The 72,089-nt window shown below is 35.0% G+C and overlaps 1 long non-coding RNA gene and 2 pseudogenes across 1 annotated transcript; all 3 read left to right on the top strand.

The window, feature by feature from the left end:
• The first annotated feature begins 12,773 nt into the window (after positions 1 to 12,773).
• Positions 12,774 to 37,401, top strand: LOC109082871 (annotated as a pseudogene).
• Positions 37,402 to 40,794: 3,393 nt separating this feature from the next.
• LOC109073513 lies at positions 40,795 to 65,163 on the top strand (annotated as a pseudogene).
• Positions 65,164 to 65,767: 604 nt separating this feature from the next.
• On the top strand, positions 65,768 to 67,983 carry LOC122147114. The gene is made up of 2 exons (XR_006161434.1): positions 65,768 to 67,532; positions 67,605 to 67,983. It is a non-coding gene; the product is annotated as an uncharacterized LOC122147114 (long non-coding RNA).
• Positions 67,984 to 72,089: the final 4,106 nt, after the last annotated feature.

Below are 72,089 nucleotides of genomic sequence, written 5' to 3'. Positions count from 1 at the left end.
AAATAATCTAAATCTAAATGGTTTCTTTGTAAATAGCCCATTTTTGACACTCGAATGGCCAGCTGCTCATTTCTGGCAGTGTCCCGTGAACAATTGGCTATTTCTTTTGTGTATTTATGAGTAAAATGTTTTTCATCAGAAAGCCTCTTGGCCAAAGATTTTGTTGTTTGTGTAACTTGTCTGTCCTCCTGCAACTTTCTTAATGTTGTATTATGAGCAGTCCAGTGACTTTGTGCCTTTTGGCATCTAGAATTCATAAAGTTCTTCACGTTACATTTAGAGTACCTATTATGAATACCATCATTATGATGAGGTATCATTATAAATGTTTATTTGAGGAACTTCAAGATCTCCAATGGCTTTAGATTTTTAATAAGAGCCTTTGTTTGACCTTTTTAAATATGCAATTGTGTGTATTTGTGTATGTACGTGTTAAATACTTTTTTTTTTTTTTTTTTTTTTTTTTTTTGCTAGTCATACAAATGGTTATATCAAATATGACATTTTTAAACCCATCGATCAAGTTGTTATATTAGCAATGCTTGCTGTGTTGGGTTAATGCATGCCACCATGTGCTTATTTTAGTATTTAATAAATGGGACTTCATGCGGTGCCATGAAAATGCTAGCTTGGGCAAAACCATTTCTGCATGTAAATCTCTAGCGTAATTAGTCTGCTTCGCCTGCATGGTTGATGTGTCTGAAAGGCAAGATTTAGTTGGTAGAAACACCTCAATGCTGATTTGTTTCCTTCACTTTGACGCAGATGCATGGTAGCGGGGAAGATTGTGTTTTGTGTTTCTGTGCAATATGTCACGAGAAAGCACTGAGTCGACATTCCAGGGAAAGATATGCACCGGGATAAGATGCTGGCAGTCGAGGTATAAAAGATGTCACGCCGCGTATGAAGACACCAGAACTGGCGCAACCCTGGCTTCATTTAATGACGTGCCACAGGCCTGTCTGAAAGCCAGCACTTGTTTTCCTTTCTCCACAAGGCTGCCTATGAAATCAATAGTTTTATGGGCAACCAACTGTGACTTTTGTTTGTTTCTTTCTTTCTTCAGTTCCTCTATCAATCTGTTTGTCTGTCTGTGTTTTCAAAAATGAGTATGTGGTTTTATTACATTAGAGGTTCCTGCAGCTCAGATGGTTGAAACATGGCGCTTACAACACCAAGGTTATGGGTTCTTTTTTGCAGGGCTCTTAAAAGTATGAAATAGACTAATGTTTTTCTCTCTGTTGTCTTTGTCATAGCTCAAGATTCCCAGCTAACAGGGAATATTCTCTTTCAAAAACATTAATAGAATATTATTTCAGCGTTATCTGGTCTTTAATACTGTTCTCAAAACATTAGCCCAAATGCATGTTCTAAAATGCGACAATGAGTGAGGTCCTGTAAACACGTTACACCATTTTCCTCCACCGCTGTAAAATCACAATCAACCAGTTGACACAGCTAGATTTTTACTCATTACCCCGATTTCACCCAGCATGTAACTTGCATTCTGTTCATGTATGAGTGATATGTGACAGGAAATGAGCCTGTGCAAGTTTCCTGCTAACGTTTTGAAATAAATAATCTGAAATAGCCTGATTTTTTTTTTTTTTTTATAGTCTTGTAAACGTGGTTTACTTGCATTGCCAGGTTATTGATTTGTATGTAAACCATAAATCTGGTTATTTAAATAAATAGATTTTTGGTAGTTATCAGCATATTGGTGTAAATGTGCTTAGTCATGGAATGTTTATCAATTATATTCTGCTGCCTAGTGCTTTTACAGGACTCCTTTTCTAGTTCCTTTTTCTAGTCTTCACTTTCCAAACCCCAAATGAATGTTGAAAACTAGCATTAAATTGCACGAAAATCCATTTTATGTCATGTTTATTTTTATAGCAGTAAGAGCACTCATATTCTCACTGTCTTAGATGCAGGTGCTTCTGAAAGTGGAAAGCGTGCATGAGTATATTTAACATTTGAGAAGAAAATACACTCTCTCTGAACCATCAAAACAATCAATCATTCTGCACAGAGCAAAGCCTGCATTTGCTCAATGTGCAGTCGCCTGTCACAACAATGGGAAAAATTACAACAAAGCAAAAATAATTATAGCAGAGGCATACAGTATATAAATAAAACTCTGAGAGTCTGAGATAGAACTGTACTATCCATCTGTCCATCTATCCATCCAACCATCCATCCATCTGTCCATAAGCTATAGACCTAAACCTTTAAACTTTAACAAACACAAATAAGTGACAAATAAATAAATAAATAAATAATTTAAGCAAGCCGATTACAGTTATATTACAGTTTTATTCATTTATTTATATTTCAATTCATTGTGGAGTTTTTCGTTGCAAACATTCCTAACATTCTCTAAACTGTGAGTGCAATTGTGAGTGTATCTGTTTTATAGGACATCAAGTCTATTGCAAGTCTGCAAAATGTAGAAATTTAATTCTTGCTTTAAAACAGAGTTATTGGCCTGTGCCACCAAAATGACTTTTTTTTTTATTATTTTTTTTTTTGTTTTTTTATGTTTCAATTCATTGTGGAGTTAATAACCTTTTTTCTCCCTCTTTTTTGTTTATGTTTGTTGTGTACAAATGACATTTTTGTTTGTTTGTTTGTTTGTTTTTGTAGACACTGCAGACTATTCTATAGAAAAATGTCATGTTGTCTCTAGCTAAATTCTATTGTGCATCACACTAAACTTTTTATAACCATGTTTAAAAAGCTGTAGTACACACAGAAAGAATATGCATAACTGTATGTATACAGTACATTTATTCTTGTAGAAAAATTAGTTGATTGGTAAGATTGAGATTCCTATTTCATTACTATGGAAACTGTAGACCTGTGCAATTTCCTACTTACTTTCCTTCAGATCCTTTTAAATTCAGATATGCCACATGTTTCAGAATATTGTAACTGTGATTGGATGGGCCAAGTTTCTAAACACCAAATACACTTAACAGGACACTTGTATGAACACGAGAGGGACTGACTGACTTTATACATCCATTAAAAATCACCTTGAGACCAGTTAGAGAAAACTCAAGTGCAAAAATTGCTCTGAAAAGTGAAGATGCTTCCAAGAAGAGCTCTAGATTCATTGCTTTGAGGATGCCACTTGGTTTAATATTTATTTTTATAATGCAGTAGCATTCATATATTCATTATAAAACGCAATATGCAGAGGTTGAGTCAGCATAAAAGCAAATTCCCTGTAAGAGCAGTAAGTGCAAGATTGAGATCATCTTATATTAGTGAATCAGTTTCCCTCCTACACTGTTCTAGTTGGGCAGCATTTGGATGGGTGGAGACGTAATGATTTAATGATTTAAGTTAGTGATGTCACTTTGTATCCATAATCTGCATGAATCTAAATGAACGACCATCTCGACTCTCCTCTGCTGGACCACCAGCTGCTGTGTGACAGCGTGCGACAGAAACGACCGTGACAGACGGGTGAGTGACAGATGTGTGGGGGACTGGAATTTGCTTTGCTACCCCAGACTTCCTGAGTGACAGAACATAGGTCTATGCCAAAAAAGTCTCTTTTGTGAATGTTTACAATCTCAGTGTTTGGTCTGGTTAAATGCCGGCCCATTTAGATCAATGTCCCTTTGTGAATTCAACCCTAGCCTACTGTAACATGATTGATAAACAGAGGCCTCAAATTTCTCAGCAAAAACTTTGTTGAAAAACCTATTGTAGATAATCTACAAAATGCCTTCTTTCTTACTTTAAGCAAGTTAAATGGCCTTATTAAATACAATTATAAAATTATCATTGTAAAACACACGTCTTTCTGCAGTTAAATCTCCTTTACTGATTTTTATAAAGTAAACATAAGAATACATTTTATATTGTTAGTAATATTTCAAGATGAACACTTACAAGTGATGTTTTAGTTTCATTAATTACACTATTTTACACTCATTAATTACACATTTTTTGAATGTTTTTATTTTTATATGTTCTGTCAATTTTAATTTAAGTTCAAGTGTTATTGTCATTTTTACTTTTTAAATATGTCTATTTATATATATATATATATATATATATATATATATATATATATATATATATATATATATATATATATTTATATATAAATTTTTATTTCTTTTTTTTTTTTTTTTACTTCTTGTTAAATTAAAAATTGTTTATTTTGTTGGTTGTTTGATGTTATATATTTTTTTTTATTTTGTTTTTTTTAACATTTATTTCAAGTAAAGAAAATAAAATGTTTTTTACTGGTTTTAATTTTAGTTACCGATAATAACCATGCCACTTACTGGACTGAAGTAACTTAGGTTTACATGATTATCTGTACATAATTTTTTTTAAATCATGTGAAAATGTGAGTATCATATATGATCCAACAGGCTTTTGAGGAACGTTTATTTGTACTTGTTCAGTCTTCATTTTGTATCACATTATATGTTTTGTCCCCACAATAAAAACTACAGATTGTTGATCATATTATCAAGTATTTATATATCATCTTGCTGAGACATATTGTTGGGAGATATAGAGTGAAAACTGATATTTATATGTTTTAAAGTCTGCTATACTGTTATAAACATCTCACTGATCTACATTACAAGCTATCAGAATTTCATCTTATTTTTTTAGCCATATAAATATCAGCAACTGCGAGCAAAATGCATAATTATGCTCAGTTTGGGCTTCTGCATAAGATCGAGGTGTTTTTCTTCCTGCTTAGTTCCATATTCTCACTATATCATACTACAGTATATAAACCATAAAAGCCTAATATTTCAAATATGGCTCAAAAAATACTGAAAGAAAAAGAAAAAAAGAAACCACGTTTTTTGTTGTTGTTGTTGTTTTTACTATTATTTCATATGCCAGGTTTCACATGGTTAATATGTGTTACTGTTGTATTTTATTCGAAATATCTGTTTGTGTATAAGAGAAATGGAGATTCATTGAGTGCTTTTATGGCTGACCACAAGAGGTTTCGTTCGTAAATATCAGTGACCTTGCATCTTTGCTCCGATGACCTTTCACTCAGTATTAGGCATGAGCTGCAAAAATACAATAAAACAGACACAGAAAACCCCTTTTTGCAGGAGAAGTTGCCAGCGGTTACCTAGGGACATGTTTTTCTTTGAAGAGGAAGATCTGAGAATGAGCAGAGCTTGAAATCCACAATGCTTTCATAAAACATGACAAATAGAGCGTAATCTTACTTATTGCTCGGAAAACAAATGTATTTTCATTCATAGCTGGCATCCAGCGCAGTTCCTCTGAGTTATGACAAACTGTAAAGAGCAAGTGTAAATATGAGATGCATGCATTTCATTGCGAATGTGTTGTACACCCACTATATGGTAAACAAAATTCAGTCTGTGCATAAGAAATGCACACGCATCTTTATGCATGTTGGGATTTAATCACAACATGCATGAAGGTTTATTGGAGTTTATAACCAGGGGTTGCTGACAAATTCAGTACACTATGGGCCCTATTTATTTGGGATCTTAAAAAAGGGCTTTTTTGACAGATGTATACGTACAATACTTTTTTCAATAATTGCACAAATAACTACACAAATCAAAAGGAGGCTATTAAAGGAATAGTTCACACAAAATGAAAAATTGCAGAAAATGTACTCACCCACCTCAGGTCATCCAAGATGTAGATGAGTTTGTTTCTTCATCACAACAGATTTGGAGAAATGTAGCATTACATCACCTGCTCACCAGTGGATCCTCTGCGGTGAATGGGTGCCGTCAGAATGAGTCCCCAAACAGCTGATAAAACATCACAATAATCCACATGACTCCCATACAACAATTAACATCTAATTAATTTCTCCAAAACTAATTAACAAACAAAGTTATCTACATCTTGGATACCTTGAGGGTGAGTAACTTTTCAGCAAGTTTTTTAATTTTTTTTTTTTTGGTTTTTTTATTTTTTGATGAAATTTTCCTTCATTTTATTTTTTTATTTTTTTTAAAGTTATTTTGCTATCCATCTAGTTAGTTGCATTTCAGTATTTAAATTTAAACTTTTTTATTATTATTATTATTAAATTAGCCCATGCTTTGTTCATAAGAACGTTTCTTAACTATACAGCTAAACTAATTTTTCACTGTCTTTGAAAGTGTCCTGCTCAGGCGTTTTGATGATATTGACCTAAACGCATCCCTGCAGTGGTGACACTTAAACGTAGCATCTGGCTAACAGAGACATTTGGCAGTAACTGCAGCTTTAACTGGCATGCGGTAATGAAGATCCATGGGCCTGGTTAAAGGTTTATCTGTGCACGTATGGCCCAACAGATGCTAATGCAGAGATTAACGTCAATGGGCAAAGACCTCTCATTTCCACACATGGGCGCTTCTTCATCAGCAATAATATGATAAAGTTTACCGACTAGCAGCATTATAATAGTTTGCATGCTTTCTGCAAAGGGAGGTGAGAATCCATTAGTATATATTTCTTCATTACTTTTGACATCAAAGCTACATGCAGACGTTTGGCATAATTTTATACTCTATCATCCTTCACACATTCACTTTTTACTCTCTATTTTAAGTATCCAAGCGCTTCTTTCTCATGCTTTTCTTATTTGACTAAAGCTTCAGCAGCAAATTCGCATGAATGTCTGATTGAAATCCAATTCGAGCGCTACCTTTTTATAATGACACTCAGGTGAATAGTTGAGGCACCGACTGCTCCTCACCCCTCATTTCCAAACTCTTATTTAAGCCTATTTTCATGTTATCTGGGGTTATGTTGCATAAAGAACTTGGGTAAGAATAAACCATTTACTGAATTAAGAATATGGAAAATTTGCTCAGTCTTTTCAACATTTCCAATTATCGAAGAGTGCTGTGTGCATAGTAAAATAAATTCACACCAATTCTCTCTCTCTCTCTCTCTCGCTCACTCGCTCTTCTCATCTTGCCTTTAGCTGCCTCAACACAGTGGCTCTGTTCCAAAACTCAGTGAGCTGCTTTACTGTCTGCTGCCTGCATAGACAGCTGTCTTCTAACCCTGCTAATAAAATGATTGCTGGCATTAACTGGTTTAAGCTAGTGTTTAAATAGCTCTTGTGGTGCGTTGTGGTGTTCCCGGTCAAAAATGGGCAGCCTTTTAAAAATTGCTTTTAAATGTCTCATTATGCTGTGTTATTACAAATTATTGCATCTTTTTATGAATTTGTTTTCTTTCTGTTCGCACAGGGTTTTGTATTTCTGGAACTGGTTGATTGTATGCCTCTTTGAACTCAGCTTATGCAACTCAGTTTTTGAGTTAAAAAAAAAAGGATTATTTGTACAATTCAGTTTGAATGCTGTCTGCTGGGGGGGGGGGGGTGCAGAAAGGGAAAAAAAAATAAAAACCTTAACCCAGCCTGAGTGGATTTTCTGGTCTAAGCTGGTCAGGCTCTGCTGATTTGCTGGTTTTAGCAAGGTTTTAGGCACTTTGTCAGTAGCTAGTCAGGCTGAAATATCAGCTGGCTGGAATGTCAAACTGACCCTCATCTTCCAGTCATTTTGTCCAGGAGATAACTTTAATTTTCCTGAAAATACTAGTTAATGTTATCGCATTGGACTAAAACATACTGAATTTGTTCACACAGGGTATAACAGCTTCCAAAAAAAAAAGAAAAAGAAAAAAAATAATAGCCCGGTTTATTGCTTATAAATGTTTTATTATTCTATGTTATTAATTTGACCAGTTTATGAACTGTTTTCTTTCAGTTAGAACTGGTTTGTATTTATTTCTAAAACTGATCGGTCATAGGCTTTACTGACCTAAGCTTTTGCACCTCAGTTTTTAGTGAAATTTGCCAAAATTATCCACAAATGCTTTCTTCACTCAAAAACTGAGCAGGAGTTTATGCTTAAAGTATTGTGCAGTATCATTAGCATAACAAGATGTAAATATTAAACACATTTGAAATCTGCTGCAACTGTGGAGCATTTGGAATCATTCACTTATAATGTTGTATTTTTGGTGTTAAAACATTTTTTTTATTATTATTATTATTTTATTAATAATTTGTTATTTTTTATTTTAACTGTATATATTTTATGTTTGTTATTTTACTAAAATTATTTTAATATTTTGTTTAAAATATTTTATATTTAAAGTTTTTTTTTATAACAATTTTATCAGAACCTTTCAGTATTTAATGAATTATTTACAATCAACATTTCTCTTGCTTTCCTTCATCAGAGTTACTGAGGTTGTTGCAGTGTCTCTGCAACAATAAGATTGCCTTCTCTTTTAAGGATATACACGATGCTAGCTTCTAATTTAGATGAAGTATCAACTTTTTCGATTGGTCTTCATACTGTGAGAGTGTCTGTGATGCTGTAAATGCTGTCTATGTAGGCAGTTCACTAGCTTTTGGAACAAAGACAGTATCATGGTTTGTTTACAAAAGCATTATGCCTTATAAGATTTTAATGTGATGTTGTTTTCACTGCAGTCTGCAGTATGTCAGGAGCTTGTTAAAGCGATATGATTATCTCCAGCGAGCTAACACTATTAGGTCTGTGTTAAATACATCACAATTAAGTATTCATTCGTGTTAGACTGAGGTCCTGTCCGTTGTAGTCTGTTGTAACTGCTTTCTGCATTAAACATCATGCATTAACTTATCTCACATTTTTCATGCTAAATCCCGCTGTGTGCTGTAATATGCAGAATCTGCATGTTTAATGAGTACACTCATTTGACAAGGGCGGCTGGGTTTATGGACATGATATGAGGTTTTTAATACTTCATATTATCATACTAGATCTTTCGCTGTCAGACAGTCTCTGAACATTTTCTCTGTTATTTTCTATTAGAGTGGAGAGAAGCATATCAGAGCAGCTTCACTGCTTTATGAGCATAAAGTATTTTAATAGTTTACCATCAGAGTCTGTGTTCATCCCGCTACAGATTTAGGAAAATGGAAATAGTTAGTGATATGGAAATGTTGACCCATTCCCAGCGCTTGACTGTTTTAGTTATGACAGGGCAAATGGTGCATATTAACTTTTAAATTCTCGTTGTGTAATTTCAATCCAAGTAGCAGCACCAAACTGAATTGCAAAAAAAAACTTTTTTTCAAACAGTTTCCCAAACACTTTCACACTTCCTCTGTTTCAAACACTTTTCAATGTTTTGTGAAATGCTGGCTAAGTTACTTTTGAATATATATATGATAATTAGGGTGATTTAATTACACAGAAAAAAATTCTGCATTTCAATGTTATCTTGATTTGCATAAGCATATATCATTAAAATTGATTATGGCGGTTTAATTAGCATTTTCTGTAAATCTACAATTAAAGTGATTCTTAAATATTTTTTGTTTGAAATAATTCTTTGTTGAAGTTCAAAAGAGCAACAATTATTTGAAATTGCAATTATTTATTTATGCTTTACTGTCACTTTTGCATTTTTGCTAAATAAAAGTGTAAAAAAAAATTGACTGGCTCCAAACATGAATGGTAGTTATTGTCTTTTTTTTTTTTTTATTTTTTTATTTTTTTTTTTATTTTTTTTTTTTTGTGTTAGGCTTGTCTTCTGTTTTTATTTTATTTTTTTTGTGAAACAGGATATATAACAGAAGCCAATGACCCACAGCAGCTTTGAGTTGAGTTTCCACAATCAGCACCTGTTTTAGTTCACTTTCAGGCCAAATCAATGGAATCAGCCACAGCTTGACTTTGTATCTGTGACCTGAAAAGCTCATGGAAGCATGATCATTTCACATGCCCCTGAACATTTACTCCCAGTAGCCAGCATCAAAATGTGCAGTGTTTAAAAGGTCCACAGATCTGCAAGAAGATAAAAGTGAACAGGAGAGATCCTCCTAATATGTTTCTCTGAATGACCCCGAAGACAGATCACTGTTCTAATCCCTGCCGTACGCCTGGGGAAATTAAGGGTATGTTTGAAGAGAGAATTGCCATTGTTGACGTTAGAGAGAGAGAGGGTATATGACTGTGTTTATGATGGAAAGAAACATAAGATTGGACCCTCTGTGCAGCTGAGATAGGACCTAAACTGACGCATGCTATTTTATACATTTACTGGAGTTATGTCTTAGGAGACAGATAAACTTAATACAGCAAGTGTTTGAATTTTACCATAATGCCTTTGTGAAAACCAGAGAGCAATTCTAAACAGAGAGGTAGAGAAATAGTGGGATAAATTTATTGCTCAGTAAATATAATATGGGTAATAATTTAATGCACAATGCTCACTGTTGCCACATCACATCTGTATAATTCAATCTTCTACCTCCTACCTCCAAATATCAGAAAAAAAATACTTATTGTAATATTACATAATGTATGTAAATACAAAATAAATAAATGATTAAATAAATAAATGAATGAAAAAAACCTTTAAGGCAAAATTTGCTATATGCTAAACATTTTCATGAATAAATAAAGAAAAAGCATAAAGTTTTCAACTTATCCCTACATACCCAACACATACTGTATGGCCGACCTTCATTAAAATGGACATGACAAGTTGTTCAGTCGTGACCCTTCTTCATAACTGCTAAGTTTTCACAACACCTTGTATTTATGAATTTATTAGGTCTTAATAGATTTTAAACTTCTCAAATGTCTTCACACTGATTCTCGCCTCTGCATGCAGAACAACCCTTTGTGGTTTTCAATCCTTGACAGCAAATTAGAGACAATCTTGATAAGACTTGACAATCAGAGGCTTCTGCTACAAAGAATGTTTCCTTTTCACATTTTGGGGAAAAAAATAGAAGCCTTCCTTTTATAAATAGATTAATAAATGCAAACTGCCTTCATGGGTGTAAAAATATTTAGGTTGATTATTTAGGATATATACTAATGTGGGATATTTGCACTTCTCTGGCTACCTACCCTAAAGGTATTCTGTTGTCTGATGCTTGGAAGATGATACATTAAGACAGACTGCAATGCTAGTTTTTGCTTTCCAGCTATTCAACTAAATAAAGAAGCCTCCTAGCAACCAAATCAAGGATAAATGATGCTATGTATCAAAAGAAAAGCTGTTTTACACACCTGTATTTATAAATTGCATTGTCATATTCATTTCATTGTCATAATGTAGAAAGTCTGACTTATGTATGCATTAATTTGCTTAAAAGTTAATTATTATTATTATTATTATTATTATTATTATTATTATTATTATTATTATTATTATTATTATTATTATTGACAGTGTATGTCCAGTTCCTAGATATATTTGTGTGATATTGGAGTTGGGGATATCTGAAAGAGTTACCAAATTGGTTGTTTGACTCAAGTGGCATTATCATGCTAGCAGCTAGAAAGTCTAGTTCATCGCCAAGTGTTTTATTTATGCACTACTAGTATTACAAAACAGAACTGTAGAAATAATGACAGTTTTCAAACACATTTCTGCTGGTTTTGGTGCATAATTGGTTCAAACTAGAGTACTCTTTTTATTCAGTCAGAATCAATGGTTTGAAGTAAAAAAAAAAAAAAGCGTTAATGATGGATTTGTTTATTACAAACACACAGTTTTTTACTTCACAATACGTTAATTGAAGGACTGTTGTGAGGACTAATGTTCAGAAAATTTTTATTTTTAGGTGAACTATTCCTGTAAGTGCACTTGTGCATTTTAATATGATGCAACAACCAATGACATTTAGTGTTTCAGATGCCAACTTTGAGTGACTAACATTGCTTCCGGCCTGTATCCAAAGCTATGGCTTTCTAAAAACTATATAGTGTGCAAGGGCCACTTTTTAGGTGCTGTTTTGGCACGTTCTCATCTTTTCTAAAGCTCAAGATTTAATTTTGGGGTATACTATTTCTTTAAAGAAAAAGAGTTTCCCAGACATTTTTAAGACTTTGTGATGATGTTAATTTGTGTTAAACTTGTAAATAAGATCTTTCAGACATGATTTAAACACTTTTAATGTGTTTTTTTTTCAATAGGGTTTTGCATGTTTTAAGTAGAAAATTGGAAATTCTGTCCTTAATGTAATGCACCATAACGCATTACATCACATCTTGAATAGTTGAGGGTGAGTGAATTAACAACAAATGTGCATTTTTTTATTCATTTTTATTTGTAGTTTATTTTTATTTTTTTCACTTTAACAAAGGTTTCTCTAAATGTGCTAGTATATTATGAGCCACTATGCAAGTGTTGTGGAGCTGCAGTAATAAACAGAATTGTGTTCCCCGAACCGCAGGCATTCATTTACAGCAGCTGAATGACACTGAGTCTAATTCATATCAAATGAGGGGTGATTTTATCTTAAGCACGGGGGGTGTTAACTACTGTCCTTGCTGTCAGCTATAGAGACACTGAGAGTAATGAGCAAATCTTAGACTGATATCAATGTGATTTGGCATGCAGAGAGGGAAATCTGTAGGTGTTTAACAAATCTAAATCAGGAGGAAGAAATCACAGTTTTCTATGCATCTTTCTTTCTCAATTAAATCTGCCAAGCAAGATTCCAGCATGAAATGGTCTTTCGTCAGTTATAGGGACGTTTGTCAAAAAATTGTCAGTGAACTGCAGCAAATTCCCTCCCCATCTTAATGACATATTTCAGGGAACGAAAAGAGGAGAACTACACACTCATTTCTATTCTTGTTATTTATCATGATCTGTGTTCTCCCCTCCCTCACTCCGGCTCGCTCTCTACATCTCTGAGGTTGGAGGAGAGGCGGGGTTGAGTTATATCAGACACATCCGCCACCCACTGTGAAATACGAGAGAGTTTAGAGATGCAGCTCTCCACAGATAGTCTCACAAAGTCAGAGAAAGATGTGAGAGTGGTGGGCAGTAGGACAGGTAATATATCTATAAAAAACAATGCCACGTATACATAAAAACATGGGTGCATCTGATGACAATATGAACAAAGCATTACATTAATGAGTTTAAAAGAAATAATTATCTATTGTGATAAAAATTAAATATCACATAAAAAATCCTTACATCAAATTAGTTAATTGAATATGATTAATTTTACTAAAATGCTAAGCCCAGCCACTTAACAGTTTGGCCAAATGGGCGATTGAAAAACTTTTACAGATGCCTTTGTGATGATAAAAAAGCCACCCATTCACTGTAGAAGTTCCATTGGAGAGCAAGTGATTTCTCCAAATCTGTTCCAGTAAAGAAACAAAGTCATCTACATCTTTGGAGTAAATTTTCAGTAAATTTGCATTTTGAGGGGAGCTATTCTTTTAATGGCCAGCAAAACAGTCATAAAGAAGTGATGTGATACACATGACAGAATAGAGACAGAGAAATCAAAGAGAAGGGCCTATCAAAGAAGGGGGGGGGGGGGTATGTGAAACACAGAAAGGGCACTTCACAAATGCGCACATTCTGACTGATACACTACCTGACAAATTTGTATGAGCTCATTTGTAATATTTTCTGCTTGTCATCAGCCCTAATATGTTGTAGTAGAGAGAATCTGAGTTTGCCACATGATCAATGGGTAGGCAGGAGAGGAGCATCTCACTATTAAACACGTTCAGTGGAGAGGATGCAAACTATGTGGGTGCTGAGTGATGTGCCAGCTGAGACGCTAGTTGTCAGATAGATTAGAAATTGCACTTTTTAACGCACAGCCAAACATGAGCCTTCACTGCATACCGATAAAGAAAAGACTGTGAGAATGCATTTGATCAATGTCAATGTCATCTTTCATGCCCTGGAAATTTCCTCTTGCTTTTAAAAACAGCATGAAAATTAAGAGGAACAAATACTGAAAAAGTAAGAGAAAAATAAAAAGTTTTTTTTACTCTAGAATGTTTGTTGTTTGTTTGTTTGTGATCTATCAGGAAATTACCTTTGCGCAAAATCAAATATGTGTGTGTGTGTGTGTGTGTGTGTGTGTGTGTGTGTGTGTGTGTGTGTGTGTGTGTGTGTGTGTGTGTGTGTGTGTGTGTGTGTGTGTGTGAAAGTTAAATTAGATTTTTACATTTTGTTCAAGCCAGAAAGGCAGCGTTGACTCAGATTCTCACAAAAGGCGATGTTTCACTAAATCTCAGAGGTGTTCTTTTCTGTACACTAAGGACTGAAGTTGTTGAGCATCAAAAAAAGATGAAAACACACCAAAACGGTACAAAATAAGTAGTACATATGACTTCCACACTATATATGTCTTCTAAAGCCATATCTTTGTATGATGAACAGGCTGGAATCAATATGTTATTCACTCAAATTTGGCACCTTAAATGCTTGATTGACTGGATTGACTAATGTGTAGATTACTTGTGGAATATTGTGATGTTTTATCAGCTGTTTGGACTCTCATTCTGACGGCACTCATTCACTGCAGAGGATCCACTGGTGAGCAAGTGATGTATAGCTTAATTTCTCCAAATCTGTTCCGATGAAGAAACAAACTCATATACATCTTGGATGGCCTGAGTGTGAGTACATTTTCAAAAAATTTATATTTTGGATTATCTATACCTTTACATTTTAGTCCATTCCTCACACAAACATATGGCTTTAGACTTGTTTCTATCCTGCAATATTTTTTTTCCAGTGGGGTTTTGTTCATTCCCTACACGAACCAAAGACAGTTGTCTTATCTTGGTGTGTACGCTAAATTAATTGATGATAATCAACGTGGAAAATAAGGGTGCCTCTTTGACTTCATTAATTAACCCTGTTCAGACACCAAAAAGGCTTATAATTAAACCTAATAATTAGAGTAAAACTCTGTGTGTTTGTTTGATAATACAAAATAAGCACAAGGGAGGCCATGAGAAGGAAAAAGAGAGACATATACATTCCAAACACATACACACACGCATATATCTGAGTCACCAGATCATGATGGTCTGTCGTCATGACAACTCTGACCCATCTGCTAGCTGTCATTGCCATGTCTGCCAAGAAAAAGGCAAGATGATATGAGGTGATGTGATATGTTGATGATGGTGTATGTGATATGATCTAAGGTTATGACAGTTCCATTTAAAGCTCTAGTTAGTTTCTCCAGCTTGCACTGACACACAGCAGCATATCTACGTGCCGTTTGGATCTGTATGTGTGTGTTGCTGTCGCTACACTGAAGCGCTTTCATGTCATTACATTTCTCATGCTCTGCTGACTGCACTTGTCTGCACTGATACCAAACTAATAAAGACTAATGAATCTGTCTAACTGATGATAATAATGTCATTAAAATGCAAATCCTTAATTTCTTTTAATTGTATTACATCACATGCAATCCATCACAACAACTTATTTTGCTGTCAAAACTTCCTCAGCCTACTTTTATTATAATTACACAAGCAGAGTAACAACTTGGCAATTGTTATGTCTGCATTATAAATATTGACATTATTTTTGTTAGTTGACATTGAATCCTCTGCTAAATGTGTGTGGTAACTGTGAAAAATGAACAACAACAATACCATTTAATTGCATTCGAATTAAATTCATCAAGGGACAGCAGCGCAGGGTGTAATTTCAATGCAATTATATTGCACAACAGTTGTCTTTCCTAATGCTTGGGTGTGTGTGTGTGTGTGTGTGTGTGTGTGTGTGTGTGTGTGTGTGTGTGTGTGTGTGTGTGTGTGTGTGTGTGTGTGTGTGTGTGTGTTATATACCCCCATTGCCCCATCAGAAAGGCACATATATGCCTTCAATGATGTCAAATGATTAAAGTAGCAATTATTACAATAATTATTTTTAAACACAAAACAATTGATGTGAAAACCAGACTCAACAAATAGCATAATCTAATATGACACCCGAGGTTATAGTTTAGACATTTGATAGAATCATTTAGTTGTTTTGTTTTATTTTCTTTGTAATATTATGTTATGCTTTTTGTTATGTTATGTTGCTATGTTATGTTATGTTATGTTATGTTATGTTATGTTATGTTATGTTATGTTATGTTATGTTATGTTATGTGTTGTGTTGTGTTGTGTTGTGTTGTGTTGTGTTGTGTTGTGTTGTGTTGTGTTGTGTTGTGTTGTGTTGTGTTGTGTTGTGTTTTTTGTTATGAATCCAAATGGCACATTTAACAAAAGCAATTTCATTACAAAAGCAGTGTTAATTATTTTCAGGCTCACAGGTGTATGTTTAACAACCAAAAATTGTGAATCCTAAACCTGCTGGATACACATGGCCCTGGTTGGGATTCATTTGTAGGATAAACTTCTGAATTCAGCACCATGGACAGCAACCGTATTGCGCCACTGGGGTTCAGCACCACAGACAGCACCTGCTGCACCAACAAATGGAGTCTACAATCAAGAAGACAGGCAAGAAACCTCTCAGAACATATGTGAGAGCTGGAAATGGAAGCAATACAAGCTTTCCTTCTTTTTCTCTGCCTTTATTTTTCATCAGCTTGTTTCAAGATGCTAGCTGAACAAGACCACATCACTTCCCTGACCTAGAAAACTTCATCTTAACAACAGGCCACTACATTTATCTTGTGGCTTTCATAAGAGAGTGGCTTCTCAAGCATTCAAAGACGTTAGGGGGCCCATGCCGTTTGGGCAGAGACTCTTCACATACCACAACACATGCTTTATTCACATTCCCACATACCATAACTTTAGTGATGGTGGGATGAAATAGACTTTGGCTGAATCACACATTGGACACTTTAGGGTGCAGACCTAACAAGACAAGAGCAGAGGTAGTAAGCAGAGACTAGAGTGAATGAAAAGATATATCCAGTGTATCCAATCGATAAATCACACCCTTGAATGGATAAAAAAGTACTGTTGGTACCCGCAGGGTATGGGTTTGGTTGGTTAGATATATATATATTTTTTTTTTTTTTTCTTCTTATTTTGGAGGGCTTTTAACAGTGTGAAATGGATTTGTGTTTCCCCTGTATCAGCTGCCAGGGAATTGCAGGCATTTACCCCTCATGTGATTGACTTGAAAAGATCACAGAATTTCAACACATCTTCAATACTATGGTACAGTAATAGTACGAGATGTACTTATACTATATATATATACTGTATATAAGGAGATATTTTTTGGCTATTAATTGTTTTGACTTAATATATTCAAAAATATATCTAATCTATTTAAATATATTCTTATGTGTTCCACTTTTTTTTTTTTTTTTTAAGAACATGCTCACCAAAACAGCATTTATTTGATCAAAAGCGCAATAAAACAGTAATATTGTAAAACTGTATTACAACTGTTACAACAACTGTTATCTATTAGAATATATTTTAAAATGTAATTATTATTCCTGTGATGCAAACTGAATTTCATTCTAATATGCTGATTTGCTAGTAGCAGTAGTATAAATGTTGAAAATAGTTGTGAGAACAAATATTTCTGTGGGAACCATGATGCATTTTATCAAGATTCTTTGATGAATAGAAAGTTCAAAAGAACAGCATTTATTTATTTTAAAAGTATTTTGTAACATTATAATTGTTTTTACTGTAACTTTTGATCAATTTATTGTTGTTGCTGAGTAAAAATATTAATTAATTAAAAAAAACTGACCCCAAACTTTTGAATGGTCGTGTATTTTTGAGAAAACATTTGGTTAACTGCAGGATTTGAAGGGAAAGTCCTGAGATCATTGTCAAGATGGTGTAAAGGTCACCTCTAACCCTTATTTCCCCAAGTGTTGTACTTAGGTTTACTGAGGTTGTGAACTTTTATGCGCTTTGGGCCATAACAGCATAACTGCAGGTCTTGAGTTTACACCCGAGATCCTTCCGTCTTGTTAAGGTGTGTAAATAAATATGACATGTGGGAAGTGGAGCTGTAGATAAATATATGAGATGTAATGTAGAGGGGCTGTGCTCTTGTGATAAGATGCAGTCTGCAGAGATATCAGCTTTCTCAATGGCTGTTGTGGCAATATGTCATTCTAATTTACAGCCATGTTATGCTGTGGTGGGGGGTTGCTTGAGTTCCAAATTATTCTTAAAGGGATATTTCACTCAAAAAATAAGGTTTTGTATTATTATTTTGTATTATTTCTCACCCTCATGCCGTTCACAAAATGAGAATTTCTAAACAATGTTTAAACAGCTACAACACAAAACATCTGCATAAAAGTGGTCCATTATTATAATTATTAATACATAATTGTGCAGCATGTCCATTTTATTCTGACGAGAATCAATTCTACACAATTAAATGCAATTTTCAAACTTTTTCAATTTGGGCTTTTTATCTGAAGTCACACCACAGGTTAGTGTGAGTAACAGACTGAAATAAGTGATTTTTCAGTGCTAATCTTCCCTGAAGTGTCCTTTTTTTAATCCGAACGCAAATATGATTTCAGAGGTTTGGGGGAGGACAATTATAGGTGAAATATTCCTTGAGCCTCATCTTGTGTTTGTTTCTTTATAAACCAGCTGATTATAAATTCACTTCATGTTTCAACACAGTTGCTTTCGTCTTGCCCAACCGCTTCCGTTCCACAATATTAAGAGCAGTGGAATGAAGGTCCTCAAGCATGTTTGTTAAATAAGGTGCTAATGTTTGATGATTAAACATTTAAGCTACTTTCTTGCTAAGTGCCTCACAGTAGCAACCAGTGCACTTAAGCAGGAGAAAAAGAAGAGTTTAACCACAACAAAGTGACAGAAATCATTCCCCTTGAAAAGCTCCTCAGTAATTAGGAGACGTAATACATTCAGTGCAATCCATGTGATGGAAATTCAGGGTGCAGCATAATTGAAGTAATTTGACAACTCCGTTTTCAAATTAAATTTGCTTCTTTTCAATGCATGAGACTTTTCTATGTTCTGGACGGGTCTGAGTTTGCCCTGCAGCTTGATGGATGTACTGAACGGATATTAGATTTCTGAAAGCTCAAGCAGAAGTGGCATATCTCTTGTGTTTAATTGAATGGTTCCCAACAGACTAATTTTACCCCTTTGAGTAAACTTTCTTTCAATGTGAAAGAAATATAGTAGGGGAAACAGTATTGGAATGTCTTTTTACTGTTGCCGTGGTTCAAATGTTATGGTTTAATCTGTCACGACTTGTCAAGGCTATTGAATGAAATGCATTAAAAATACTTTTTCGTCACAACACACGACATCCCAGCGAGGAGTGATTTTAACCCCTTTGAAGCACTCCACTTTATCACCAAGACGTATGATAGCAATATATACTATTGTTTTGGACTTAGCTAGCCATTTTGAGGTGATGTTTTCCTTTACTGTCACCAAGAGACCATCTTGAGAAATCGGATGTCTGTGAATGATTGCTGTGTGCTTTCTGTACTTATGTCCTCTTATAGAAAACCCTTTATTGGACAGGACACCAATGGAATCCATGAAAACTACTCAAGGTAAATCTATCTAACATCTCTCTCTCTCTCTCTCTCTCTCTCTCTCTCTATATATATATATATATATATATATATATATATATACACACACACACACACACACACACACAAAAGTTAATGTTTAATGTTTTTAAAATTTGTAATTTTAAAATAAATTGAAATATAAAAGTTATTTAAAATTAAAGTAATATTTCTGTTTTACTGAATTTTAATCAAATAAATGCAGCATTGAGTGAGCAAAAATGATAAAAAACAAAACAAACAAACAAATAAAAAACTTAATTGTTCTTAAAAATTTATTAACTTTTGACTGGTACTAGTGTATATTATATATATCAGGGTCATTGTAACTAAAATTACAACTAAAACTAAAACCATATTTTTTTTTATTAAAATAAACATTAACTAAATAAAAATTGCAAAAAATAAAATACAAATAAAAATACTAAAACTTTATTTAAAATTAAAATGGAAAATATAAAAAATTTAAAATAATATTAATAAAAACTATAATAGTACCTCAGTGATACTAAAATAACAATATATTAATGTTTTTGAAAGAAGTCTTATGTTCACAAGGGATGCATTTATGTGATTAAAATACAGTAAAAACTGTAGTATTGTGAACATATTACATTTTATTATAGTTGTTTTCTATTTTAATATATGTTAAAAAAGAAATTATTTTATTCCTTTCATCGAAAAGCTGAATTTTCAGCATTACTACTCCAGTCTCAGAATTCATTTGCTGTTGTGCTGCATAATATTTTTATTGTTAATTTTTTAAGGTTTTTAATGTTTTTTTTTTTTTTTTTTATCAATTTAATGCATCCGTGCAAAATAAAAAAAATCTAAAAAAAAAAAATGTTGAGCATTTTTTTTTTTTTTTTTTGTTTGTTTTTTTTTTTGTATAAAATTTTGGGTCATTTGATGTCCATTGAAATATCTGTTTTGTGGTGTAAAAAGAGAAACAGCGGAGCGAAATGTTTTTTATAAAGATTTTGTCTTCCTGGTTATCCGCCTGTTGTTCATGCACCTCATCTGATAGTCCTGCTCCTCTCCGCCCCTCCTGCTGCTCTCCCTGAGGCCAACACCAGCAGAAACCAATTAGCAGACACATCCATTAATTGCACATCGGAGAGCTGCACATCTCCTCGGCTTCATAAAGCGAGGGACGCAGACTGCGCAATCCGTCACTTTAATCAAGTTTTTACCGACTGGTGCGAGGTTCATGATTTGCTCAATCAAGGCGTCACGGGCTATTTGTCCACTGACCTCTTCCAACCCCACCTCCCTCTGCTCCTGTTCCTCCGACGGACTGTCCGCAGGAAAATGAGCGTATTCATCAGGCTCTCCCGAGAGAAACAGGCCATTGCTGTGACGAAGGAGTCTCTGCTGCAGCCGGCCCCACTCCTCACACTGATTAGTTTAGTTTTCACGCCGCAGGGCCACATCCCAGCTCCTTATTGCAGATGCTGCTCAGCAGGATGACCAGGTAGAAAATCCCAGCTTCACCAGATCTTTGCAGAAAGAATGAAAACTAGGCAAATGGACTCACAGAACAGTTGAATGGGTGAAGCGAGTGATTGATTTAGTCCAGTTTGCAAAGACCTGAAAGGTAAATAAGTCCTTTTTCCCCACTGATGCCTAATGAACTAGGTGCCTGCAATCAATTCTTCAATTACGAGTCTTGCTAATATGTAAGTCTCAGAGCACATCATAGTTTAAAGCATTCATTAAAGGCAAGAGGATGAATGGATACGTATTAATGTCAGCATCCTTCAGCCAGTATCACTGGTTTTATTTATTTATTTCTTTTTAAAAGCACTTTTGGGTCCATAAAATACAAACATAGAAGATGTCTAATCTGGAAAATGTTAAAATGTTCCTTCAGGTATCAACATTTTAGTTTATTTTAAAGATATATGCTACTTTTCAAACGTTTGGTGACAATGCTTTCAGCAGGGGTGCATTGAATTGATCAAAAGTGACCTTTAAAATTCTACAAAAGATTTTTATTTCAAATGTTGTTCTTTTGAACTTGCAACTCATTTTTATGTTGAAAATTCAGCTTTGTCATCACTGAAATAAATTGCATTTTTAAATATTTTAAAATAAAATACAGTTCTGTTGAACTGTAATAATATTTCTCAATATTACTGTTTTTTTTTAATCAAATACTGTATATGCAGCATTGGTGGGCATAAGAGATATCTTTCAAAAACGTTAAAAAGTCTTAATCACCCCTATGTCATTTCAAACCCATATGATGTAAATTTTTCCATGAATCAAGGTGAATTTCAATTAATCTTAACATATATTTGCTATTTAATGACAGTCTTTAGTTATGACTGTTGAGTTATAAAAAGCTCAAAAACATAATAAATGTATCATAAAACTTGCTCTTATAACCATACAGTAGCTTTGCATGAGGTATAGACTTAATTGTAGTATGTATTAATCAAATGGTTCACCCAAAAAATTAATAATCTGTCATCCTTTACTCACTCTCAAGTTAATCCAAACCAAAGTACAAAATATTGGTAACCAAACAGTGGATGGTAGCCATTGACTTCTGTAGTATTTTTTTCCATATCTTCTTTTGTGTTCAAGAGAAGAAGGAAACTTATACAGGTTTGGAACAACTTGAGGGTGAGTAAATGATAGCAGAATTCATTTTGGGTGAACTGTTCCTGTAAGAGTGAATGTCTTTCACCATCATTCAGATTCAACATTTAGAATCATTGTTGAAAAAAAAAAAGTTTGTCAAGATTCTTACAAATTTCCCTTCTGTAGAAAAATACAGAAAAATAACACCAAACTGATGAGGGTGAATAAATGAAGACAGATTTTTCATTTTTGGCAGAATTAGTCTCTGTAACACGTCTACCACTGAATCCGTTCTGCACTCTGTCTGTCCTCCCGCAACCTCATCATCTCACTGCCAGAACTGTAAGACTCGGATTTGGGTTTTAATAAAACTGGGATTGTTATTGGTAGTCACAGAGAAATGTTCCATTACATTACCTTTCTACTCGTAAGTACAGGAGTACTCCAGCAGCTGCGATCACATTCTGTGTTGCTGCTCTGGAGGAGTGTAAACTTTAATGGTGGAGGCAATAAACACACACACACTGTAAGTGTGGATTATTTGCAATGGCAGGAGTGTATGCTGTAATCAGTTCAACAGAGCAAAACAGCCTGGAAGAGAGAGCAACATCTGAACAGCGATTTAACTTTATTTTCAGTTGAATTAGGATCCAGTGTTTGTGTGTGCCACTATTATTACAGGTGATGTAAGTGATTTCAATCATTTTGTTCATTTCCAGCAAACATAGCATCTCTCCAAAACCCCACCCTCCACGTGTCCTTCAACCCAATATCAGCCAAACATCGACAGGCAGAGAGCACATCTAATATGCTAGTTCTCTGATTAGCTAAAAGTAGGGGTATAAATAATATGCATTATTAAATGCTATATAAATAATGTGCATTAATATAGTCATAATAGTCATAAGTTGAAAAAAAGGAATATTTATATATGTGTGTGTGTGTGTGTGTGTGTGTGTGTGTGTGTGTGTGTGTGTGTGTGTGTGTGTGTGTGTGTGTGTGTGTGTGTGTGTGTGTATGCATGAGAATAGGCATATACATTTAAAGAATTTAAAGTTAAAAAAAAAGAATATTGATTTAAAATGTGTGTTTCAGTTAATGTTTATTGTATTTCAAGTAACTATTGTTTTTTTCAATTTAAGTTTTAATTATCTATAAAAACCTTGTATCCCACAATGTACTGCATTCAATTGTCCTTCAATCTACAGTGTGTTAAATGAGCCAGATGTAATTAGCCAAATTATTATGTCTTTTATTGACTCATTATTTGATCTGACTTCCAAGTTTTACATTTTGACAGAAAATTGAATGAAAAATAGACTTATCTATTTTTAAGATGATAATTGGATGCCATATGCAGTCATGTGACAATGTAGGATACTACTATTTAACTAGCTGATGCATTAATTATTAAATGACAAATGAAGATAAGGTTTAGCCAAATGTTTATAGGTTAATATTTATTTTGATTAATTTTTATTTAAATTAATTTATGAAATGTATATTATTCATTTACTCATGTATTAATTTATTATATATTTAATAAAAAAAAAATAAGAGTGAGTTGCATATCTGACACCATGTATTAATGAAACGAGGACAGACAAATAATTATAATAAAGGGTCAAAGGCCATCATGCATGGTGATTTGGAAGTAACATCTCTCCATGAATGTTAAAAATAATCTGTCCACTTTTTTTAGACATTGTGCATCAGAGGGTAAATGTTCATCATTAAATAAATCCCACTGTTCCACTTAACATTCAAAGAAAAAATAAGTATACGGTGTATAGCATGCTGTATTCAGTAAGTAGTAAGACTTAAAGTTGTTTCAGCTCGAGCGTATCAGTGCATTTAGCTCGATTGTTCAGTCTCAAGACTGTTTGACCACTCAGATTAATTTTACACTAGCAGTTGAGAGCGTAATATAGTGATGTATTTCATCAAACAGGAAACTGACATCCCCCTCCTGCTCATTTCCTGTTTATCAATGATAAGTTCTTGTAGGAGACAAAGGTTAGTAATTCAAGTTTCTCTTGCCAGCTCCATCCAAACAATTATAAATGAGTCTGATTATTCACTTTGTCATGCGTGTCGACTGCATTTATCATGCTGCCTGATAAGGGACATCAAGAGCAAAACACAACAGGCACTTCATATGAGTGCAAATCTGCCCATAATTGCTGGGGTCCTCGGTATTGTGTGGTTTCCATAGCAATTAAGGTTTCAGATTAGGCAATGGATTAGGTTTGGATTATCTGGGGATTACGATGGATGATCGCAGCAGTCAAAACAAGTTAATTACGCTCTTCATCCATTTATTTCAATCAACTTTCATGAGCATAGAAAACTCAATATTGCACTCTAGTGGGGGCATTGAAAATTACACTGAGGCAGACTTGTTAAACATCAACTTTATAGTTTATAGTTCGTGCTTGTGGCCTTCTGAAGATGCATTCAGTATATTAATATTATTTTATAGTGTCAGTATAATGCGATCAGATGTGTGTTTTTATTATATCCAATAAGGATCCAGATGGTATGACTCAATGCATTGCAGTATTAATATCAGGCTAAACAGTGGCTTCATTTCATAGAAAGATTCTTTTAAATGAGCTCATTCTATTCAGCTTCATTTACAGCACACTTAAATGTGATGGCAAATGGCTTTGTGCTTTTTGTGAATAAAGATCAGCTGTTAGCCGCAGATATATTATGCCTACAGCTGAGCTCACAGAAATCATGAACTTCAGAAATGAAACTTCAGAGAAAGATTGTCCAGTCCTTCACCATTTTAGTCTGAATCTTACTGAATCGTCAGATTTGTTCTGATGAGTCTTTATGATTCACACAGTGTAATTTACTGTGTTAGACTGATTTCTAATTGGAACTGTATTACTTGCTTGCTGCTTTTGAGACTTAATAAAGTTTGTAATTGTTATAAATCAACTTTGTCTTTGAAGCTTAAATTCTTTAGATTTTAGCTTCGATGATTTGGTTTTGGAAGAATTTGAGAAGAAATACTTTTTTAGCTAAAAGTATTTCTTTAGATAGCTGCCAAGGTGGCATTCTCATTTTTGTTTTTATTTTATTAAAAAATAAATAAATAATGAAAACAGAAATTACACAAATTAAAATTAATTCAGATATTTAAGAGAAAAAAAACATTACTGTTAATAACCTTTTAACTTGATGTAATATAATAACTAAAACTGAAATAAAAAGCAATAAACTATATTGACGTATTAAAAAAACTAATATAAATAGCAAAATTTAATAAAAAAAGAACAAAAATAACAATTATTAAAAATATAACTAAAATGCAAATGTAAAAAATTATTCAAAATATTTAAAAATATATAAAACTATAATAATATCAATTATACTAAAATAATACTGTAACTTGATGTACTAAAATAACTATAACTGAAATAAAAAAAATACTATATAAACTATATAAATGTATATTTAAAAATAGTTACTATATAAACTACATAAACTATAAAAACTAAATAAATATTAAAAAAAAGCTGTGTTCATATCTCTTTTAGGTAATCTACTTTCAGTCTGGGAGTAAAAACTTTTTTTTTTAAATGTTACCTTCCTATGAACATGTAAAAAAAAAAAAAAAAAAAAAAAAAAAAAAGTGTAAACTAAAATTAAATTTTAATGATAATGGGGGGAAAATGCCATTAAACTGAACATGGTCTATATTGGATATTTGCCTATGAATATATTTCATTAATATTATTGTTTCACATATTTACATTCATCTTTTAATGAGCATACATGAAGTGTCTTGGGTCATTTTCAGGAATTATTTTTTATTTTTTTTACTGATAATTAATGTTTTGTTTTTTTGTTTTGTTTTTTTAACAGTCGTCTGTCAATAGATTTGACTTGTGTATGGTTTAGAAATTTTAAAAAGTGCAACTGTTTTATTTTTATTTTATTTTTTATTTATTCATTTGTTCGTTCGTTCGTTCGGTCAGTCGGTCGTTGGCATTGACATGATGCTGCCCAAACTCACGCGTCCAACATGAGGATCTGTGAAGGTTTATTCACTTAGGCAAGTGTCGGCCCATGTAACACCATCTGGGTGGATTCATTTTTCATTTTCTCCCACTTTTGTTATTCATTTTTGATGGTGTGTGGTTATGTAAGAGTGTTTGTTTGGGTTTATAAAAATGGATATTTTTGCCTTATCAACTCTTGTTGTAAACTTCAAGAAACAAGAGACTGACAGGGAAAAGTGTAAAGGGAAACAACAAGCTTGGCTTTGGAGGAGGAGAAGTGAAAGAGGAGCTTCCAGAGAAGGAATATCAGGAGTCAAAGAATCGGTTCATCTGGAAGAGAAGAGGAAGAATCCTAATGCAAAGTTTTGTGCAAAGTTTGATCCACGCATCACAGCGAGGTACTGATGTTGTGTTTACTTTAGTTGTGTTCAGAATAGCATCTATCATAATGCAAAAATAGCACCAGTAGTACGCAGAATGTACACTACATTGTGCACAGAATGTGAATTTTCTGTATGCGTTTGCAACAGTAAATTTCAATTTCAGAAATCATTCTAATATGCTGATTTGCTGCTCAAGAAACATTTGCTATTATTATCAATGTTTAAAACAGTTATGCTGCTTAATATTTTTGACTATTATCCATATTTCAGGATTCTTTGAATAGGAAGTTCAAAAGAACAACATTTATTTGAAACAGAAATATTTAGTCAACTGTGATCAAAGTGTCCTTTCTGATTAAAAGCATTAACATCTTTCAGAAGTGTGCAGTAGTACAAAGCTATTTCATTCCTAATAACCTTTATGAAGAATTTTTGACAATGCCATGAACTTTATTATTTTAGACTGGATGGCAGAATTAAGATATCAAACATAACGTCTCAATTACAGATCCCTGCTATAATTAAATGCTTTATTATATTTATTAGTCCACCAGTGCCACTCACAGCATTTAATACCAGCCTAAAAGCAATAATGAATCTCATTTATGTAATAATGTGATGTAATTTAATTTGATGAATTCAATTCGAGCAACACAATAGTCTTTCATAGCAGATGTTCATCAGAGTTATTGAAGTTAACTAAAAACCATTAAAAAATAATTATTTTGTTACTTGAAATAAAACAACTTAAATGAAATAAAATATAAATAAAAATACTAGTTGCCAAGGATATATTTCTCTTTTTCATTTAGTTTAACATGAAGTGTTATTATAGTTCAACTTTAACCATATAACATTATTTGTTACTTGAAGTAAAATTACTTTCACTGAAATAAAAAATAAATAAATAAATAAAAAAAATAAAAAAAAATATTTTATACCAGATAGCTGCAAAGGTAACATTCTCATTTTTGTTAGTTTAGCTTGATGTAAAAAAAATATTATTTTATAAAAGATAGCTGCATTTTTAAAATTATCTTTTTATGAAAACAGAAAATCTAAAAATAGAAACTAATTCAAAATATTAATAAACACAAACTTGTGTTAATAAACACAAACTTGTACTAAAACTGAAATAAAAGTATTAAAAATTATATTGACATATTAAAAAAAAACTAATACAAATTACAAAACTCAAAACAAAATTATTCAAAATGTCACTAAAATGAAAATGGAAAATATAAAAATAAAAATGAATTCAAAATATGAATTAAATCAATAATAGTATCTCACAGGTGTTCATATCTATTTTAGGTATGACATCAAGGCTCTGATTGGCCATGGCAGCTTCAGCCGCGTGGTTCATGATGAGCACAGATGCACACGCCAACCCTTCGCCATCAAACTTCTGGAGGTCAAAGGTCGGGAGGGTCACGATGTCTGTCAGGTAGAACTCAGGGTCCTGAGACGTGTGAACTACAGCAACATCATCCGTCTGGCCGAGGTTTTCGAAACACAGCATCAAGTCTATTTTGTTCTGGAGCTGGCCACAGGAGGAGAGCTCCTGGAGCGTGTGGTCACCAGAGGAACCTTCAGAGAACAGGACTCCACCAAGGCCTTGATGATGCTGTCCAGTGGGGTGTGCTATCTACACATGCTGGGCGACATCCACAGAGAAACCCGAAAACCTGCTGTACTACCATCCGGGACAGGACTCGCGATTGATCATAACAGATTTTTGGACTTGCTTGTTAGGAGAACAAGACGGCGCTAACATTTCAAAGCAGAGGAGATACAGCTGTTAGGTCTCAGGATGCAAATTTTGACTCGTCCTTTAGCACTGTAGATGTTGAGGAGAGCTATCGGACTAAAGACTGGGCTGTGAGGATGCTCTGCGGAGTACCTGGCCCCTGAAATGCTGGCTCGGAGACCCTGTAGCAGTACTGTGGATATTTGGGCACTGGGTGTCATCACTTACATCCTGCTGAGCATCTTGCCTTTCGACCACAGCAGCCAACCGCGACTCTTCAGAGCCATTCTCAGGGGCAGCTACAGTTTCCATGGTGATGTGAGTGTCACATGTTTTTACAATACATGTCACAGTATGTGTTTTTATTTGTGAGTTTAAAGGAACAGTTTGTTCAAAATGAAAATGTGCTGAAAATTTACCCACAGGTCATCCAAGATGTGGATGAGTTTGTTTCTTCATGAGAACAGATTTGGATAAATTTAGCATTGCATCACTTGTTCACCAATGGATGCTCTGCAGTGAATGGGTGCCGTCAGAATGAGAGTCCAAACAGCTGATAAAAACATAACAATAATCCACAAACAATCCACACCACTCCAGTCCATCAGTGAACATCTTAGTAAAGATGCTGAAAATTTAGCTTTGATCACAGGAACAAATTACATTTATAATTAAATTGTTTTAAATTGTAATAATTTTTCACAGTATTGCTGTTTTTACTGTATTTTTCATCAAAAAAAAAAGCCATAATTATTTTCAAAAACATTAAGAAATCTTTCTGCCTACTAAACATCCATAAATTTTAATTGTGACCTAAGTATTCAAATACTTTTCGGGACCACTGTGTTGTACTATATTAATATTTTATTTGTTCACACTGTTAATCTTCATAATCATAATCGTACTTATGATGGCGTAACCAGACCACCAGCACTGAGATACCTGGAATGACCCAGCAGAGCAATGAAACATCCAGCCGAGTGTGAAGTAAAGGGCAAACAGAGTGTGTGTGTGTGTGTGGGGGGGGGGGGGGATCTGGTCACTTGTGTAAACAGCCACCAGCTACCTGACTGATGCATCTCCCACTCACAGCACGTCAGCTCGCCTCGTCTCAAGGGTGTGTGTGTGTGTGTGTGTGTGTGTGTGTGTGTGTGTGTGTGTGTGTGTGTGATGTGAGATGTGGTAATCAGAGGGGCGAGGAGATTCACCACAGGGCTTTTATCACCTTTAAACTGCAAACACACACAGTCACACACTTTTCTTTATCACTTCAAACCCCCAGAGCTGTGAAATTATAGCTGCAATTGTGCAACAATAATTGCTGTTCTCTTGAAGAGAAAGAGCATTAAATATATAGCTCTTTGTAATCCTGCTCACAGAGAATAATCAGACACATGCAGGAATGATTTTTTCTTTTTTGATTTGGACTATAGGACTACTGAGTCACAATATAATTGATAGTTGTAGAGCAAGACTGTAATAAGTGGATTAATATAGATACACAGGCTTTAAAGCCACAGGACTGGCGTGGCTCTTAATGGACTTTGCATTTAAAGTATTTATTGCATTGAGTATTTATTGTTTTCATTTATTTTTTGTGCAGCTTTACCATGCATCTGTTTGAAGTTGTCTTGTCTTCTTATACAGTAAAAAAAAAAAAAAAAAAAAAAAAAAAAGTAGGTAGGATTTACTTTAAAACCATTTTTACTCAGAAATTGCTAGATTTTTTGAATAATTACATGGAAATGGCAAGTAACACACTGAATTAAATGTGAAATTTGAAGTACAACTCAAGTAATATATTCTTGTAAAACATACTCCAGTAATATTTGTTTTATTTACAAGCACATCTTTAATCAACATGGTAAAAAAAAAAAAATTAAAACTTTAATTTTATTTATTTATTTATCCTGATATCAGAAAAAAATATATATTACAATTAAAAAAGACGACCCCCACCACCCAAAAAATTTCAATAACTAATTTAACAACTTTAAATATTACTGTATTATATAAAATTACTGTATTATATAAAATTATTATATTATTATATTATTAGTAAACAAAGTAGTGACACAAAAAAATACTTTGAAATAGTTTTGACTCAGTTTGACAAATAATAGCAAATACAAGGCAATAGCAATTTTTTTGAAGTAGAAAAACTGAATTAGTATTTTCTTATAAAAGATACTCCAAAAAAATCAGTTTTATTGATAACTTCCTAAATTATTTTTAACAGTGTAGATTTGCATTTTTAAATGTATTTATTTTTATTTAAATGTATTTACTAAATGTAAATTTATTTAATTAAAAATATCTGAAAATTACATTTCTGAGAAACAACGATAAACGCAAGAAACTGGTACATTCATTTTACACTAGATCTTCTTTTTTTGTTAATAGCCTGCTTGGTTTCTGATTATTTGTGTTTCCATGGATTTTTAATTTGCATTCTATTTTTAAGCTCTTCACCTACTTGTATTACATGTATATTAATGTTGAAGTTAATCATAACATCTCGCAGTGGCGACACGCTGTGCACTGAACACACCTGAGATAATTCAGCGCAAATGTGTTTCATCTCATTTGACCTGATGTTCTCTCTCATTAAATACTTCACAGATGATACTCACATACTTATTAAAGACTCTGGAGAACGCAAAACAACAAAGTTTAAAAACAACTAAAAATAAGGACTGAACCTTTTTTCATTAAAGCCCAATTTCAGAATACATTTTTTATCTGGAGCTGTGTGTGAATTCCAATGCTGTTCTATGGTGTGTAATTAGACAGTAGTCGGCTGCCCTTTATAGGTTAAACACATGCATACATGCAGCGCACAGATACAGTATATACATATATACTTAATCTCATGAATACACAATCACTGTGCAGAACAGGATGATAGATTGGACCGCAGGACACCAGAGGTAGTCGTTTGACTCTCGCTATGTTTTATTGATGTCAGATTTCTCTCTTTTTCTGGATGAAATTGCTGGATTCTTTACTTCGGTTGACATACCACAGCAAGACTATGTACTTTAATGTTTTCATGTAAAACTTACACACATTTTTTTTTTTTTTTAATTGTTTCAATATGTGTTTGAATTAAACCTGCTCTTTAAAATCCATTTGTCAGCAACAGACTTGCAATTGTCAATTTCATGGCTGATTAATCGTTTACTGGATATGTGTGTGTGTGTGTGTGTGTGTGTGTGTGTGTGTGTGTGTGTGTGTGTGTGTGTGTGTGTGTGTGTGAGAGAGAGAGAGAGAGAGAGAGAGAGAGAGAGAGAGAGAACAAGAGAGGTTGTTCAGAATGGAATACTATGGAATATTATGCTACATTGTCATGTGACCTCATCACGTTTATTCAGCATTTTACCAGCATCCAACTTTTGCAGTCCTTGCGAATAATGTATAAGGTAAAAGATGTTAAAATCACAGCTGATATTACTTCTACTGTGGTTTTATGTTTTATAAGGTGCATTCTCCATATCATGTCTAGAACCCCATAACCAAAACCTCCATAAACAAAATTTCAATAAAGTAAAATTTTATTCTGAATAATTATTCAGAATTTTATTAATAACTCTTCAGATTTTTATTAATAATAATTAATGGATTGGATTGTTTTTCTTTTACACTCATTAATATTTATTATATTATATATTCATTATTTATTATTTAATTGTGATTATTGTTTTTAATATCTAAAAATTAATTGTATATATTTAGATATATTTTTTTTCAGAATCATTGGATTTGATTGTATTTATTTCTAATAATATTTATTATGCTTCTAATTCATTCTAATTTAGTAATTTATTCATTTTATGTTTGTTTGTTTGTTTGTTTAAGATAAAATAATTATTTTTCCATCAGGTAATTTTGTGTATTATTTTACGATGTGGCACCTTCCTGATTGTAGCTCATTCAATCAGAATTTCTAATCCTAACTGGCTATTTGCAATTCACTGTATTTATTCAGGTTTTTTTTTTTTCTTGCATTTTTTTTCCCTTGCTATACAATAAAATAAAATCTTTTTGAAAGCTTCTCTTATACCAGAGATGGCTATTAACTTCAAAATAGTGTTGAGTCACAGATCTGTTCAGAACCGCTGACATTTATTGACTAATGTCCTCACATTCAAATGGCGATGAGGCGAAAATGCCATGTTATATATCTAATGCTGCTGAAGAGGCAGAAGCGTCGGTTGCACAGGTCATTGGTGGTCAGAAGACGGCGGTCTGGCCTCCATCCCTGCAGAATCCGTGTCTGTGTACTCAGTGACATTTATAGCTATAGCTGTGCTGTGTTGGCTCTCAGACCGGTAATGAGTTGATGCTGTTCACAGACTGAATGCAAAACCAGCAATGAATCGATTTTATTCAGGAAAAGTGTGGGCAAGAGGGTTTGCTGGACTGAGTTAAAAAGTTACTGAGTTACTGATTCAGAGCTCAGTAGAAGGATTCTGAAAAATATTTTTCATCACTTCACTAAATCACACTCACATCTGTAAGAACAGTGTCTCCAGACAAGTATACAGTGTTAATCTGAAAATGTCTTATTTTACTATTTTAATATTTATTGTGTGTGTGTGTGTGTGTGTGTGTGTGTGTGTGTGTGTGTGTGTGTGTGTGTGTGTGTGTGTGTGTGTGTTTAAAAATGTATTACATTTATTTTTATTTAGTTTTTATTTATTTTATTTTATATTATTGTTTTATAATAATATAAAATATTATGAGTTCACAGTGTTTTCGGTGTATATGTTCATGTTGTGTGAGATATGCCGAAATGCAGATCTTTTTCTGAAAGGTAAATCATGTATGCATCCATAATAATGTTTGTGCTAGTATTCATTTTCAAGATCTTCAACATATTATTTGCGATCGCCTACTCATGATGAACAGCGAAGGAGTTTAATGACTCCACTATAAAAGAAAAGCACAGATCAGCACCTCTGCTCTGTTCTCCCACATTCATTCCTTCTTTAATCAAACGAATATGGGCTGATTATATAAACTTACCATTCTATTTTAAATTATACATTTTTCAGCCCTAAAGAATCATGCAGCAGACTAAAATGCAAATGTGCTGAGAGTGTAACCCACCTCAAATGATGTGATCTGCAGATTTTCTGTCCTGCTTTTCTTCATATTAGGTTTTTTATTATTATTATAATTATTGGGAGAGCCTCTATAGATTACTTGTGTGAAGAAATTAATATTTTTATTCACCAAGGATAAAATTAAATTGATCAAAAGTGACAGTAAAGACAATGTTACAAAACATTTCGTTTTCAATTAAATACTGTTCTTTTGAAATTTCTATTCATAGAGAAAAAAAAGTAGTATCCCTGTTTGCACAAAAAGATGAAGAGGCACTGTTTTCAACAATGATTTCTGAAGGATCATGTGACACTGAAGACTGGAGTAATGGAGTGGATGCTAAAAATACAGCTTTCCATCACAGAAGTAAATTGTTTTTTTTTTAAACAGAACACAGCTATTTTTAATTTTAATAATATTTTGCAATATTAACATTTTTATTGATTGTTTTTTAATCAAAAAATGCAAGAAACTTCTTTTAAAAACATTTAAATAAGTCCAAACCCCAAATTTTTGAACGGTACTGTTCAAAATAAAGATAGTGACTGAAAAAATGGCAGAGAAAAGTGAATTTGACTTGCAGATGCCCACAGTCTGCTTTTTTGTTATCTAATTCAGATATTTTAAGAGTCTTAAGTGATCAAACCTTTTGTGGTCACTGTAAAGAACAAAGCAAATAATGTTAACAACGGTGCGGTGTGGAATCTGCCAAACCATTCAAAAGGACATCAATAAAAGGATTGTTTTTACTTTCTGTTCAAGGACTTTTCTTGCTCCGTTATACAGGCTACGCATGTTTTAAGTGGTGTTTCAGTGCAACACGGAACATTCTGACAGCAGCAATCAACGGAAATAATGTGGGTCAATGTCAAAAATGTCCATTCAGCAGAGAACTTCACACAAAATCTCAACAATAGCTCTTATCTGACATGAATGCGTGTTCAAAGGAGATGTGCTCAAGATACGGTTCAGGTGAAACTTTCAAAAGTCTGTGGTGTGTCTTTGTTTCAGGGATTTATATTAAGAATCGGTTTAAATTCAGAGTGCATTTTGAATTTGTGTTTTTTCTTAATTCTGTCTTGAAACAATACAAAAGCATTATATGGACACACTCTTCAGACATTTTGACTTTATCTTTGACATCTTGGTGAGTTTTTTCTTGCCACAGTCATCACTGGTGCGATCAAGGCACTCTTTTACTGCTTTCAAACTATAATAATTGTAATATTATATTTCCTTAATCATGGTTACTGTATGTATTAAGTGTAGTACAGTAATGGCCTTGAGGAGAAAATGAGAAAATAGGGAGTGACTGCCCTCTGTTGGACAGTTATTCACCAAGGTTTTGTTTTTTTATCCATTACAGAACTGTTTTGGCACTGTTACGTTTCTTTATAAGCATATTCTTTTTGCAATAATTCTGATATGTGATACAGTGCTGAAAATGTTCCTGTGCTTATTATATACTGAGAAATAAACAGATATGTTTTAATTTACCCACCACATTAGATATAATCCTCATTGCATTTGTTTTCTTCTACCCATAAATGTGGATTTTGATTAATTTTGTGACTGTTTTCTTTTGCTCTGGGGATCAGACTAGGGGTAGGAAATATTTAAAGATCTTAAATATTCTTTCTCATTGTGCCATTTTGCTCTCAGCTCAATACGTGTTAATGATGTGAGATGCCTTTACTAAAAAATTCTATACATGAAACAAAAATAAGCTATAAAATAACCATGGAGACCTTGGCAGCTTCTGAATTTATGCTTGGTTTGTATGAAAGTACAGGAATTCAATTACTTCTGTAAGAGTCTGTTAAGAAATGTGCTTTAATAAGTACAATTTAACCTTTAAGCAATTTTCTTGGCACTTACAGCACTTGAAAAGAGACACTTTTTTTCTGCCTTTTATTTATTTATTTATTTATTTTTCTTTGCTTCTATATGGGTTATTATTAGACAGAATTTTTAATTCTGGTAAACTTTAAAAAAAAACTGTCATAAAGTGTGAATTAAAATTACTATGTCATTCATGAAACCTAACAAATCCAATTATTTTTGTATATGGAAAGTATTAAAATGTACTTCACGATGCGCATTGACCACTAGAGGGAGTAAGGAGAGTAATGTTTACAATCACGTGACCTTTGCTATTCTGCGTCACAACAAGGAGTGACAACCTACTAGACTTCATATATAAATAATGCATTTGAATAGATCCAGGAAAATTAATGCTAAACTTCAAATGCTTATTTATTAGGTTATTTTTTGCATAAAAGCTTATGATGGCACATGGACACAGTCTTGCATTATGCTTTTCCTCTATTGTGGATTGCAGTACAGCAAAGTAGAAGAGAAGAAAAATAATAAAGAGGAGAAAAATAAGGAAGAGAGACTGTTAGACAAGGATGAACACAGAAAAGGTGGCTTGTTGGGGAGGAAATTTCCCCGGGGAGTGTGTTACATAACAGAAACAACCTCAGACAGCGCTGCATTACAGTCAGACAAACATGGGCACTGGAACAACACTGCTCTACTATCTACATGCACATATACTGCTGGCTGCTGCTTTACGGCCCAGAAAAAGTTTGAATTAAAAATGTAAATCATTTAAATTGCAACATTCAAAGCACATCACATAAGCATTTCACAAGCTAGTTTACTGTAATGTCTCATATTTCAAAATTTTGGGTATTTAAAAAAAAATCTTTTTTCCACAGAATTGTCCTGGCCTGGATTTGTAAGTTGCCTAAAATGTCTGGGTTTTGGCTTTGTTTTCCTACTTGCCGGAGATATAATAGCTGGAAAGAACAAGGCCAAATCAAGGACATTTAGGCCATTTAGAAATCCTGGCCAGGACTTGTCCAGGAAAAAGAGGACATATCACACTAATAAATTTAAACAAAGAAATGAGACATGAAATAAAGAAGCATTTAAGATTCTGCACTATCTCTTGAACAAACTGAAGGCGATATTGGGCTTCAACATGAAATCACAATGGACCCTATTTATCAGTGTGAATTCTGCACCTCAGTGTGAATCGCTTTGTTACTCTCACTTCCTGAACCCAAAGCACAAGCTTGCATGTAAATCTAGAGTCAGACAATTACTTCCGCTTGATGATTCTGTGAAAACACAATGTCAAGATGCACCAAACAACTCACACCTCTAAAACATTAGATTTTTTCACCACAAGCACTGAGACAAACATGTAAAATTGGATTGAAGACTATTATAGACCATTTCCTGTCAGCTGTGCTTTGTGGGTGTGAAAAGTAAAAGGGTGTAAAATGTTTTGACTACAAGTTGAGACAAGTCCTTTATGGGCTCATATTGCAGTTCACTCAGGCTTGTTCTAAGACAACAATAGTTTACTGTGAGCATGAGCAGTTTTATTAAGCTCTGCATATGATATATATATATATATATATATATATATATATATATATATATATATAATATATATATATATATATATATATATATATATATATTCTATTGAATAACAGTGTCCTTTATTTGGCAGGGTACGTTGCAAAAACAATCATAATAAAACACTAAAAGCTATGTAATATTTTCATTTGCTGTCATATGACTATTAACCAAAACCAGAGAACCATGAACTTGCAAATTTGTTGTTAAATTTCTGAAATATTAATTTTCAATTTCAGGGGGTACGTAGAGTAAATGTTTTGGTAACGCTTTATGAACTAACAATGAACAATATATTTATTTGCAGCATTTACAACCTTTGTTAATGTTAGTTAATAAAAAAATCATGTTAATGTTAGATCAAAGTACATAAATAATGTTAACAAATACAACTTTTGGATTTTAATGTATTTTTTGAACTTGACATTAGACACAAGAAAGAAAGAAAGAAAGAAAGAAAGAAAGAAAGAAAGAAAGAAAGAAAGAAAGAAAGAAAGAAAGAAAGAAAGAAAGAAAGAAAGAAAGAAAGAATTTATTTAGTATTATAGAAAGAAATTATATAGTATTATATATCATTGGGTTATGAATTCTATAACTCTGTTTCTCTCTGTCTGTTTAAAGTTCCTGCCCTCTTCCAGCGCTCGACCAACCCCGCTGCTCTCCACAGGTGATCGGTGTCTCTTTCCAACCAATGAAGACGCTAAACTTATTAACCCTTTAGTGGTCCGACCAGAGCTTTTCAAGGACTGTGTAGGGAGCTGGACCTCGTCGTAAAACAAACGTTTGGTCGCTACTTTTGCCAAGAGTCTCGCGTTGAGATTAATTCAAAGTGACAGCGCAGCGGATGTGCGCGCGTCGGTGGTTTTTACGCGCGGATTATCATATGATCACTGGGTTTATGAAGACAGATTTTCTGCGGCAATAATGATCCAGATATCATTCCAAAGATGATGACTGTAAAGCTGGACACGCGTTTGCTGTATGTCCTCTTTCCCCACCACAACTCCCTCGAATGGCTTTGGGAATGTGGTCTCGACATGTTTAAGATGAACTGTCACCATCCACCCTGGTGGAAAAACGGGTGAGTTACTCTTTTCCACCAATGCTTCTATAGACAACTTTCTTTTTAAATGAGCTATTGTTAGATTGAAGCTTTAGGAGATTGAGCCTTATGCCAGATTATGTTGTTCCTGGTTTGGTCAAGAGCTGCTGAGATGTTAATAACCACGCAGATCCAGTGGCCTATTGTGTCTCTTCTGCCGTATGAAATATTCCATTTATATAACAACTGAACAGGAAAATGTTTAGTAATGGACTGAACACAGCACACCACCGTCTGCTTGACCTCATTAAAGTGATTGCATTACTATTAAATATGGAGCTCTTTAAATAAGGATTGTTCTTGAATTGGTGCCAGGTTTTTTTCTTCCCCTGTTGGGACCTCTGGAGTTGAACACAAATGGAGATTGTACTTTTTTCAGTGTTCATACTGTATATGCATAAAATCAAAAGTCACAATGTGTTTTATACATGTATTCCTGCTAAAAAACAAAATTGCTTAAACCAGGTCTCCCAGCCTGTTTAAACTGGTGTGTTGACTGGTTTTAAAGAGATTTGGCTGTTTTTCAGCTGGCCAGACCACCTAGCCACCCAGTTAAATCAGCTGATAACCAAATAGGCCAGACTGAGAGACCAGTTGAAACTATTAAACCAGTTTAAGATGTTTGATGCTTCTATGTGTTTTTCAGAATAAGTTTTAAGCTTCAGAAGACTTGCACAAAAAGAGATGTAGTGTTACAAGCTTTAATTGTGCGTTGTTTGGAGATATGTGTATTATTATTCACAATATATCAGTGCTTAATAGACTTATGGTCTGGATTGTAGTTGAGGCCTTGAGTATGATCTCTCCACCTTGACTAACGAATCATCCTGTGATTAAAAACTAGACAATACGAATAATAAGCCTATTTGTCTTAATATAAAAAGGTATGTCTGAAAAGCTATTAATATGATCTGAATGCATTTTAAAGAAAGGAATGTTGTGGAAGATGTATTTGTGTATACTTTAGAAGTCATGATATCAAGTGTCAATAAACAGCAGACTGCCATTATGATAGCTTGCTTATGTATGCATGTATTTTCCTTTTTCTGTCAAAAATGATGTGACCTGAGATTAAGGCTGCTATACCATCGTTTAGCTTGTACCCTGTGTGGTCTTTAATTAGTCCTGATCGTGGTTGTTCTAACTAACCTTTAGCACATGCTTTTTATCCAAAGTGACTTTTAAAATATTATAACTTCTGCTGAAGGTCACACTCTCTCTATAAACCTGTCTACTTCCATTCTTGTGAGTTTTGCAGCCCAACTCTCTGCCGTTGAGGGTGGTTTTTATGGTAGGTTTTATTGTGCTATTTTAGTTTTAATGACAGGGTAGGATTACTTGAATAAGCATATTGTTTTGTTTTGTTTTTTTATTTCTTTGCCTGTTATCTTTCTCAAACCCAATGGAAAAGACAGTTTTGCGTTTCAAGTGACCTGCTTTTCAAACTGCTTCTCAGTTTCACGTCCTCTTCCTGCTCAGAAGCAGTTTGTGTTCATAATGTCATAGTTCAACAAGCAACTGTTTTCTGAGGTGAGCAAAAAGTGTGACATTATCCCATAGTTTATGACTGTAGCATTGAAAACAGTGCAGCTGAGGGTTATGATAGTGGCATAGTCACGGGGAATACTGTCTTTATATTATTGTATTTTTATTTGTAATATTTTCATGTATTTTAATACAAATATCTTAGTTATAATTATATATAATATATATTTATTGCCCATTTTGGTCTGTCTTTTTGTGTGTGTGTGTGTGTGTGTGTGTGTGTGTGTGTGTGTGTGTGTGTGTGTGTGTGTGTGTGTGTGTGTGTGTGTGTGTTTATCAGTTAACAGCAGATGAGAACATTTGTTAGTTAATACTCTACTGATACACCTAGTTGCACTTCTCTTTTTCTCACTTTCTGACATCTGTGTAGGTTAATGACTAAAACTGAAGAACTCATCGACTGGGTTAATTGTTTAATTATTGTGCAATCAATTGTAGTGTGTTGGTTGAAATTATAATTTCATTGTAGAAAGGTATGCAGACATAAAACTGTGACGTGAGTTCATTACTTGCATTGCACCTCCATGTGGCTGTTTTCTAAAAGCCAGTCATATGTGTTTATTATTACATGACTTTACATTTATTATGTGTAATTTAGTGTGGTATGTTTTTGGACAGGGCAACTTCATGAGCTGTGAATTATATTGTTGTACCGTGTTTGTAGTTCACAAGTCAGATGTATTTCTTTGGTGTTTCTGGATTTGACCAAACGAGGGCGCCGTCTCCTAACACAAGAGTCTGAAAGGACCTGTCTTCTGATTGTAATATTAATGGACAAAATGCACTAATAGTAGTTTTGTGACATTAACACAGTCTAAACATGTAATAGAGTAATTATAAAGCTTCGGGCTACAAGAAAATACGTCAGTGTTGAATTGTAAATGGGCTATCCTAAGTGTCCATGCATATATGCAACATTTGATGTTATTTATTTATTTAACCAAATGTACAATAATATGGAGTACAGCTGTAGTTACTGTTGGCTGAAATTAGAAAAAAAAAAAAAATAGTCTGTGAGTCTATATAGGCCTATTTATTTTTTTTTTTATGTTAGATAAACATAGTTTCAGCCAAGATAACACAATGCCACTAAAATGTAGAAAAAAGTATTCATAAATCTTTAAAATGTGTGGCAAAATGGTTTGTGTCACTTTTCATGTGATTGGACTGTTTTTCAGAATTTAAAGTGGTCTGTAGCTGTCGGATTTTTTTATTTATTATCTCAGGTTATTTTTTGTGTAAGTAATATTATTATTTAGTGATTTTGGCGGAACAAAAATAAAATCAGTGAACTTTAAATCCTACACCCAGTGTCAGATTAGCATGTTTAAAATGTAGTTTAAGATGAGTGATATCTAGTGCGTTATCTGCATTAATGTTGACCTGATATATTTTGCAGGTACGATATAACAATTTATTTAGGTTTTGAAGCGATATAAATGGATGAAGGAAAAGTGATCTTTATGTAGGCATGTGAGCGCGCTCGCGTGCACGAGCCGTGCTGGAATGGCTGAGGCGCGCGTTCACGTGAGTGTGTGCGGGAGGAGGGTGTTTTTAATGTCCGCCATGTTGAGAATGGCGCACTGAGGCAGCGAGAGAAAACAAACACACACACACCCGCCTCTCCTTCTCCTCGCTGGAGCTCTTCTGTTCCATTATTTTTTTTACGTCCTCCAACTCCATCCAACCTCCTCCATGAGATCTGTGGCGGTTTTATGGGTGATTGTGAGGGGATCGGATAGATTTATAGAGTAAAATGAGTAAACTGTCGTTCAGGGCGCGGGCGCTGGACGCTCTCAAACCGCTGCCCGTGTTCCGCTGCGAGGATCTGCCGGACCTGCACGAGTACGCGTCCATCAACCGCACCGTGCCGCAGATGCCCACCGGCATGGAGAAGGACGAGGAATCGGTACGATTTTTACCATGCAACTGCCGATTTTGTGCGATACAGATTTGTTTTGTTATTGTTTTTTTTACTGTCAATCTGCGCAGGTTTGGATGCTACAAAATGGCCGGCTGTGCGTGAAGCGTTTTACACGGTATTTTGGAGCCGTTTTGCAGTGTGCACCGAATTTAGTGAATGGTTTATACAGTTGGATTTATTTGATAGATGTTTGTGGTGTTAAAAACGGGGTTTGTCAATCCGTTCCGACCCGAATCGTGCAGCAAAACACAAAAGGAGTCATGTGACCGCGAAGCCACCGACATCTTGTTGGATTTTCTCCCTGCAGTGGCGGGAAACGGCAGCCAGAGGGCGGGAACTCCCGCTGTCACGCGAAACCTGGAAATATCACGACATATTTAAGAGGATAGTTTACCCCAAAAATGTTAATTTTGTAATTTACTCACTTTCATGTTGTTCCAGTCCTATATGACTGACGTTGCTTCTGTGGGGATCCCAAACAGAGAATGTTGACAACCTTGGTCACCATTCACTTGCATGTTTAGGTTTTTTTATTTTTATTTTTTTCTTCTTTTTTTTTCATACAATTAAAGTGAATGGTGACCAAGTCTGTCCTACAGGGTTAAGGCCTAAACCAGATGAGGATGATTGCGAAAGTCATGAGTATTTCTATGCTTGTGAAATTGTTTTCTCATCCAGACTTCGCTTTTTGGGAAGGCAGCGTTTAGAAAGTGTAAAAAAAAAAATCCACGCACAAAAATATTCTGATTTAATTCACAGTTTACCCATTTCAGTTATATAAGTGTCATGTGAACACTAACTTGATTGCCTCAACCAGAATAAGCCAATATTCTTGTTTCTTCAATCAAAATAAGACACACTTGCATATTTTAATCAGATTTTTGGGTCATGTGAACAACACTTTGCATTTTCCAAGCATTAAAAGAAACGGCTTACGTTTTTAATTCATTGCATTCTTTTGTGTTACTCTAACGGATGTTAATGAGATCATTACCTGGTGAACATTTGGAATATTTCCAAAAGAGATTGCTCTTGGCTTATAGATTTTATTCTAACAGCTTTATTAGCAGTTTTAACCGAACCGTTGGTGACCGCAGCATGTCACGTGTCTCTTGTGGAGGTTCGTGAGTGATGGCTGTTTACTGTTTGAGCCTGTTCTTATTCATATCGGATGCAGTGTTGTGTTTGTAGAATTCAAATGCAGGATTTGTTCATAGAAACTCAAGGTGAGCCTGACGAAGCGTGCACGCTTGAGGCGAATTTTAAGGTGGTCAAGGGTCACCTCCTGAGTCCTCTCATTGGAGAGCAGCCTTGTTTTTAAGTGTTATCATCATAGTTTCCACTACTACGTGTAGCGTTGTTGTGTTAAAGCTGTGATAAGACAGCTCTGGTGTAGAATAACATTGGAGAAACTCTTCTGCACCTCACTAAAGTTTTAATTTTTGAGATAGAAGTGCATGCTTTTTCTCTGCTGGCTAACCTATAGCCTAAATACTAGTGTTCATGGTGTTTTTCTTGGAAAAGTAACTGGAAACCGAGTCGTTTGGGTTTGTTTTGGTGTGTTATTTGTGTTGTAAATTGCTGGATGTTTGCAGCACAAGACTGTCGGATGACTGCAGGCTGTGTTTCATGTCACTTAACATTTCGTGTTTGTTTTAAGACCTGATTTGTTCAGATGTTGTGACAGATAAATTTCTCTGGTTAAAACTCTGATATATGGTTTGTTTGGAGTTTGTGGTCAAGCGTTTTGTCGTCTGTAATGGCTGGATTAGACTGATTTACTCTCTGTTTAGTTCTTCAGCGGTCATGCGTTTTACAATTCCCATAGATCTTTTTTTCGATTGCTGACACAAACTGTCAGAATATATTGCGATGCATACTGTTGTTCAGTCTCGTGGCTTTTATTTTTGTGTTTGCCCTGATATCTTTACTTGTCATTTGTATGTCAGAACAACCATTTTAGTGGATTTAGAAATGGATGCTTAGAGGTGAAATTAAGTGCGAGACGTCCTTTCTGAACAGCGTGGGAACTCTCTGTGTCCATAAATAACTCTGATTGTGCTTTTTCATTAGCATGTGCATTGATATGCTGCTGCGCTTTCGAAGGTTACCAAGTAAATAGTTTGTAATAGTTACATTTAGTCATTTGAGTTTCTTCTTAAAACATTCTGTGCAAAATGGCACCGAAATAGCATCACAATGTTGCTTTGATATTTTAAAAATGATGTAAATATAAATACATTTTAGGCTACTGTTCAAGATTTAAGATGTTTGGTTTAACATTTTCTTATGTTCACTTAGGCTTTAAAATTTCATTCAGTGATAGTCAGTGAGTGAAGACTTTTAAAATGTTTAAAAATATTTATATTTAATGCTTTAATAAATTTAATAGCCTATATTTGATAAATGCAAATATGCTGTTCATTAAGCTTTTTATTAAAGAATCCTGAAAAATTAAATGCATCACCATTTTCACACAACTTTCAACATTGATAATAATCACAAATGTTTCTTGAGCATCAAATCAAATTGTAATGATTTCTGAAGGATCATGTGACACTGAAGTAGGGATATGCCAGTATAAAATTTTCATGTTGCGATTTATTGCTAATGCTTTATAGGAAATTATCACGATGTTGAAATGTAGTTTCAAAAAAAGTGGTCATAATACAGTATAAAATGTTTAATAACTTTTTTCTTATAATCAAAATTACTGATTATTTAAATACAAAAAAGAAATAGAGAAAAAATAAAGCTTAACGTTTTCCACAGATTAAAGTGCAAAAGAACTAAAGACCAATAGGTATCACTTTACAATAAGATCTCATTAGTTAACCTTAGTTAATGCATTAACATTCACAATGAGCAATAGCTACGTAAAGCTATGTAAAAAAAAGTTTGAAAATGAATAGCCTATTAAGTCTAAATATTTAAGTATTTGGCACTGTGATGAACACCACAGCAAATCCACAAATCTGAATGGCTATTTAAATCTATTTAAATACGTTTTAGAAAGTAGCTAAGCTGCTTTATTTATGGGGTTTCCAGGGTAACGGCTGCATTTTCTGCAGTTTAGCGCCATCTGCTGTCTGAGAGTGAATGTGCTTTCATTCAGTGTGTCTCTCACATGCTCTCCTTGTGCTTCTCACGCTTGCTTGTTTACATCAGAGCGCACACGCGTCTTTCAAGCAGCATACAGCGGTGTTGTGCATTTCGACCAGTTGATGGGAAAAGTATTCTTAAAATGCATCCCAAATTCTAAATAATTTGTATGTGTAATTATTGATGGTATTTAGAATTGCCCACGATAACAATATTGTGCATATTCATTACCGTGATATCTCATAACCGAATACCGGCACATGTCTACACTGAAGACTGGAGTAATGATGCTGAAAATTCAGCTTTGCATCACAGGAATAAATGACATTTTATAGTATATTAAAATAGAAAACCTTTTTTAATTTGTAATATTTCACAATATTGCTGTTTTTACTTTATTTTTGATCAAATAAATGCAGCCTCGGTGAACAGAAGAGATTTATTTCAAAAGCATTAATAATTGCATTTATATTAACAGTTTTATTAATATTTTATTATATTAATTATGATCATGATCATTAAATGTTGCTTTTTATTTTTACATGACAATAGTATGTAAGCATCCCGGTCGTGTTCATTGAGTCATCAAACATTACTCATCACCTGACACTGTTTTTCATTCTGTCTGTTTGTAATTCTAAGATGTGATGCCAGTATTGATGGAATCTATTGATGAACCCACTGTTGATGAACAGATTTCGGTATGGTACTTGACATGTTTATTTAAGTGAATTAAACATTTCAAGGGCTGCCACACTATTAGTGAATCTAGTATGACAGTAGAAGATCACAGATCTCTCTGAATTTCATTTTACGTTGTCATTATTTTGAGTTTAGAGTTTATTTTTAGACTCTCTCTTGCAGGTAGCTGTCATTTTATCTTCGCTGAGCTATAGGAGAGAAGAAAGTCTCGTCACATGAGATGTCAGTGAAAGCCACAAATTCCTCCCGCTTTGTCAACAAACATTTGTTAATTAAACCTTGTCTGCGGGCTGCTGCTAGATATTCTTCTGGCGTAGCTGCTTTTCCTCTTGATGTTAACTCATGTAACCCTTGAACACGGTTGGTTCTGTTTGTTTTAACTGGATTCTCTGAGGATGCTGCTGATGTCTCAACTGCACATTGACCTTATTTGGAAATCATATCATTGTGCTTTTATCAACAAATTGTGTAAGTCATAACCAATGATGTAATTATTGTAGTATTAAATATAATTTCAGAAGACTTAAAGCAACAAACAATCACAGTTGAGTTTGTGCTGATTATACCTGTTTGAGCGAACATTGGAATATTTGAAAATGAAAATACTTTTGCAGTTCTGTGTGGTGTAGATATTACATCTTAATTGTGCAGCGCTCTTTATTTTTCTTCGATTAAACTTTTCAGCCCTGAAGGTCCTAATTAAAGAGAGTTCATCCAAAAATGAATTTTATCAGCCACTGGGTTCTATAGTATGGAAAAAAATTAAATTTTATATGTGCATATATATATATATATATATAAATATATATATATATATATATATATATGAAAATCAATGGCTACAGTTAACTTTGTTTGCCAACATTCTTCATAATATCTTTTTAAAGGTTTGGAATAACTTGAGATTGAGGAAATAATCACAATTTAAATTTTTAGGAATTTAAGTAACTACTTTAGTGCCTATAATAGCAACAAATGGAATTGCAAGTTCAATCATGTAACTAATTTATTTTTATTCACATTTATTTGTCTTCATTCATCACAGTTGTCAAGCACGGTGCATCATTTTCTGTATGCGATGCATGGTTATTGTTTGGATTATTAGTAATAGTAACCTATGTAGGGTCTTTATGGCAATCATATGTGATCTTTGGCAAATATACGTCAATCCAGCAAGCCGGTTTTCCCAGACATGACTGTTTCCTCCTTCCAACAACATTCCAGAGTGTAGTCTAGTCTAGAGGTCATGGCAGCATTCCAGACGAGTTTGACCTGCTTTTTCCCCCCTGGTTCCTGGACAGAAGGCCAGGACTGTGTAAATGACTCGGCGTGTTCTGTCAGATCAGCATTGCTCCAGACAGCAGTGGGAATATTAGAGAATGTTTCTAATGCAGTTTGATGTGAGAGCGATAAATGATATGGCCTTTAATGGTGTGTGTGTGAATGAAGCTTTCAGCTCTGGCCTGAGGGGATCTTGAAGGACAGCGGACTATTAATAATTTTTTTTGATTGGATCATTTATTTTAATTCAGTGCTTTGACCCTTGCAGGGCTCGACAATAAGGACTGCCTGATGGCCCGTATCATCAGGCATGAAGAAGTCCCATTCTGGTCCATAATGTAGGCTGTTTTTTTTTTTTTATTATATTTTTGGTCTTTTCCAAAAAAGACATGCTTGCAATGTGTTTAACTATGTTCTATGTCCTTGATTATATCTGAATGTGGTTCATTCAGAGCAAATTGAGATTTTTTTATCTTTCCAAATTGAGATTTTTTTTTTATCTTTGCTAGAGTACATCCAAAATACCATAACCTCAACAGCTTTTTTTTTTTGTTTTATCTGGTATCTTGTTTCCTTCTGAAACCTATTACATCATGGAAGTAAAATGTGTTGTGAATGCAGAAACATGTTGACTTCAACGTTGGGTTGCTCTGGGGAGTTCATGCCTGTACTAAGTGCTCTGTAAGTTGCTTTGGACAAATGCATGTGCATGTTCTTTGGATCAGCCAGACCAACAGACACTCAATATATTTGATGATTTGATGATCCAGGGCTTGTGGATTTGAGCTTTAAGCTGAGTTGTGTGTCTGTAGAAGTAATGGAGTTGAGGCTGGGTGGTGTGACGATGTGTACCATGCAGTGGTAGCGATGTGTCAGTCAGTAGGGAGATTCTTGAGTTTATACTACAATATTATTTAAAAACAAATTTATTGAGTCGCAGACTGGGACCTTCTAATTTATATTAGAGGTCGACCAATGTATCAGTTTTGCCAATTAATTGGCACCAATAGTTTATTTCTGGAACTATCCGGGTTGCGTCCATTGCTGGAGCGGCTGAGAAGCTCCGCCGTCATTATACAGTAGACTAGTAGATTATAATCACTGAAAAATAACGAGGCACAGCAAATGAATAACGTGTGCTACAGAACCCCTAAAGGGAATAAATACAAAAAAAATTAATAATAAAAAATATACTTAAGTGCTTTCTCTCGTAAGGTTTTTATTGGGTAATGAGGTATACTGTAGCTATATAAATTGCGTAAGGCATCAGGAATCCACTATTAATTGTGGGGCATTGAACTCGCTTTTTACTTTCACTTTCGAGATTCACGATAACACGTACTCTGTTTTCTACGGAGCGCCAGTACTTGCCACACATTTCAAAAGATTAGATTTTTGTCAGTGGTGCTTAGGATCTGCAAATCATTCGCCATTGTCCTATCTCTCCTTACTGTGTTTGTGGTCATTTAAATTTTATGTACTGTAATGTAACAGGCTACCACTTTAGTGGCTCCGTAAAACACATTATTCGTTTTCTGAGCCTTCCTGAATTCAGATTCCCTATTCGGGAACATCCCTAATAACATGAACCTGTTTTTTCCACTGTTTTCAAAACAAATCAAATAAGATAAATATTCCCAAATCTTTTTGTCCGTCAAACTCATTTGACCTAAATATTTAACTGAAGTACTGAATTTAGGTTAATATTTCAGTAGTTTAACAAATTCATGTTTACTAGACACAAAAAGTGTGATATTTATATAATAATAATAATAATAATAATAATAATAATAATAATAATAATAATGTTTGAGAAGTACAAAATATGATGGTCTAAATTCCTAATTCAGGATTTGGTCACAAGAGATCTTAGTTGGAGACACTTGGAGGTGGTTGTTTTTCTTTCAGAGCTTTTTTTTTTGTGTGTGGGTGTGTGTGATCGTTTTGTTTTCTCTCCCCTCATCTGTTTGTAATTATGATCCTCTGAGGTCAGTGACGGGGTCACCCTCGGCGGGGGGAGCATTTGCAATCCGAAGGTTATTCAGAGGACTGTGCCAAAGGAAGTCTGGCTTTTGTCTGCTGGTAATTGCCTCCTTGCGTAAGAGCTTTCAGTGAGGGCTCGCAGCTGAGCCATTTAAGACGAGGTGTGTGTGTGTGTGTGAATGATTGAGTGAGAGTTTTGAGTCTAATGAACTATTGAAAGTTATTTTCTAACGAGAACACAATGTTAATATGCGTTAAAGTAAATAGACCCCTTTTTTGCCTTCTTATTGCTATTACATCACTGACTTTTATCTCCTGAGTTTCTTCGAGCTCCTCTGGTGAAATGCTTTCAGGCTATCATGTGTAATGTTTTTAATTTCCTTACGCCAAGTGCAATCATTTCAGATGAGCTGCTAGGGTGCATGACGTCAGCCGAACTGGACTTTTTGAGTTCAGTTGCGCTTTATGGTGTTTTCAGGCTTTTCATTTCCCAGCATGGTGTATTTTTGGAGGCTGCGCTCTCATTTATGTCTTTTAGAGTAGGTTTATTTTGTTTCATGCAGCCTGTTTACACAGTCTACTTATTTGAGGAGGTTTTTGAAAACCGGTTCAGGTCATTCCATTAAAATGGCTTCTGTGTTTTCTCTGAAACCACAGCTCATCTGTTTTGTGATCTGATCTATACTGCAGATTCTCAGAGGAGATAAAGGAGAAAAACAAATGTATTGTGTAGTTTTGAATGCGGTGTAGTTTTTGATGTAACCATCAAGTGAATGGCTCCAAGACAAAATTGGCTTTATTGAGGGACCGTCCCATTGCTTTTTCAACACTGGTTATTGTAGAAATTGGACTTCTGGGAAAAAATTAGCCAAGGCAGATTATTGCAGCATGTTTTTACCATCTTCGTGGGAAAAAATGATGCCATCCATTGTTTGCAATCAAGCTATGGTCGTGACGACAATCAAAACATTGATGTTTTAAACTCTATCCCAAGCTTCTTCTGCATGTTGTCAAGTGTTTGGTAAATACCTTTGCAGATGGCCTGAAAGTCAGTGGTGTTTCATAATTCATAAACACTAATGACATTTTGTTCTTTTGATTTTATTCTTTTTATGATTCATTGGATGCATTTGAGGATAAAGCAGTTTGGAATATGTATGGATGGATAAAGTCTGCAAAGTGTTCATAAACGACAGTTTAGAATATTTGCAAAATTTTGAAATATTTGAAAATTTTAATAATTTTATAATTTATCATTTATCATTTATCATTTTAAATGGATAGTTCACCCATAAATGAAGATTGTTCCAAACCTGTATCTTTCTTTCTTCTCTTAGGCACAAAATATATTTTGAAGAATATTGGTAACCAAACAGTTGCTGGTAGCCATTGACTTGCATAGTATATTTTCCATACTATGGATGTAAACGGCTACCGGCAACTGTTTGTTTCCCAACATTCTTTAAAATATATTTTGTGGTCAGCAGAAGAAAGAAACTCATTCGTGTTTGAAACAGTTTGAGGGTGAGTAAATGACAAGATTTTCATTTTTGGGTGTACTGTCCCTTTAAGACTCACTTTTTGTGGTTCAGTATGATTCATACTTTGTGTATAGAAATGTTTACTAAAACATGTCTCTTTCTTTATGGTTGCCATAGGAACACCATCTCCAGAGGGCAATTTCCGCCCATCAGGTGTATGGAGAGAAGAGGGATAACATGGTGATTCCCGTCCCAGAGGCCGAGAGCAACATCACCTACTATGACTCGCTCTACCCCGGAGACTTCAAGATGCCAAAGCAGCTCATTCACATACAGCGTGAGTGCACAGATCTTATTGAGAGAGTTTTTCTTTAATGGAGAAGTGTGTTAGGTAGGATTGTAATGGGGGACAGGTATTGCAGTGTTTGAGTGAAAGTGGTTGAAGCCTTTGTTACTGACATCTGTCCACCAATTCCTGAACAGCAGGTGTTTTGTGTAGTTTTTTGTTCTTCGTGAGTGTTTCTGGATTGCAGGCTGCCCCATCTGCCGCGTCCTATATGTTTGGGGGCTTTCACTCCGTCTGCTTGTTGAGATGTCCCCAGAATGCCGCTTTCCTTCAAAGGTTGTGTGTTTATTTGAATGCATGGACCATTCTGTGCATCTTTTTGAGCATCTTCTGCCAGTGGCAGGTGATTTGAGAAAATTTACAAGCTGTAAATATTTCGTACTGGCTATTGAACTATATTCTGCATCATTTATGTAAAAACACCGGCACTGGGTTTAGATTTTGACACGTGCAGTGCTCATGTTTATTCAACGAAGTCAATGCCTTTTGGAAAATCTGTTTGTTGCGGTCAGTTTTGATATTTCCCAGTGTATGGGAAACACTGTGAAACTTACCTGCTTGAACTCTAATTTGATCTGGGTGTCTGTCTTTAAATTGTTTTGTTAGTTTGGTGCATTTCCTTCTTTTGAGGTCGCCTCATCTCTGTACTTTTTTGAAGAGAACACATCTGCGCACCTTTCGGATAGTGCACCAAGAACAGGGTTGACCGGGTACTCAGTACCACCGGTACTTAAAAAAAAAAAAACTGGTACCGTAACATTTTGTTTTTTTTTAGTACCGACTTGATACCGAAGTACCGGGTCTTTTGACAACACTATGGCTTTGTGTGTGTGGCAGTGCGAACAGAAATGATCTATCACAACGCGTGAGTAACGCATTTAAATCTCTTTCGGAAAAGGTCTATCACAGCGTGTAAGTACTGTATTGAAATATATTCCGTGCTGTCTCATGCTTGAATGGCTTAAAACACTTTAATATTTAAAATGACAACTTGAACATGAACTTTGAGGAAGCAGCAAGTCCGATTGTTCAGATAGGTGATTAAACACTACATCCTGTTAACAGCAGGAAAGCTAATTGTATTCACAGGTGAACATAAAATATGATGCGTACAACTGGTGAACCAATCAATGTAATGCATGTCTTAATGGTCTGACGTAATAACAAAATGCGACATGAATGATATTGTATGAAGCGTTGTTTGTTTACATCACGTTGCGCCTGGCATTATGAAAACAGTGTTTGGGATACCACGATCAAAACTTAGCATATAGAAAGTTTGATGTTATATATTCATTCAAATTATGGTGAAAACCAAATTATTTGTGTGTTAAGATAACATTCATTATTGTTATTTCAAAATGTAAAGAAATGCATATATTACTTTACTAGAGCTGAAACAACTAATCGATTTAATCGAGTAAAATCGATTAGTAAAATAGTTGTCAACTAATTTAGTAATCGATTCGTTGCTAAATATTTTTTATTTGCCGTAAGCGGCTCATTTCGTGCATATTTTAAATCTGCGGTGACCAAAGTGTGGCAGTAATGAGCCACCGGAGGTTTTACTCAGCCAGTACAGCAGGAGAAGTAGCGAATAGCCAATAGCTGGCCTCGTTTTATGTCACGTGCTTCCCGCACAACGTCTCTGCAGCATTCAGCGTGATGGATGAGGCAGGCGGCAGTGGAGTAAGCTCGAGAAAGAAAAAGAAAAAAGCGGAAGATAAAACTAATCGAACGAAGTCATCCAAAGTGTGGGAGCACTTTACTTTGAGCCTTCAAAAAAGAAGAGTAACCTGTAAACTGCGGCTGTTTTCTGCGGCAGGAAACATATCCTCTAAAAAGAGAGCAAGCATAAGCCCTGAACATTTGGACATGTTGACCTTTTTGCACTGCAATGCAAAGTTTTTCTCTAATAATGAGTGAATAGTGTTCTGCCTCATTTCCCACAGGTAGTCGAATTCCTGTCAGTTCAGGCATAAGCTGTTTTGTTTAACATTTTATCCCTTTATTACATTTTTGAATTTTGCACTGTTATAAGGACCACTACATATTTAAATCCGATGAAAATCACAGTGTGCAAAGACTTTTATTTGTGCAGATTCTGCAGTACATTGTTGTTTGCAAATGTTTAGTCGTAAAAGCTGATAACATTGCTTTTTAACAATTCACATTTAAAGCTTTGTCGTTTACCAGTTCATAATTCAGTCTTGCAGCCTAATTATGACTGAATGAGAGAGGTTAATGTTTAAATGTATTTGAAATGCACTTTTTTCTAAGTATTCACTGCACTTTTTCACACAGCAGGTTTTTTGTGTGTGTCCAATTTTTTTTCTGGACAACCATCTGATGGATTTTACTTTAAATTTTACTTTAAAATGTGAGTTCCATTCAGGTTTCATGCCATTGGCACTTTATTCGAAGGATTGTTTACAGTTTCACAGCATAAGCTATAAAGCTGTTTTCCCAGGTATAAGCTGTGTGTTTACAGGAAAAAATAATAATAAAATGCAATTTACTGCAATTTTATTCTGTTTTATTCTTATTCTTCGTGAAAATATGTTCTGAAAGATTCCTTAATAAGCTTTGTTCGGGATGGTTAAAATAATTTAGGAGCCCTAAGGACTGCCATGGTGAAAACATTACTTGAAACCTCCTTGTGAAATTTACTAGAGTATGTATGGGTCAGTGTTTTGATTGCAGAAGAGTTTGACAAAGGATAACCAACACATAATAAAACACAACTCCAGGTATGTTTTTGATGAGGATATGACAATGCAAAATGGTTAAAATCTCTAAAAAGTCTATGTTGAATGATAAAGACCCTTTGTTAATAATTTACTTGGGGAAAAAATGGGCAAAACTAAAATATAAGTACATAAACCGATTCATCGATTAATCGTAAAAAGAATCGACCGATTAATCGATTAGCAAAATAATCGTTAGTTGCAGCCCTTTACTTTACTGGCCATCGGAGGGAACCAACCCCGTGACATCACACATGGTGGTACTGCAAGATGGTGACGCCCTTGCTCCAAAAGCTATAACAAAACATCCTTTTTTTCTTTAAAATGCTTGCATTAATCACATTTGTTATATTTTTTTATCAAAGTGGAAATCGCTTTATTTAATAATGTTAACTTAACTGACTGCTTCACTTCCACTTTAAGACTTGAATCTCATGATTTTGTTCCTTATTTTTGTTTTTGTGGCTTAATGCAAGAATATTGAGGCTGGAGAAAACAAAACCTTAGCACCCCTGGATAAACTTTTTCACTGAGGTAGATCGCAATCAAGTCGTGATGTTTTTAATAAACTTGATTTAAGTCATGTGCACTCATTTCATCAGTGATAATCAGGTTATTGTTCTTACAGTTTAATTTAAAATCAGTATTGTATTGTAATTCATTATAAATTTATTGGCCCATTGATTTCTACTCTAATTTGACTTAATATTGTGTTTTGTGTGGGTGTTCCACTTGCATATGAACTGATTGCACGTTTAGGTCAAATAGGCCCATGTGTTTTTCATTGTGTGATTATTGCCAGACAAATCATAAAATGCCAGCAAATTACATATTTTGTTTTATATTATTTTGTTTTATTGCATATGAACTGATTGTGAATAAAATGTACATACATAAATATAAATAAACTGCAAAAAAAATAAAAACTATGAACAGGTGTGTTATAGATAAAATAGAATAAGAATAGAATAAACATAAAATGTCATTTAAAAATAAAAACAAAAAATGAAATATGCTTAATGTGTTCTTAGAAACCTCTTAGTCTGGTTGAGTGTTGTGATATGTCTAGGTTCGCTGTGTGGGGTAGTTCATATTTAACTGCCATGAGAATAATTTCTGTAATTTCTTGGCTGTTTCCTCGATCTTGACCGTGTGTGTGTTGTAGGGCTAGAGAAAGTGACAGGTTGAGTTTAAGTGAGTCTGGCGGCCCCTGGGGTGTCTGTAATGAGTGCAGGAGGTGTCCTGCTGTCAAAGGGCGTCTGAACACGCTCCCACACAGACCAGACGAGAGGGAGGAAGTGAGGATGAGGCGCTGGGAACTGTAGTGGGAACACGGTTCTAATAGGGAAGTGTTTAAGAGACATCTCTTGGGATTTCTGAAATACTCTTGATGGGCGAGATGTGTGTTTTTACATCACTCACTCAAGTGAGTTTTCATTGATTTATTGTTCGTTAACTCCAGCATGCACCAGACTGTGTCTGAAAGGTCTCCTAAATGGGGTTTATTTTGGACAAAAAAAAGTTTTATCTGCCGTTTAGAAGCCGGTAAATCTGAAATCAATGCTACCAAGATAAAAGAGTATGCAACAAAGTGGTAGCCCATTTAGAAAATTGAAAGGAGTCTGTGAAAGGTTGTACAGAAGATTTAGAAATTGTTAGAAAATGAAAGTGATTTTTTTTTTTTTTTTTTTTTTTTTTTCAGATGCTTTGCAATGAGACAACCTTTCTGTATTTTTAATGTCTTATTTCTTTTTTTTATCTTCTTTTTTTTAATGCAGTGCCAGTAAACAGTGATGTGTGTCATGCACTTAGATGTTTCTTTTTGTCTGGCTTAGTGTTAATATGTGTGTGAGTTTAGTTAATATAATCGAATACGATTTTCATGCGCATCTCTTCAGTTTAAACGCTCCTGTGATTAGTAGTATATCTCTAGCACGTGCGTTCAGATCAGGGTTGCCAGGTTTTCACAACAAATCCTGCCCAGTTGCTTCTCAAAAACTAGTCCAAAACTAGCCCAATCGCGCTTCCAGGAGGTTCCCCGATAAAAATTGCATCCCGGGGTTAAAATATAAGTTTTTTTTGTCAGGGTTTCCCTGGTAATATTCACATTTTAGGGGCTAAATATCACGTTATTGGTATTGGGGTCGCTTCAACCCGCGGACATGAAAAACAACCGCAGACTTGGCAACACTGGTTCAGGTGGAGCGGCATTTACTACAGAGCCGTAATTCACTGACAATCTACACAAAATCGATTTTAAAATCGCAGGCGATTCTTTATCGATTTTGAAATCGATTTTGTGTAGCTTGTCAGGTGGACTACGGCTCTGTGTAGTAAATGCCGCTCCACCTGAACCAGTGTTGCCAAGTCTGCGGTTGTTTTTCATGTCCGCGGGTTGAAGAGACCCCAATACCAATAACGTGATATTTAGCCCCTAAAATGTGAATATTACCAGGGAAACCCTGACAAAAAACTTATATTTTAACCCCGGGATGCAATTTTTATCGGGGAACCTCCTGGAAACGCGATTGGGCTAGTTTTGGACTAGTTTTTGAGAAGCAACTGGGCAGGATTTGTTGTGAAAACCTGGCAACCCTGATCTGAACGCACGTGCTGGAGATATACTACTAATCACAGGAGCGTCTTTACTAAAGAGATGCGCATGAAAATCGTATTCGATTTTTTGCACAGCCCTAATGTGTAGGTTTGCTGAGTGGGTAGTCAAAAACTGTTTTTGTCTCCAAATCATAAAATGTGTTTTCATTGGTTTTTGTCGCATCATGCAGCATTATGACTTCAATTACAGAAAAACTGTGGGGAATACTGGGAATTTGAACTGTCTGAAACCTAATCATCATAACTCTCAGAAGTTCTATAGCAGCCATGCAATCAGATTGAAACTGGCTATTTTTACTAGTACTTGCAAATTATCTATGCAAACTGCATCTGATGCTCCCTGGGTGTGTTGTTTTAGGCTAAAAACAGAATTGCACCTACCTTGATGAAACCTTGAAAGAATGAAGAAAAGTGGCCATATTATCAGACCTGAGGACTTGCTGCAAACTTCTAAACATAAAACTAATATCTGAAAGGAGTCTTAAGCTTTGAGTCTGTTTAACTTCCACTGCCTCTCTTTCCACAGCTTTCAGTCTAGATACGGAGCAGCCGGACTACGATCTGGACTCGGAGGATGAGGTTTTTGTGAATAAGCTGAAAAAGAAGCTGGAGGTGGAAGCCCTGCAGTTCGAGGAGATGATTGACAGATTGGAGAAAGGCAGCGGACAGCAGGTTATTAAAATGATTCACCGCTTACAATGAGAACTGCAAAATAAAAATGCTCAAAACTTTAAAGTGAAAGCTGAAGTGATTCTGCTAAACCGACCTGTCTGAATTCAGGATGTTGCTGTGTGGAATACTTAAATCCCACAAACCAGGAGTTTAGTTTAAACTGGTGACTGATGCAAATATTTATATTTCAAATACATGCTGTTATTCATGCATTTATTCTTCATCAAAGAATCCTAAAAAAATGCATCACAGTTTCCACAAAAATATTAAGCAGCACAACTGTTTTCAACATTAAGAAATGTTTTTTAAACCGCAAATCAATGTATTATGATGATTTCTGAGTGATCATGTGACACTGAAGACTAAAGTAATGATGCTGAATATTCAGCTTTAACATCACAGGAATAAATTACATATTAAAATATCCAAATAGAAATATAATTTTAAATTGCAATAACTTTTTTCCAAAATATTTGTAAAAAATTTACTGACCCCAAGATTTTAAACTGTAGTTTATATTAATTGGTCTTTCTTTTTTAAATTTTCATTTTTACATTTATTTATATGTGTATATATATATTTGGTTTTGGTGTTTGGCTATTATTACTTTTTTTTTACCACATTATTTCTGTACCACAGCTGGTGACTCTACAGGAAGCGAAGCTTTTACTGAAGGAGGACGATGATCTGATCAGGGAGGTGTTTGAGTACTGGAGCAGGAAGAGGAAACTGTGTAAAAACGGATCCCTCATCCCAACCATCAAGCAGGAAAAGCGGGACGGTTCCAGCACCAGTGACCCCTATGTGGCCTTCAGGCGCAGAACTGAGAAGATGCAGACGAGAAAGGTGAGCAGTTCTTTCAGAGCCATGGCCGTATCGATGTTGTCTTATTCCTTTAATGCTGATCCTCTAACAGCCTGGATTGATGAAAGCAACTCAATACCGTGCCCACTTTAGGTCGAGCTGTCAGCCTTCAAAGCGTCTGTATTCAGTGCTTTTGAACCCTTTAAACATAATTTAAATAAACACATTTTTTGAGGCCAAATGCTAATGGTATCATTCATGGTTCCCCAGAACCGTAAGAATGACGAGGCGTCCTATGAGAAGATGCTCAAACTAAGAAGAGACCTGAGTCGAGCCGTCACCATCCTGGAGATGATCAAGAAACGAGAAAAGAGCAAACGTGAGCTGCTTCATCTCACACTGGAAGTTGTGGAGAAGAGGTACGTAGACTCACTCTCAGCAGTGTTTTTATCAGTTGGGGTATTTGTATGAGTTTGATGAATATACAAGATACAACTTAACTTTGCTTTGCATTTTAATATACCTAACCTGCTTGACTCCAGAATTCTCATAATTGCGTTTTGCTGTGTGCGCGTTCATGCATAATGAGAACGGGTCATGTATTTTTAATTGGTTTAGGCATCATTGCATACCCTAATTAAGGGGCTTGTTTTATATGGCTAAATGAGCAATTATGGTTCACCTTGTTTGTTCATAAAGGCCACATGATCAAGCTTCATTATTCATTTGTCATGTTTAATAACTGAGATATGTTGGGTAATTAGTATGTTTATACATAAAGATACCTCTCAGTGACCCCCCCTCCAAAAAAAAGAAAATGTATGTAAAGATCAGTTGCATCCTTCTTAAATATCTCTACTCTTACCTTTCAGGAACGCCATGCCAGACTTTGGTTTAGAGGTTATGGCAGAAGCACTAGCTATGGCAAAACCTGTTTACAAGATTCCCATAATACCCTTCTCCAGCAGCAGTCAGTACCGCCACCAGGACCACATAGACTTCAAAGACTACAAGACCAAGGTGGGTACATCATATCATCATGAAATCACAGTTTCCCCCGTAATGTGTGTTCCTGATCTTCCTGATCAGTGCGTGATATTCTTTTGCCAAAATACAATAACTTTGCTTTTTCCACTGACATCAATTCCTCAGACTGTGGGGGTAAAATGGGTTGTGTATGTACCATATTTTCTAGAAAAAAAATCGCGCTGGGTCAAAATTGCATTGTGGATCGAAATTAAAATCAGATATGTTGCATCAATGTATAAGTCACATTTTATTTTTGAATTCAGGAATTTAAGTGTAAAACAAACAAATTATAGTTCATTTTATTTTTGTATTTATGTATATATGTGTATATCTAAGAATTTTTAGTTGGATGTGGTCAGAACAAAGAGAAAGTACGAGAAAAAGCCCAAAATCCTGCCTCTCTCCGCCTCATTGCATTCTGGACCCTCCCTGTTTAACCCCAAAGACCTCAACCAGTACGACTTCCCCAGCTCTGATGACGAGCCCTTTTCACAGGTAGACACACAGAGCATTTGCTTGACTGGATATAATCACTATTTAAAGGCAAAGTGTTTAATTACTTTAGCACCTAAACTGGTTTAATCAATGGTTTAATTTAGATAGATAGATCATTTTTCACTGTCATTTTTGATCAGTTTAATGTAACTTATTCTGAATGGAATTTATTTCTTATTGACTGCAAACATTTTAAAAAGTAGTGCACAGAAATTGCACACTTCACATTCAAATTAATTTGGCTTAATAGTGTTAATTTGTGAACTTTAGACTTCATTGTTCATGCAATCCGTGCATAAAAGACTTCCTGTTGCTGTTGTGCAGATGCATTCTGGGTCATCCGAGGCAGAGGAAGAGAACGAGCCCGATGGAGTGTTTGCCTTCAGGCGGAAAGCAGGATGTGTTTATCACACTGTAGGTGTCCAGCGCTGACGTATCTCACACCTTACGCTTCCTCTGTTTCACATCCTTTCATCATTCCTCTTTCCTCTCCACTATTGTTCTACACCACAGAAATTCTATCCCAGTGTGCATTACAGCCACGTAGACTCTACAGCTCTTTCAAAACTCTTGGAGGCTATTATTGCTGCTATAACTTTTAAGATGTCAATGTGTAATTTATTTGTATGATTGACAATTAAGTACACAATACTTCCAAGTCATAATCTTTTATTCCCTGTAATTCATTTTTATTTACCCTTTTCTCTGTACTTTTCCCTTCATTTAGCATTTCCTCGGTCACATTCTTATTTGGTTTCTGTTCCTGCAGCCCCATTTGGATCACAGCGGTGACTGGCCTTGGTCTGGAGAAACAGACGGAGGGTCATGTGATCCGCGGTTTCGGTACTCCCTCACCACTCTTACCATTCCCCACTGCTGTGTTGGGTTGGCACGGCGACGGGTGGGACGGGGCGGCAGGTGAGTCGAGTCCATATGTCATTCAGTCTCGTTCTGACTGGCGGCTTGAATCGTATTGCCTGTTTTCTTAATCCTATTTAATCTGTTCCTCAGGTTACTTCTGGACCGAGCCTATTCGAATTTAAATGGTTTATTCCAAAGTCTGGACTCAGAGTCAGAGCCGAACTTCTCCTTCCCTGCTTCTCCTCTCCATCCGGAAACCACTTCCCAGACTGTTTCCTCATCCTCTTCATCACAGTCCTCATCCTCTTCTTTCTCTCATACCACGTATACAGACCTGAGGCAGATCCTCCGAAACATCAAAGCTTGCCGCTGGAGGCACTTTAAACCACGGACACTAACCAGCCAATCAGGCGCAGGGGATGCGCTGTCACGGAGATTGTTTAGTGGGTTGGTGAGGGGCGGCAGTACACTGGGCAGAACAGCAGGCATGAGACCACCCGCAGTAGGTGAGTGGACACGCAAGTGTGCATGCGAAGTTCTGGATCTGTTTGCTTGCTGATGTTTAATTCAGCATTGTCAGTGAAGTCTGGAAATAAACATGGAATGATTGTTATTATAATTGAGAAAGATCAGTCAGTGTTTGCTGCAGCGATACTTGGGAATTATATTTTGGGCCCCTTCACTGCCAGTGCCCTTTTCTGTAGAGGAGCACAAACTACGTTTTCAAAAATAACTACTCGGTAGGATATTTAAATGACATGGGGAAGCCTTCTGTAACTCCTCGTCAGTATAGTGGACAGTACCTCCGCCTGTCACGTGGAAGACCCCCAGTTCAGTTCCCCAGCGGGGAGACCTAGTGTCTTGGGGGCAGTCGTGGCTTAATGGTTAGAGTTGGATTTGTAACCCGAAGGTTGTGGGTTCGAGTCTCAGGTCTGGTGGGGGGAATACCACGACTGAGGTGAGACCCTTGAGCAAGAACCGAGCCCCCAACTGCTCCCCAGGTGCTGCAACACATAGCTGCCCACTGCTCCGGGTGTGTGTTCGCAGTGTGTTTGTGTGTTCACTACTGTGTGTGAACTTGGAGGGGTAAATGCAGAGCACAAATTCTGTACATGGGTCACCATACTTGGCCACACGTCACTTCACTAGTTCCTCCGGTTTATTGTCTGCTGTACTCATTGGAACAGTGCAAGGGTTTTGAGATGTTAAAGAGTATAATTTAAAAAAACTCCTCACTCTTGATTTTGCGACATGAATGGAATACTGACATAAAGCACAATAGGCAAAAATGTCTGTTTGGATTTGAATAGTGAGATATAGTTGCTTTTTCAATTAGTATTACACATTTTCAGAATTGTTTTTTTATTATTATTTTATTGTATTTTTAAATTATATCTAGTTATTACATTGTATTTTGTTTTTTGTAATATTACTTGTATTATTTATTCTTATTTAGTTTTTTCTTTTTTTTTTTTTTTTTTTTTTTTAGTTTAATGTCATAAATTTTCTGTTTCTTTCCTTTTGTTTTAATTAATTCTTAGCCTTTATCATATATTGCTTTTGCTTAAATCAGGCACCCACACGGCTTAAGGCCAAAGTATGCATTTTTATGCATACACGAGGGTCCATAAAAAACTGAAGTATATACCAGAGATGCCCAAACCTGGGCTAAAGTTGGCTCGTGATGATTTTTGGTTTGTGCACCTCTGGCTTAGACCAACAATTTGAAAATTTGCAAAGCCCAATAAGTGGCGCAGATATCAGTGTTTTAGGAGTATTTCATTCACATTGATGCAAAAATATTACTGAGCTGTGTGCAGAACATTATAAACCATTTGATTTCATCAAATGCAACTGATTCTTAGTTTCCCAACTCTATAAATGTCTGCCAACACTTGACCAGTGACTAATTTACATTACAAAATATTTAAATGAGGACAAATTGTTTGCGACAGTTGGCTTGTCGCTGTAAAAGGAAAGCAATAAACCAGGAGAAGCGAATGTTCACCAGAAGCATTAAACTTCATTAAACGCGTCCAGCATTCAGTGAAACTCATTCAGATGATGACGAGAGCACAATGTTTGCAAATGATGCAGTATATTCTCCTGTTTTATATTTGCGTATCGGTCCAGTGATCAGCTCCAGTTTTTAATATCATCTACATGGCTGCAGCTCACTTGTTGTGCTCTTTTTGATGAGAGACCTTTGTAATGCTGTTAAACTAAAATGGTCCACGTTACATTGAGAGAATATATTGATTCGATTGGTTTATTCTTATGTTTTGAGAGTTTTATTCTTTGCTTGTTTGAATGGAAAGAACCCTAAAATAGACCCTGTGTGCAAGAATCAGTGCATGCTATCCTAAACAAATGTTTTTGTAATAGTACATCAAAATATAGTGACTTTCACCAACTTTGAAATAGCATTTCTGTATATCTGATGCATAAAACCCACAGTCAACTGTGTTGCAAATGTTTTGTTTTTAAGATTACTAGTCTCTTTCGTTGAACAAGAAATGCTGTGAAATTGTGATTCTGTATGTAAGATAATATAATATAGATAGTATAATATTTTGGTTTTGTTTCAGCGTTCACGGCTGAGCAGTATCAGCAGCATCAAGAACAGTTGGCCCTTATGCAGAAACAGCAGCTGGAGCAGATACAACAACAGGCCAATGAGACAGGCTCGAGTCAGGTGTGTAACGGAGAGACACGTGTCGCTCATGTCAGGAAGTGTGATGGCTTGTGTAACACACTCCTGCTGTGTCCTCAGTCTCTTGTGTCCAAGACGTTGGACTCGGTCAGCGCCCAGTTTGCTGCCTCTGCACTCATGACCTCTGACCAGCTTTTGACCCTAAAGGTCAAAGAGGACGGCGTAGGAGGTGGAGTCAACGGAGTCATCCAAGCTTCAGGTTTGTGTTCTGGACAAGCTAAATCTTAGGCATGTGCTCATCCTGTAATAATATAGTTTTCAACTAATTATTGTTTGCTTTACAGGAGTTTACAAGGGATTGAGCATCTCTGCCACATCCTCTGCTTCGGCCCTCACTAGCCAACCTACACCAACCGTTGCCCCGCCCGCCTTCCTGTCCTCCACTAGCAACTCCAACACAAGCTCTGCCCACACGCTCCACAACCCTATAGGTAACCACAGTAACAACACAGCCAACTCCACCTCTCAGGTCCTGATCAGCAACAACCTACGTCTCAGCGTCACCACACCCTCTATCGCCAGTCTGAATGCCCGTCACCTTCCCAGAAGTCTCAGCAATGTGCCACCCGCTGCCTTGAAGCTCGCTGCTGCCAGCAACCGTCAGCTCCCCAAAGTCAACACTGGGTAAAGAATTAGTTTTTTTTTTTTTTTTTTTTTACAAATGTTTTACTGTATTTAGAAAACGGTAACAGTCCAGGATCTTTGTTGTTTTATAATGGTAATGCAAATATTCATTTTGAAATGTGTTTTATTATATTTGGCAAACAGTAATAACCCAGTATGTTTTATATATATTATTATTATACATTATATATATTATTTTTTTTTTGCAAATAATTTTTAAAACTGTAACAGTCCAGCATCATTTTATGTTTGCAAATATTTGTTATAACTAAAGTATTTGTTTGCAAATATTTAACAAAGCTTTTTTTTTTTTTTTTTTTTTTTTTTTTTTTTTTTTTGCTTTTTAGTAAGTAGTGATAAGCATTGTTTTTTGTTGTTTTTTTGCTAATATTTTTTTTTCTAAATTATTATTATTATTATTATTATTATTATTATGAAAGTAACAATCCAGCAGTTTTTGCGTATTTTTTTTACTATATTTAGCAAATAGTAACAGCAAATATTTTTCATTTTATTTTCTATATTTATCAAGCAGTGACAATCCTGTCATTTATTTATTATTAGCAAATAATAGCGGAATATTTGTTACAACAATAATTATCCAGGTCTTAAAAAAGACTTAAAGCATGAAAAACTAGTTTTTTATTTTTACTTAAAGCATGAAAAACTAGTTTTGACCCTACATCAAAGTAGCAACTTAAAGCATGAATCTGCTAATTAATTGTTATTTTATTTTTTTTTTTTTTTTTGTTTACAAAAATCTAAAGTTCTGTGGTTGATTTTCTGCTCTTTCATGATTACATGCATGTGAAACATTGGATTAGTTGCACAAGTACATTAGTCACTTTTATTGGCTTGTTTATCAGGTTATTGATCCGTTTCCTGTTTGTTTACAGGGAGAATCATGAGCAGGAAAAGCAGTCCCTCAACAGTATAGCAGAGAACACAGTGGCCATGGAGGTGACGTAGTGACCACTGCCTGGGAGTCTTTCTTATTTTCCGCCCAGTCCAGTCTTCTGGTGTTGTGCACCAATTGGGTTCGGGGAAGCAGAAGGACAGCGGGTTTCCACAGCGACTGTCTGAATGTGACAGAAAATTTCACCTCTTTATTTTCGCCCCTTTTTCTTTTCTTTTTTTTAATACTTTATTTCTGTTAAGAAAAGTGATGTGTAAATTATGATTATGGCTAATATTCGATGTACAGAAACTACATATTTGTAAAAGCCCAGCACCACCTTGTATATATGCTACTTGAATACAGAACTGTTGAGTTGACGTTTTGCACTTGGGGAATCAAAAAGAGTAAAAAGCGAATGAGTGGGAGTGTGTGAGGTAAACATGAGTGTGTGAATAGTCATGTGCATGGTGAGGAAACCTGCTGTTCTACCTATTTATTGTGCTGTGTTTACAATTATTAGTTTTGAGGGTTTTTATGTTCGTTATTTTCTTTTATTTCGTAGACTGTGTCCCTCAGTTGTTTCCTGTGGTGTTGTAAGTGTTTAGGTAGCTGGCAATTCCTAAATTTCCCTGTTTTCAAGTTTGACTAATTCAATCTGTGAATCAGATTGAACATTTATGGAATCATGCAAGGTCTTTTCCTTATTTTTTTTTTTTTCTTTTTTTTTTCTTTTTTTTTTATTCAATTTAATTTTCCCCTCCTCTTCTGGGAGGAATGTGACATGTCGGGGTTCGACGCCCTTTAGGTTCAGGGGTTAATAGGAGGGCAAATTTAAGGAGGTGGTTATAGGAATCTTCCATTTTTATCATCCCTAAAAGACAAACAAGGGATGAAGTCTTCACTTAGGGAGCTTCCAATGCTTCTGGTCAACTAAGCACTATTGTTTTTTGTTTGTTTGTTTGTTTTTAGTTGATTTATTGCTGCTTTTTGTATAAATTCAGTTCCTTTTTCATACGATGGAAACAGTTTGGTTTGTCCCCATTTTTATATTATAGTTATTTTTGTATCTTGTTTTGCATTTCTATCATTCTGTTCATTTTGGTTTTTTCAGTTCTTGTGGTGAAGCATCTTTTGTTAACGGAAGACTTCATTCTTTGTTGCTAAACATCACACGCAACGGCTGATAAGCGCCCATCTGAGTCGTCATTCCGGTTTAATGACATCATTCAAGACCATCAAAAGAGGTGGATGCCAAATGAACGTTATCTCCTTGGCCTTCTCCAAACGCATTGATCCAGCAGACTCTGGACTACTTCAAGGCCTGAAAAAAAAACAAGTTAAAGGTTGTGCCTTCCTTTGGGAATGTCCTGCTCAGTCTCTTCCGTGAAGAGGATGCTCCGGCTCAAGACCGCGGTCCCGTGGTACACACTTGTCCGGAGCTCGGATCTCTGATGCCCAGTCCACTGGCTGAACTGAATCATCCTCCTCCAGGGGTTTTCTAGTCTGATCTGGATGGAGGCAAAAAAAAAAGAAAAAATATTGAATAAGTGAAAAAAGATGTGACAATTTAAACATGAATCAGACAATAAAGCCCAGGATATTATATGTGAATTAATGAGTTGTTTTTATTGCCTGAATTTGAGAATTTCTTAAATTAACACTTTTGTTTAGCAAGGATGCATTAAATTGATCAAAAGTAACAGTAAAGACATTTATAATGTTACAAAAGATTTCCATTTCTAATAAATTCAAATCAGCATATAAGAATAATACTGAATGGCTGCGGGAAAAAAAATCAGCTTTGCACCACAGGAATAAATTACATTTTAAAATTATTATTTTTTTATTTTAATTTTTATAATTTTTCAAAGTATTATTTTATTTTGTGTTTTTAATTTTTTTTTTTTTTTTTTTTTTTTTTTTTTTAAATAAATGTAGCCTGGGTGAGCATAAAAGACTTCTCCAAAATCCTAATTATTTCAAACTATTCAAAATTATCTCAGGAAATATGTCAGAATTCTTGGTGTTTATACAGGGTTTAAAATGAACAAGATTTCCAAATCATAGGAGATCATGTAGATTTTGGCCTGTGAATTGTTACCACAATTTATTTTATTTATTGTAGTTGTTTTTTTTTTTTTTTTTTTTTTTGATTGTTTGTTTGTTTTTTTTCCTGTTGCCTTACAATTCAAAATGACATTCCAAAAGAAAATATGCCCTGTTTGAGCATCATGAATATTAATGACTTTTTATTCATTTTTTAAAACATCCTGCAGAACTTCAAACACAAGCCAGACCCACATTACATAAAATTATGTTGCCAATAGGCAAAGATATCAGGGGGAAAAAAGTGTGTTTTGAAGCAATTGTGTGGAATAACATCATGATGGTTGAAATGATTAAATCTCAGAAACCTCAGACTGATGCTGTCCAGTGTTTGTACATTTGAAGATCTCAGAAATTCCAGAACTTACACAACTTGCCACAAGACGGTGTGAGGTTTTGTATACTTAGCAGTTATGGAACATTATAATTGACGAAATTATCATGCATAAAATTTCCTCCATGGCAACATGCTTGAAAGCGATTACACTTTTGAGTTTTCCTTTGGTTGCAGTCAACATGAAATCAAAAATATTCCCCATTTACACTATTTTTAGGCCAACTTCTCATTTTATTGTTTTCCATATCAATTCCGAATTAATAAAATCCAGTCTCATTCTACACTGTTTTCTTATTGAACATCCTGTTTATGTCAGAAATACAGCGTGCCGTGTGAACTGCATTTTATGTTCAAATCAAATGACTCTTTGAAGTGATCACTATATGTGGCCTTAGAGTAAGAGAAACCGAGGACAGTCCTGTTTTAAATGTAGTCCTATTGAATGTGCAGTCACCACATGAAAGCTGCAGGAGATTCGCATCTTGTGAAGAAATCGTTATATTGCACACATTGCAATCTGTCAAATGTGGTCTGTTTTGCATTCCTTGTTTTGCTCTGTAATTTTGTTTTCTTCTGAGATCGAGCAGACTGAATTTCAATATGAATGCCAAATCATCTCTCTGCACGCCAGAAAGCCAAATATTGTTTTTATCGACCTCAGTTGAGAATACTGAACTCGCCTGTTACCATAGTAACATATTTAAAAAATCGTTTCAGTGTTTTAGGTTGAGTTTCTTTAATGATGCTGCTGCTTTAGACTTTCTTTCCCATTCTTCAGTCAGTTGATCAGTGTGTTTGAGTGCCAGGATGAAAGAGTGAGCGAGACAGATGCACATTGCTTATGATGGACAACTGGAAATGTTCTCCTGGATCCTGAGACGAGGTTGCTCTACTAAGTTAGTAGGTAAGATATGGTCATTCATAATGTAAATATTCTGTCTCTGGTCTCTGCACAGCTCAATAAGTGTGTCACGCTGTATACATTTTTGGCAATTCTGTTCATTTTTTTTTTCTTTTTTTTTCGTTACTTTCGTTCTCCAGCCTTTTAAAGCAGGGCGGATTCTGATCGGCTGCCAATGTTTTTATCGTTGTCACCTGGAAGAAAAAAAGTTATTCCAACAAAATTGTTCCTCTATGTCAGGGGTGTCAAACTTAATTCCTGGAGGCCCGGAGCCCTGCAGAGTTTTGCTCCAACACACATGCCACGTAGTTTTCAAATAAGCCTGAAGGACTTGATTAGTTGGATCAGGTGTGTTTAATTAGGGTTGAATCTAAACACTGCAGGGCTCCGGCCCTCCAAGAATTGAGTTTGACACCCCTGCTCGATGTCATTGTCGTTAGAGTTGTGATGTAATGCATCACTGTTCTCACAGAATTTGAAACTTTATTAAAACATAGGCTATAGTTATCATTCTTGGTGTGAACGGGCCTTTAATAATCACATTATAGTACATGAAGTACTCGTTGGCAGCTTTAGAGTGAGAAGTCGTCCTGATTTGATAGAGATTGGTCGAAGCACTTCATTCTGGAGAGCAGAGTAAGTGGTGGAAATGCTTATTTGTGTGCGATGGATTCTGTCCAGGTCTCTCAATGTGTGCTTTGATCCGAGGAGGAAAACGTGATGAGCCAACAGGAGGCTCGGATCAAAGATGCAAAGTGATGTGTGTGTGTGGAGCTACAAGGAGAAACAGAGGTCTGGTTCAACAGAACAAGAGGTTCTTAATAAGCATTTCCTAATGAAGATCGTGATGTTGTGGTTTGGACTCCAAGAAAAACCTCTAAACCTCTAAGAACAACCATTTTCACTATAAGGCTCTTGAGTTGCATTGGTTCTTGGAAGCAGTGATGTAACAACGGCTTGATTAGAGCTCTTCTAATATTGTAAAAACAGTAATATTCTGAAAAAAGTATTTTTTGATAGAAAACTGCACATCAAGCCATCTGATGGTGTCTGCAAGAAGTTTGGAATACATTATTTTCACTTCATTTGGTTTTAAAATATTAATATAAGACGTCCCTTCAGTCACAAAACACTGCCATTGCTATGGTTTATACCGCAGTAGTTTTCAGAATACTCTGATTAGAAGCATGCATTAACATAATCACAGTATTCTGATAACATAAACTTTAACTTCAGCATTATAAGGTGAGTGTAAACCCAGCCAGTGAAACATAAAAGCAGTGAATTTGTGTATGGATTTTTCATCACTTTATAACGTCCTTCATTAACAACAGAGAGACTCCTAATAAACATGCAGGGCAGTATGTCACCCGGCTTTATCTGAGATAAGAAAGTTGTTTGATTTTTGCAGTGCCTTTGTCAATAGCACAGCCAACAATGACTCATCACAACAACAAAGACGCTGTGAAGATCAGAGCAGGAGAAAGATGAGACTCTGAAGCTGCCTTGATGCGAAATCAAAAAACCAAAGAAATGCTGTGAAAATCATTAATTGTTTTCAGGATAAGGCACGTAATCCAATTTGTCTGCAGTCTTCAGACGGCGCTGTGGTGTGGAATGAGTGATTAGATGCTGGAGTATGAGCTATTCATCAATGCCCATTCAAAATGACAGTTTGATTATTCTCTAATAGAGCCGTACTGCCGCAGTCAGAAAGCAATACTTCTGAAGACGGCATGGCAACGGCTTCTTCCCTCCAAGGTGATTGTTAGGCTTGTAGTCAGGTGACAGAAGGGATGAACTGTGATTGGTTGCGATGACCTCTTGTCAATAAGTGACAAGTCTACTATGTGACATTGTTCAATATGGGAGCTTGTTTCAACTGCTGAGAACAATATTATAAAAACAGAGAGCAGTGGCTCATTGCAGTCATGGATGGATAGATATATGGATGGATGGATAGATAAAGCAAAAAAAAGATTTGTTTCAGTTTTTATTTCCAATTTTTAATTTTTTTTATTTATTATTATTATTATTTTTTTTTTTTTTCAGTTTTAGTAATTCTTAGTACTTTTTTATTTCTGTTAATTCCAACGGCAATTTTTATTTATTTTTTTATTTTTTATTTTTTTTAAACCAATAACAACACTGATTGTCAAACAGTGAAATAATGTTTTACTCTATGTCTGGAAACATTATTTTTAACAGTGAATAATATGAAATATTCTCTCCATTTAATACACTGTGAGAGCAAAACAAGTTTCCAGCAGTGTGTGTGTGTGTGTGTGTGTGTGTGTGTGTGTGTGTGTGTGTGTGTGTGTGTGTGTGTGTGTGTGTGTGTGTGTGAACAGTGAATAATATGAAATATTCTCTCCATTTAATACACTGTGAGAGCAAAACAAGTTTCCAGAATATTTCTTCTTGTTTTTGGTCTGAGTGCCTGGGATGTTTGGCACAGGGTGTGTTTTGGCTGCCAGTGAGAGGATTTGTACGCATCTGTTCAAAGAGATTGGAGGAAAGGACGGAGGAGAGGATAGATAGATGACTGAGAGGATAGATGGATCAGTGAGAGGACTCACAACAGAGGCACTGTGTCTGATGCACCTGCCTAAACCTCATCCGCCCGGAGAGAGAGAACGCAGGAGCAGAAGAGGAGAGACGCAGACGGACTGGAGTAGATGTCCTCAACTCTTGCTTCGGTTAAAAGTGGATTCATGAAACAAAGAGTCTCTTTCACTGCTGAGATTAAAGAGACAAACTTGCTGCAATGATGCAAGAGTGTTTGGGTATCTGTCTGTCTGTCTATAACTTCTAAACTTCATGCACGACATGAATCACATTCAGTTTGCTGTCTCTCTCTTCATACTCTTTTGTTTAAGATTCTCAGAGCAGGGAGTCTAAATCTGTCATTTTCCAAACGAGCATTTCCGTCTGATCGATGTGCTGGTCGATGTTTAGCGTGCTACTGAAGAAGAGCTTGAGGATAATGACGGTAATTGGCTGGTCTGATAGATCGCCATATTTACTCTGCTTTTTGCATGGCAAAGAAAAAGAAGAAACCCTGGACTTTAATCCAGGGATGAGCAATATTTATGATGTCGACTTGACAACATGCTGCAGCAGTTCATTTTGAGGTCATTTACTTGATGTGTAATATATATATTAGTGCTGTCAAACAACTAATTGTGATTAATCACGTCCAATATATATATATATATATATTGCTGTCAAACAACTAATTGCGATTAATCTTTTTTTTTTACAAAATATGTATGTGTGTGTGTACATTTATTATGTATATCTAAATACAGAAACATACATGTATATATTTTTATATATTTATAATTTATATTCTATATAAATATTAATATTCTGTGTATAAACAAAACATATTTTCTTAAACATTCATGTGTGTATTTATATAATTACATAATAGATATATATTGTGCACAAGGCTTTCATCTCTTTAAACATCAAATTGTTTTTTTAATATTGTTGGAAGAGTATTTTTTATTAATACATTTATCCTTCGTTTTTTCCTTTTCTTTTTCTTTCTGTTTTGTTGCTGAAGTATGTTAAGTTGTTAATCTTTGCAAATTGTGTTCGAGCTGCAAACTTCTCATCAGATCAATAGTTCAATCCAGTGGGACGGCTGTGAACTAATGATACGAGGGATTCTTTTAAGTGAACTATTGAGAAAAAGTGAGACAACATGAAGGGCAATGTGTGTGTGTTCAGTATGGATGGATGCTGGAGTGGATTTATTTAGCTCCTGCAGTATTACTCATCTATTTTAGGGCTTTATCACAGAGGCTTTGTTTTTTCACTCCCAAACACATTACCACAAATACACTCAAGAACTGAAGCTGTGTATTTATTGCTTTAAACCTACACCCACATCTATCTTCATTCATTAGACCAAAACACTCCTGAATTGTAAATGTGTGTGTGTGTGTGTGTTAATTAATATTTAATGAGCTGCACCTGTGAGACTAATGAGCTGTGACTGGAATTCCCTATCGCCCAAATACACACACAAGACTGTATTCCTATTATTTCTATAACATGCATACTGCATTCATACAATATATATAGAGAGAGAGAGAGAGCATGCGTACTGCGTGTGTGTGTGTGTATAACTAGACAGCATATGCCATGTATAAATATGCCATGTAATGAGATCATATGACACAAATGTGGCATAATACTTTTTGAAATCTTTGTCATTGCATAATGAGTACTTTTCACATGCTTGATTGTATTCACAAACTATATTGTGACTGGGCTGAGTGCATTGCATTTTGAGACGTAGTATTTTGTACTGTGCACATTTTGGCACATGTTCTATTAATATATTGCTAATTTGTTATTCATAGTTTGAATTCGTTTTTATTTTTATATTTTACATTTTCATTTTTAGATATATAGGCTATATATATATATATATTAATGTCTAATGTGTGTTTGTGTTTTAGCTTTAGTTAATTTATTACAATAAGTTAAGCTATTTTTTTCTTTACAAATATCTTAAAGTATATTAATATTATATTGGCAATTATAGCTAACAATATATAAATATTTTATTTGTTAAGGTTTTTTTAATTACATTTTTTATTGTACTATAATCTTGATACAAACCTATATACTGCAAAAAAAAAAATCGAGAAGCCTGTTAATATTCCAACTCTTCTGTTCTAGTATTAGCTCCATTGAAGGCCCTTAGAAACCATTGTCAGACATGTATTAGATGAAACCTTCACCCGGTAGCATGCATAGGACGCTTAACTGACACAAACCCCCTGTCATGCAATCATTTACTCCTCTGATCTCTGAGCACATGAGGTGTGTTTGCTCACGGATTATCATCAGCACCTCAGTCTGTCCCGCTGATCACATTTACATGGAGAATATCACAACGCTGTGCTTCAATGTCACTAATATTGACACTATATTAGACTGTATTTTTTTAATGTAAAATCATTAAAAAATGACATCTCCTTCAAATAGAGTAAGAAGTTTTAAGAATCATGTTATCGTTTTTATTTGGCCTAATATCAAGAAGCCTACATTATTTTGGCAGAAGCTATATGATTGCTAATACATTTCTGTAAGGGGTGTGCGTATACAGCATAAAATGTCAGATGGGGCTACCTTCCCCTGTAATCATTAATATAGGCTTTTGTATTGTCAGAT

This window comes from Cyprinus carpio, chromosome A12 (genome assembly GCF_018340385.1).
Source record: "Cyprinus carpio isolate SPL01 chromosome A12, ASM1834038v1, whole genome shotgun sequence".
Taxonomy (NCBI): domain Eukaryota; kingdom Metazoa; phylum Chordata; class Actinopteri; order Cypriniformes; family Cyprinidae; genus Cyprinus; species Cyprinus carpio.
This window is presented reverse-complemented; position numbering and strand designations above follow the sequence as displayed.